Source organism: Malus domestica, chromosome 15 (assembly GCF_042453785.1).
Source record: "Malus domestica chromosome 15, GDT2T_hap1".
NCBI lineage: Eukaryota > Viridiplantae > Streptophyta > Magnoliopsida > Rosales > Rosaceae > Malus > Malus domestica.
The window spans coordinates 889,786-956,895 of NC_091675.1; the positions used below are offsets into that span (position 1 = coordinate 889,786).

Genomic DNA, 67,110 nt, shown 5'->3' on the forward strand with positions numbered 1-67,110 from the left:
ATAAGTCATAAATGATGCAGACCGACCTCTATTGCCAACAACTATTGCCAACAACTAGTTAGTGTGACAAAAAAAAAAAGCTGAATAAAAAACACTAGTAGAGTATTGTGTATCTTTTCGATTCTCGATAAAAACACTACTAAATCTCATTGAAATTACTAAAAAACAATATAAATAACCAAATTCAATAATTATTAAAGGTCCATGCAAATATACCTGTAACTCATATTACATTGTGTTGAACTCATCTTCTTTCTTGGTTTAGATGAATTTCTATTGGTACGAGCTTTATTCGTTTTCTTTTTGACAAACTGGTCAATTTATTTAGTTGTTGGAAATATAATCTCGTATTTGGGCCCACTCTCTACTATCCTCACAAAATCCCACAAGTTTTTATTAATTTGGCCTTGTTTATATTAACGTGAAAACGTCTTATGACTTGTTTGAATGTGTTTTTAAAATAATTGAAAGTTCTTTTAGATAAAATATTTTTTTGTTCCAAAAGCACTTGAAGTGTTTTATTCAACTTTTTACAAGAAGCACTTTAAGTGCTTTTCCATGATTTACTTGCATTTTTACTAAGGATTGTTAAAAAAACATTTTCATCCAAAGTGATTTTAATCATTTTAAAAGCATATTTAAACGAGCTCTTAATTTGTCTATATTTGAATATTGGGTAAATTACATAGAAACCCCTCAGGTTTGAGGGTTTATTACAATCTCATACAACATCTTTAAAACATTTCACTTTCATACCTCACGTATTATTTTATTTCAAAATAACACCTCCATTAGATTTTCCATCCAATGGTCTGTTAAATGCTGATGTGGCTGCCACGTGGCAAAAAAAATAATTTTTTCATACATTAACAATATTATAATATTAACTATATTTAAAAAAAAAAAAAAAAACACCAGAAAAACCTGAACCCAGTCCCCTTCCTTCCCCCTCACCTATCTGTAAAAATCCCTTCCCCCAGAATAAGAAGAAACCAAACCCGTCCCCCGCCGCGACCCACCAGCTCTTCCCCCCCTCCGACGACGCACCTGCGACGAAGCATCTGCTCCCCCTCCCCCCCCCCCCCCCGCGACGACGTAGTTGCGCACCTACTGTCCCCCCTTCCCCCCGGTGACGACCCACCTTTGACGATGAGCTCGCGACCCCCACGGGCGACTGTTGCAGGTATTTGGGTTGTGGGTTGTGGTTTTCAGGCAATGGGTTGCAGGGGTTTCTAAGAAAATTAGTGAAAAAAAAGTAGATAAATGATTAAAGGTGGGGGCTTTGAGGTGGGAGAGGTGGAGGGGGATATGGGTTTTGGGGGAAGGAGACGCGTGGAGGCAGAGGGTGACGGGGAAAGAGGCGGGAGAGAGGTGGAATTCGAAGTTCAAACCCTAGAGAGGGAGAGGGAATGAGGGAATTGAAGAAAGGGTGACAGGGAGTGTGTTGGGGTTGGTGCGGAGGAAGAAGAAGAGTGGGAGAGATGGGTAAGGGGGTGGGGACGGACGGACGGGAATGAAGAGACGGGTAAGGGGGTGGGGGTGAGATGTGGGGAAGGGGATCTGGGATCAGGTTTTTTTTTTTTTTTTTTTTTTTTTTGGTTAAATAGGCTTAATATTATAATATTGTTAATGTATAAAAAATTATTATTTTTGCCATGTGACAGCCACATCAGCACAAATATGGCAGATACGTCAGCATTTAATAAACCATTGGATGGAAAATCTAACGGAGGTGTTGTTTTGAAATAAAATAGTACGTGAAGTATGAAAGTGAAATGTTTTAAAGACGTTGTATGAGATTGTAATAGACCTGAAACCTGAGGGGTTTTTAATGTAATTTACTCAAAAGACTCTTGAATATTTTCTTCACAATGCACTTTGCGCTTTCTAGAATAATAATGAATAAATCTTCCTCACAAAAAAAAAAATTCAAACAAGAAGGATGTATATACATTTTAATTCATAGAGAATGTGTGTGAGAATTAAAGAATCATGTTTGAGTTTGAGCGTGTATTTAAAAATGGGGGGAGGATCCGGATCCGGATCCGGGCGGAATAAAAAAAGCCGCGAAGTGCAAACGAGATGTGTGAAACGCAGAAGCGGCGCCGCGACGGACCAGACAGGTTTCTGACACGTGTCACTGGCATGAACGTGCGGCAGCCCCATTTGATTTTGTCGTGAACGGCACGCGTGGAGGATGAGTCAAAACCCCAGACGCAAGAGCGAAAGCTTTCCAGTCTTAAAAGCAACTTTACTTACTTTCTCTCGTTTTTTTTCAAATGCTTTATATATATATATATATATATATATATAATTATAAAAGAAAAATAATAAAAATAAATAAATAAATAGAGACGTAAATACAAGAAGAGAGGGAGAGAGGTTGAAAAGCTTCGAAAGTGGGAGTGGCTTATATGCGAAAAAGCACAAAAGCTGACGGGAAGAGAAGGGGACCCTGCAAATCCTTGTAATCCACGTGCTAAATTACGCTATATTTTGACATTCTTGGCTTTGCATTGAACTCTTTCAAATTGTATATACGGTGACATAATAAAATATTCGTCTAGATAAGAACGTACTCGTTCTCTAAAAGTGGTGATCGACAAAAAAAACTTATTAGTTATTGCTCATTGCATAACGTGACATTCTGAACTAATAATACAATATTATCTTCTAATCCTTACTTTTTTCGAAAACAAAAACTAACACACCCTCCCTGCGTACAAGAAGAGATTACTGTACTCAACCAGTAGTATACTGTTTTCGTGTTCACCTAGCCTTACTCTGCTTTTCCCCCATTTCTTTATTGCTCACATTTCAACGAAAATGCCATAAAAATCATAAAAACAATACTACGATATTATTATTTTTGCAGCACAGTTTAAAGCTGCAACGGAATCACCCCTATACAGAAAAGTGTGTGCGTAGGATTGGAGCATGCATACACTCTTTCCAGTTTCAAAGCAAACGAAAGGAAAAACAAGAGAGAGGAGAGAGGGTGTAGAACTAGTGGGTTCATCGAAAGGTCGGTTTCTTTTGGAGGGTAAAAACAAGCACTCGATTAGGAGTGAGAGAAGGAGGAGAGAGATAGTAGGTGCTCTCAAAACTCAAGCTTTGGTCCGCGTGCTTGGATGAAAGGAACTGATGGGTCTTGGTTTGTGCCAATGGCCCACTAGTTGATAAAAAAGATCCTTGGCAGTGCCTTTGTGCAGTTTTTGTTCCTTGATTTTGGTTTCTACTCCGGACTGTCCTGTGGGGGTACTCCTCTTCTGCTTTTGTTCCCCTTCCATCATTGGACTGGACTGGATTGGATTGGATTGGATTGTTTGTTTGTTTTCTCATGGGATTCTCACAAATGGGTTACTCAATTCCTTGGATTTTCAGATAAAAAAGTGAGAGATTTCTTGATTTGGGGTTCTGGGTTTTGCATTAAACATGTAAAAGTTCAAATATTTGGGGTAAAATACTGAGAAATCGGCAGAGAAATGATGGGTTCGGTGGAGGAGAAGCTCAAAACTGGATGCTTGCTTGATGAGATGAAGCTGCTGAAAGAGCTGCAGGACCACTCTGGTTGGTTTGTTCTTCCTTTTTGATTTTAAAAAGTTTGAATCTTTCAACGGATCTTTTTTCAAGTTACCTCAATTAAACCGCATTTTCATTAATTGTTGTCGGAAGTTTGTTATAGGTTGTGTCTTTGGTTTGTTTCAGGGACCCGGAAGGCTATAAATTCGGAGCTATGGCACGCTTGCGCCGGCCCGCTTGTTTGCTTGCCGCAGGTTGGGAGTCTCTCGTACTACTTCCCCCAAGGACATAGCGAACAGGTTTCAAATTGTTGTCCGAATATCTGCAATTTTGATGTCTTTCTGTTTGTTCCATGGTATTTGAGGAAACTGATGAGGGTTTTGCTGCTGAAATGTAGGTGGCGGTTTCGACGAAAAGAACGGCAACCTCACAAATTCCGAACTATCCCAATCTCCCTTCTCAGTTGCTATGCCAAGTTCAAAATGTTACACTGCATGTATGTATTTTAGCAGATTGTCACTTGCTTTCTATACACACGAGCATACTGTCAACGAAGTAGGAAAAAACAATGATTTTAAACCGTGATTTATGTTTCCAATAGGCAGACAAAGAAACCGACGAAATCTATGCACAAATGAGCCTTAAACCAGTGAGCTCTGTAAGTTTGATTACTATTGTAATTCTTAAATTTGTCACATTTTTATCTGTTGTTAACAATTTAAGTTCGAAAATATGATGTGACGAATAATTTGTCGTTCGGTCAGGAAAGGGATGTCTTCCCGGTACCGGACTTTGGAATGAGGCCTAGTAAACATCCATCTGAGTTTTTCTGCAAAACTTTGACCGCAAGTGACACAAGCACACATGGAGGGTTCTCCGTGCCGCGTAGGGCAGCGGAAAAGCTCTTTCCTCCGCTGGTGAGGGGTTTTTTTTTCTTTATTTTGTCTACCCATTATTGTAATTGGGAAATTTTAATCAGAGGAGGATGTGGATTTACATTTTGCTTGTAATTTATGCCAGGATTTCACAATGCAGCCACCAACCCAAGAACTTGTTGTCCGAGACTTGCACGATAATACCTGGACATTTCGCCACATTTATCGCGGTGAGAATGCTTAAGTATTCGTTTCTATTTCATGCTGTAATATGTAGTTGAATTCAACTTATTGGTTCTGGAAGATAGTGTTCGAGTTTTTAACTATATATAGTGTTGTCTCTCTGTCGAAGTATTTCCAGTTTAATATTACATGCATCTGCCAGCGGTTCGTTGGATTTCTATTTTTTGAGTATATCCTGTTTTTGTCCATCCATGTAGGGCAGCCGAAACGACACCTTCTCACAACTGGATGGAGTTTGTTTGTTGGTGCAAAGAGGCTTAGAGCAGGGGATTCCGTTCTATTTATCAGGTACATCGGAGTTACATCTTAAGCTTTGGTGATGTGTTCGCCAAACCCTCGCAGATAGTTTACGTTGCGAAGCTACCACTGTTGTCTGATTGAACATTTTTTTTCTCACCATCACAAGGGATGAGAAGTCGCAGCTATTGATCGGTGTGAGACGAGCAAATCGTCAGCAAACAACATTGCCGTCATCAGTTCTATCTGCTGATAGCATGCACATTGGTGTCCTTGCTGCTGCGGCTCATGCTGCAGCTAATCGGAGTCCATTCACTATATTCTACAATCCAAGGTCCGCACGATGTGTGTTCGTTTCCCTATTCATATTTCATGTCTTTTTCAGAATTTTTTCTTGACTACTATTTCTACTCAACCGTAGGGCATGCCCTTCAGAATTTGTCATACCTTTGGCCACCTTCCAAAAGGCTGTATTTGGGACACAGCTCTCGATTGGCATAAGGTTTGGAATGGTGTTCGAGACAGAGGAGTCGGGCAAGCGCAGGTAATGGATAACATCGTCGGTAACTTGTTACAGAATCCAAGTTTTTTTTTTTTTTAAATATTTTCAATGGTGAAAAGAAGGCAGCAGGTTTCAATATGCTCTGCGTACTATCACTTTAATGGGTGGACGGAGGTTAACATTTTCCATGATCTCTGCAGATATATGGGCACGATAGTTGGTATTAGTGATTTAGATCCGCTGAGATGGCCTGGTTCAAAATGGCGAAATCTTCAGGTAGAGTGGGATGAGCCAGGGTGTTGTGATAAACAGAACAGGGTTAGTTCATGGGAAATCGAAACTCCGGAAAGTCTTTTCATATTTCCTTCTCTGACTTCGAGTCTTAAAAGACTGATGCACTCTGGATTCTTGGGTAAGTTTTACTTTCTTCTGTTTTCCAGCAGGCAACTCAGTAACATGGTTTTCTTACTACTGTTTTCGCGCTAACAGGAGCAGAAACCGAATGGGGAAATATGACCAAAAGATCATTCATCCGGGTTCCTGAGATTGGAAACGGGAACTCTTTTCCATACCCGATTTCAAATCTATGTTCGGAACAGCTAGTCAATATGCTAATGAAACCTCAGCTTGTTAATCATGCTGGAACATTAGCTACTCTACAACAGGAATCGGCTGCTAATGTAGATTCAGTAGATATGAAGGCCATGCAGGCCAAAATCAACCAGAAGAATCCAGCTGATGGCGTAAACGCGAATGCACCATCTCATGGAATTCCACCGGGAAATCTGAACACCGTAGCCAAGTTTGGAAGCCAAGCACCAGTTGGAAGTAGCACTGAGAAGATGAAATCAGAACCTGAACTTTCTGCAGATCAGTTAAGTCAGTTGAGTTCGGCAGGGCAAGGCATCGAGGATAAATTAGCTGCAGGGTTTGCGAGTCCCTATAACCATATGAATCAGCTGACATTTGCCAACCAAAACCCCAGTTCAGCGCAACTACAAACTAGTCCGCGGCCTATGCAGCCTTTGGATTCACTACTCTACCACTCTCAACAAACTGAATTACCTCATTCGGATTTCAATGGCATGAACAGTTCACTTCCATTCCTAGACAATGATGAATGCATGTTTTACTCTTCTTGCCTACCTTTTTCTGGGGCACTCAGATCACCGGGTCCTTTGTCTGCTTTCGGTTTACCAGATTCTTCAACTGTTTTAACTGACGCAAATACTTCCTCCCTAACTTCAATCGGTCAGGACATGTGGGATAATAGCCTCATTAATTCAAGCAGCCTGAGAGATTTGTCGGATGAGAGCAACAATCAAAGTGGGATCTACGGCTGTCCGAACATTGATGTTGGTAGCTGCTTAAGTACTGTCGTCGACCCTTCTGTCTCAAGCACTATACTCGATGACTTCTCTACGCTGAAGAATGCCAACTTCCAGAATTCTTCGGATTGTTTGGTTAAAAACTTGAGCTCAAGCCAGGATCTTCAGTCGCAGATTACCTCGGTGAGCCTTGGAGACTCTCAGGCTTTCTCTAGGCAAGACCTGGCAGACGCCTCAGGCGGTACATCCTCGAGCAATGTAGAACTTGATGAGAGCAGTCTACTGCAGAACAGTTCGTGGCATCCGGTGGTTGCACCTGTGCGAACCTACACAAAGGTAAGCAATTTTATCGAATTGAATCTTCTATTGTAACGATTTTGACCAAGTTCGTGTATCTCTCATGCCGAGCCTAGAGTGATGAGTTTGGTTTTGGTTGGCAGGTTCAAAAGACGGGATCTGTTGGGCGGTCAATTGATGTTACTAACTTCAAAAACTACGAAGAACTATGCTCTGCAATCGAATGCATGTTCGGACTGGAAGGGCTGCTAAATGATCCAAGAGGTTCAGGGTGGAAATTGGTTTATGTAGATTATGAGAACGACGTTCTACTTGTCGGGGATGATCCTTGGGAGTAAGCAAACCAAAACTTCTGCTATAAATTTGTGTTGAAAGATTGTACCGGTACTTCAACTCAACTTTGATTGCCGTCATTTGTTAATATTTTTGCAGGGAATTTGTTGGTTGTGTCCGCTGCATCAGAATCCTTTCGCCTACTGAAGTTCAGCAGATGAGCGAAGAAGGCATGAAGCTTCTGAACAGTGCTGCGATGCAAGGGATGAATAGCACCATGTCCGAAGGTGGCCGTCCCTAAAATGGCCGCCACTGCAGCTACAATCGCGCACAATGGTCCAGACAGGTTGCACGTTAGGGTTTGCAACTAGGATGCAGTGCTGGGCAAGTTGATGTGGGTGCCAATGTACTTTAGCTTTTGTGTTCTAGGCGAAGTTTGATGTACTAATAACTGACATTAATTAGCAGGAAGTGAAACTTGCAAGGTGCTTTAATAGTGTAATGGAAAACTTTTGTGCTTCTTAAAACTTCTATATCTTCCGCTAAACACGAACGAGTTTATCATGCAGAAGCAATTGATGCAGATAAACATCGAAAGCGTTCCTCTGCTAAACTGGGATAGATGGCTAAATTATTCAGAAGAGTATGCGTCTTTGAATGGTAAAATGAATCAAATATCGATGCCGTTGTACATTTAAGAATGAATACACTCTGATTTTTTCACTTCCTAACAATTCATTGTCTAAAGAACAGAACAACTAATACTCCCTGAAGTACAAAATAACAGATACGATAGCTTACAAACTACAGAACCGATTCCATTTTCTACCACCAGCTCTTATTGCAATGTCAAAGGCATATCACGAGGATGTTAAAAAGCAATGAACCTGCACAAATTTCGTGCGAGGAAGCATATAGAACATCAAATTTTTGCTACCTAATGCAGTTTCTTGCGAGAAGTACCTGGTCATCATACTCTAACTGGTTTCTGCAAAACGGCAGACAAATAGATCTCTGATTTGCCTGACCCTGCTGCCTCCGCCTTCTCCCCGACAACCCATTTCAGCTTTTTATATCCAAACCGCTCGATCAATCTGGTTAAATCCCTCTTCTTTTCATCATCGGAGCCATAAAAGTTGTCCAACCAAAACAGACCTCCAGGCCTCAAAATGCGGTCGATGTCAAACATCAAGAACTCAAACTTTTCCGGTTTTGCCGCAACATCCAATCCACTAGCGGCATGAACCATATCGAACACATTATCATAGAAAGGAAACCTATGATCCAAGCTCAAAAACAGAGGGAAAAGCCCTCTTGCTGCTATGAATTCGCTAAACGGGGCTCCGATATTCAATGTGTTGGTGATCACAGTCATGTTCCTCTCTGCCATTCTAGCAGCAAAGGTACCAGACCCACCTCCAATATCAAATCCTATTCTGATTCCTCCACTCCCCAAAGCTAAAACATCATCAATGAGGAAATCATTCTTGCTCCTAGCCTTAACATATCTCTGGGTTTCGGACCCGTTAACCAAATCGAAACAACCAACGCAATCCCTACTCAATTTCTTAACATTCAAGCATTCAAATTTCTTGCATTCAAGGCCACTCCAACTCACAATCTTATCACTAACAGGTTTCCAAAGCGAAATCGGTAAAGGGTGTAAACCCACCTTAGTAACTGTCTTGGCAAAGCACCTCCGTCGCGGCAGAGGCTCGCATCCCCGCAGAATCAGCTTCTGGGCAAGGCTCCAATCGTCGGGGCAGGGCCCGGAGACCCTGTAGTTCATGTACTGTGAAAGCAAGTCGGCGGATTTCTCGCAGGAATGGCCGACGGAAGCCACCATTTCCGTGATCCCGGTTTTCGAATCTTTTCCGAGAGGGAGCTGGTGGTGCTGGAGGAAGACTTTGAGCTCGTTCGCGACATTGCGTTTCGAAAGATCGATGCTTTTGTATCCAAGGAGCTCCTTTTCCATCTGGGCAAGCTTCTTTTGCGACGAATCGATCTCGCGGAGGATCAGACCGACCTGCTCGGAGATGAGGGAGATGTTCTTCTGGGTGTGGTGGAGGAGGTGGTACGTTTGGTGGTCTTTCGGGGCGGATGTGAAGGCGTAGAGGGCGAAGAGGTTGGTAGTGATGACAGAGAAGAGCATGAGGAGGTTGACGGCGGAGGAACAGAGCGACGCTCTTCGGAATCTGGCGGTTCCGTCGCCGATCTTGAGAGAAACAGAGCCCATCTTGGCGGTGTGAGTGAGTGAGATTTGGGGAGTGATTTGACTGAACAAACACTCACTCAGTGGGGGGTGGTTGAGAGAAGGATTAAAGAAATGTCAAGTGGGATTAGAGAGTGATTTGTGAAGTTAAGACAGGGTTAACTTATCAAGACATTGTCGGCTGCGATTGTAACGTTTGAAGAGCGTAAAATGGGGTATACTAAATGATGACGTGGTTCAAGAAAAACTAGATAAATTTGTTCGACTTAATTAAGCTTTCCAAAAATCAGAACTTTGTTTAATTAGCACAAACTCTAATTTTCTCTCTTACAGCAAGAATTTTCCTTCTTTGGAGGTGTTGGGTGCAAGTTGGATTGGAAATTACGATTCTTGCTTTGATATACATCCGCATCAAACACAAATATTGTATAGTTTTCGAAATTTCAATATATTCTGCAGAAAATTTTGCCAAAACTGATATCAGTACGGAGTTACGTTGAGCACCTGTATATCATATGGAGAAAGAAGGGTAGGTATAACAATATAAATTAAACAAATTTTGACAAAATCTAGCTCAAAAGGCAATTTTGAGCCACACTAGGAGGCTCCGCATTTAAAAGATGTACACACAGGAAGTAGTAGTAGCGAGACTAACTGCTGATCTCCCTATCCATTTTCATTCTCTTTGTCTTGTGCACCTCCGGCACGCTACTACCTCGTGGCTGGAACGATGCATCATGCTGGAATGTGCAATTTGCTCCTTTGTTGCATCCCCTTGCACTGTTGAAGTATATGCAAGGCTTCATATTCTTGGGCTTTGAATCTCTTGGTTTGTAGTTATTATTGGATTCTTGGTTTACAGATGAATGATCGCTATGTCGGTTTCCAAATGGTGGAAAGTTGTCCTGCCTGTCTCCTCCATGTTGTTGAATCAAGTTTTTATAGTAGTTGATGTCCTTTGCTAGTGGAGGTGGTCCAACAGAAGGCGAAGAATGAACTGAAATTGATGCAGGAGGAGGTAGTCGTGCATCAGGAAAATGTCCCGTTCCAGCAACATGTGGTGGGGGATAGAAATGTCCACTTGATGAAGGTGTGTTGATTTCTGTCCTGATCATGTGAGATGAATCTGATACGCCCATTTGGGGTGGCCTTGTTATTGGTTGTTGATCTGTAACCAATTTCTCAATCATTTTCGGGTTGTTGAGAATCTTAATGAGCAATTCATGATCAATCATATTTCCGTGCTCATTGTTATTCACAATTGCACCAAGGGCAGCAGCTACAACATCAGGTTCTGCTGCAATAGGCATTCCAAGTGTTGCAGGTATGTGGTTTCCATTGTCAGGAATACTGTTTTGAGATGGAGCCGAAATTCCCTGAACGGATAGAAAGGACTGCGAGCTTGTGGAATTGTTAAACGGTTCCACGGATTCGGATGAGGCTTCACCTCCTGCATCTTCGTCTTCAATAGGAGTAATAGGTATGATAAGAGGTTGCCCACCAGTATGACTAGAGTCCTCAACATCTGCCAAAACAGAGGGGCTGTGCACAGAAAAAGAAATACTGTTAGAATTCATGGGTGGGTGGAACTTAAATCCAAAATTGTAGAAAGCAAAGTGACGAACTTTAAAGGAATGGCAGATGGCCGTGGATAAACAGCTTCCAGTACTCTTATCTCTCTCTGATTTTGAATCTCCATCTCTTTGCTTTCGTCCCCAGAAACCACTTGCCAAGTGAAGTTTAGCACAACCTGTTCAAATTTAGTATAATTCGAAAAAAAAAATGTATTAACTAATATTCAATATTTTTCAAGGCATACATGCTATTGAAACAAGGTATATTGGTCAAGATTAAAATCCCAAGCCAAAGGTTTACTTTACCTTAGGAGGGCATCTCCATTTGATCAAAGGAATTTGAGACAAGTCAATCTGCGGCTGATTTGCCGGATGAGCTCCCTCAAATCCAGGGGGTAGAGTGTCATCTGAGCCTGTTCCAGATGAATGTGACGGCCAAGATGCCTTCACTTGGAGGTGATCTTGAGCGCTCAGCCCAACTTGCGAAGGAGATTCCTCCAAGAGAAACAGCTTTACCTGTTTAACAGAGAAGCATCAGTACGATAACCATTTAAACTACCATTAATATATCAACATCGTTGATCATCATTTTCCACAAACTTCTTCAGAATGCTGAGCGTAGATGCACAGGGAAACTTCAGAAATCTTTGGCATAACTTCTCCTTTAAATAATAACACGACTAAAATCTTAAAGCAAATTATGAAAATAGAAGTGAAAAAGAAAAAATGCACAGATGGAAGAAATAAAGATCATAGAAAATCAATTAAACTATACTAGAGATTAACGTGAATACACATCACTGCATTTAATCCTCCCATGTCCATCTCCACCCAGTCACTTGTAATCAGTTTGTTCGAGATTGTACTGGACACATCAATTCGTACATAGCTCAACAAAAATCAGATTTAGCATGGAGGATTTTGCTAACCATATAGGGCAATGAACTAGACAACCCACTTCTTAAAACAAACTTATTTCGGCCAACACTAATACGAGCAAGTTCATCCAATAATGAAACAGCGCCTAGAGTAAAGAAGTGGCAGACATCACAGTAAACTCTAGATGGCTTTAACAGAATTATTGATGTTGTATCAGAGAGATAGGAATCATCTGAACATAGTTTGAGAGTGACTTTTGACTAAATATTTAAGACAAGGTTGAACAAAAAACCAGCACTTGCCATAAAAATAAAAATAAAAATAAAAAATAAATAATAAAAAAAAAAAGACGACAAAAGATGCATCACGTATCACACTCTGAGAGGTGATATTAATGCTATCCGGATGCACACCCAAGACCCCAACAAGCCTTTAGCTTTGATAGCTTTGCATGCCCCAGCAGATAATGTGGAAGTTATCCTTATGATATGGCCCTCCCATGTTGGAAGTGGCTCAAGTCTTGGACTTATTCTCCTCTTCAAACAAAGAGAAAAGGAACAACTTTAGAAAGAAAATAACAAAGATGACACTTCTGAGTAACTTAACTTCATGTTTATGCAATGACACAATAAACTCTATTAACAATACAGCCAAGAAATTTGAAATAGAAGTTCCCTAATGAAATGATTCAACCTTTCTCAAACACAAGAACCTTTCACATAATTTGTCATGACAAATTATCACAACAACAACAACAACAAACCATTCACGAACACAACTATGGCAGACTACCAAATGCAATCAATTCAAAAAGAGAAATGCAGAAGTGGCCACTGTATTCAAATGCACGCCGTCAAAAAACCTTGACAAAACAAAAAACTCAAGTTTTTGGCCCTTTTCTGATGGTTTTAGAAAAGTCAGTCACCAATCCAAATAAAGCTATTCAACAAAGTGCTACACAAAATGACCAGGTTTATGATAATGCTTATTCCATTCATTTTATCTAACACTAGGAAACTACAATCACCCCACTATTCTATTGTTCTCGTAGAACCTTTTTAGCAGGAAATGAGAACACTTCTCTGGTGAGAAGTCACGGTTGCAAAAGACCAATAACCTTATAATTCCTCAAAAAATATCTAACTTGCATATATTTCTTATTATCCCCTTTTATTCCCAGCATGGCCAGTTATCAATCAACATTCTCAAAGTTGCTCCAAATTCAGTGAAAACTAGTTTAACAATTAGCTTGTGATTTTCGCATTCATTTACGTGTAATTCATTTTAAACCTCATTGCATATTATCTTCTTTTGAAATTATATTGGAGAAAGGGCGACCAACTTACGAATTCTTCATAAAAAGTTTCAATGTTGGTATTTGTACACAAGAATGCATTTGTATCTAATCTCACTTTCTTCTTCATAAGTTGCTAATCTTTCAAAGCTTTAAGCCACTTTTTCTCAAAGAATGATGGATTGCTGCAACGATGCAGATATTGCCTTGGTGTTCAATGGTCATTCTCGCCCTAAAGATCGTTAAGTGATCCAATGGTTGTGCTTAACACTGTTCCAATTGATTAATTCATCAAACAGAACCAAGACAACAACTTCAAACTTTACCTTTTCAAAATTTACAGCTTTACGAAAAGGTGGAAAGTAGATTAAGCTAAAAAGGTTAACCTTGTTTCATCACTTCATATTCTGCTTTTCATGAATACACAATACCAATTTCATAAGGAAACATGGGGCTGTACGAGCTGCAGATGCAACACATTCCAACATTTAAGTCTTAATGAAAAATCTACGATGGTTTTATATTGATTGGGTTCTGATTTCCAAACACAAAATTGTTTAAGAAGCCTATAGTAATTCCTTAATGATACATTCGACTGATTGAGCTGCAGAGGATACAAATTTCAACGTTAAGCCTCAACAGAAAATAAAAGATGGTCCATATTGAGTGGCTTCTGATTTCTGAACACAAAACTTCGCATACAAATTCAGAAAAAGGCTTTCTTTCTCCATCAATCTTTGTCAATTGTCATATGACACTGAGACCAACTTATCATACACATGCAATGCAATGCGACACAGAATCACTTCAAACGAACGAAACGATTACCAAAAGTGGAGAACTTTAACATACATTTTCTAACAATTCATCAACTCCAACGATGCAGCATATAACTACACATCATAGCAAACCAATACATATGAATACATATCAAACAAAATAACACAATCCACAGAAGTTCAGATAGCTGATTCTTTTCCAGCTCATTTCGCATTCAACGAACAGAAACTACTGAATCGACTATTATCATCAGATTTGGTCATTGAAAAATGCATTCTTTACCTGACAAAGATTAACATCTGAAGCCCAAGAAATCCTTTTCGTTTTGTGCAATCCCCGCATGTTAAACAAAATCCCCAAGAACCCTTCTTTTCCTGCTTCGATTCCAACTTTTAGTCACAGTTTCAAATTCAGGTCAACAATTTCGGGTCCCAATCGAAATCTAAAACCCCTGCAGCTCTCTCAGATTCGAAACCCTAGTTCCTACTGCGTCGTCGGCGTCAAAAATCCCCTTTCTATAACTTAACCCTAACCCTAACTGTACAGATTTAACGCGATCCAATTGCAGAGAGGCTCTCTGTGCGTCGCGAAACGGCGATCGCAACCATGGCGGTTCGTCGAACGGAACGGAACGAAACGCTATAAAATAAAATTCCTCTGGTTTTGGCCTTCGGCGTTTTTCCTCCTCCACATTTTGTTATCCTTTTTTTTTTTTTTTATTTAAAATTTCATTTTGTCATTTAAATGAGCGCGTGGCGTGTCGGATAGTTTTGCCTGTTGCGAAGATGGCAAGCACGCGCTGGTATTGCGAACCGGGGTTTTTTCGGTTAGTTGGTTTCGGGTGGGCTAAGGTTTTTGAGTGACCACGGCCTGTAGTTTGTACGGTAAATGATGATTTTAAAGTGTTGTACTTGTTTGGAATAAAAAAGAGAGGAAAGTTCTCACACACTTATTTTTATTTTTACACACTTTTGTTATTTTTTATTTTTTTATTTTTTTTAATTTGATAATTGAAAATTGAGAGGATTGCGTGAAAAAAAAAAAGAAAGTGTTTAGATAGCACTACAAAAAAAATCATGCTTTTTACAAAAATAATGAATGTTTCGATGTATATATTTCAAATTTATACATCGAGAACGAATGAAGAGTTTAGATGTACCAACAATCCAACAACCATGCAAGATATCGACATATACATCAATTCATACTAGAAAATTTATAACATAATCAGGCTCAATGTTATAAATTTTCTAATATGATTTGAGCCTGATATTCTAATTTTGGATAAACAATATGGACCCCAAAAGATATAAAAAAAACCCACAACTTGAAAAGATTGGAGTACGGTTAGGTGCTGTAATTCGTGAATGTGTTATAATATAAGTGAATACATATTGTTAATATTGGAAAGATTAACCATGTCGCCCACAAGAGAAATTTGCATAAAAAGTGACGCAATATGATAATTTGTTGTTATGGTAAGAGAAATAAAAAAAATTAACAAAAATAAATAAATAAATTGAAAAGGGAGGATCAGTATGTAGTTAGCGACTTGAATGGGGAGTTGTCACTAGAGTTCTAGGGACTTTATTCAAATCGAATCGGTATCATAGTACCGATCGTATCATCTTCTCTATTTTATTTTATTTTTTTCATTGAAATTTTTTCTTCCTTATTGATTTTTAAAGTTGAAAAATTTTTAAAAAATAATATAACTCGTCATGATTTTCCATTGACAAAAATAATGTGGTGATGTTTCAAACTTATTGCTCGTGGCTACATATTTTAACCATTTGCGTATGTCGCATGATTGTTTTATGACAACCGACACTCGATTGGAAGACCAAGAGCTAACTATCGAGGCTTTGGGTTATCTACACATACTTGATATAGATGAACAATACTCCCCCTCCCTAGAAATGTATAAGAAAGTACGTAACTCAACAAGAAATTTCCTTATTTGTCCAATCTTTACACATTATTTGATGACACCGGCACTTTACACATATGTTATAATACATAGATTAATTATACAACGTGAGCATAGGAATGGGTCCCAATTGAATTGGGAGAGACATATATTGTTATACTCTTTATTAGGAAAAATATTTTTTCCATTGATAAAATGAATAACATTACACTTTGGGCATTTATACAAAAGCTATCACAGCTAACAAAAAAGATAACCTCCAAAACAAACTAACATTCCTTAAACTCTAAGCATTATCTCTTGTAGGTGCAATTACATTTTTATCCTTAATATCATCCCTCAAACGAAACTGTGGAACTCACAGTTGAAGTTTGTCTCTCAGAAGCAAGAACCTGGCCTTGGAGAGAGACTTGGTACAAATATCAGCTATTTGATCCTGTGTACAAACAAAATGCACAGATACTTGGTTTGCCATAACCTTTTCACGAATGTAATGATAATCGATTTCAACATGCTTGGTTCGAGCATGAAAAATAAGATTCTTTCCTAAGGATATTGTAGAGACATTATCACACCATAACTGTGGAGAATGAGGTAGAGGATAAGCAATATCAGTAAGCAGTTTGCAAAGCCAAGTGATTTCATCCGTTGTATTTGCAAGAGACTGATATTCAGCTTCTGTTGATAATCTAGCAACATTTGGTTGCTTCTTGGAACTCCAACTAATAAGTGAGTTGCCAAAAAAGATGTAGTAACCATCAATGGATCTTATGTCCAAATAACACCCTGCCCAATTAGCGTATGAAAATGCTTGAATAGATGGAGCTTTAGAACACTTGGAGAACCATAAACCAAGATCAAGGGAACCCTTGAGATATCTGAAAATGCGTTTAACTGCTTGCATATGTGAGACTCTTGGATTGTGCATGAACTGACACACCAAATTGACTGCAAAACTAAGATCAGGTATTGTCCAGGTTAAATATTGAAGAGCTTCAACTAAAGACCGGTATTCATAAGCATTTTCAAGGATAGGGGATGAGTGATCAAGTTTGGTTGTACTTAGAGGAGTGTTGCAAGGTTTAGCTCCCTCCATTTTTGTTTATGTCAAGAGATCTAAGATTCTTAATGGGGAAAAGAGCATTGAGTTGTGTTATAACTTCTTGACAGGTTGCAGAAGATGAACCAATCATTAATATGTCATCTACGTAGACTAGGATGAAGACCAAAGAGGGAGATCTCTTCACAAACATAGAATGATCACTTTGAGAACTTGTGAAACCAAGAGAATGCAAAACATTATGAAGTTTGTCATACCAACCTTGAGGAGCCTGTTTTAAACAATAGAGTAATCTGTGAAGTTGACAAACATGAGTTCGTTTGGCTGGATCTTCAAAGCTAGGTGGCTGTTGCATAAACGCTGATTCAGTAAGTGTGCCATGAGTCTAATAGTCACAGGTTTGTCCATTGGACTAAAAGTTTCAGTATAGTCCAGGCTTTTTTATTGGTGAAACCTTTAGCAACCAAACGGGCTTTATACTTGTCAATATAGCCGTCTGGTTTCCTTTTAATCCGAAAGACCCACTTACATCCCACAAAATTGTGAGAAGATGAATAAGGTACAAGAGACCAAGTACCAGTTTTGAGAAGGGCATTAAACTTCTCTTGCATTGTTGTGCACCAATGAGGGTGCTTAAAAGCTTGTAAGTAGGTTGAAGGTACATAATCAACTGCAAGATGAGGAGGAATAGGGTGTTTAGTTGCAGTTAGGGCTTTTGGTTTGAAAATTCCAGACTTGGATCATGTCTGCATTGGGTGAATGTTGATATGAGAGGTAGAATGTGAAGAAGTATGATGTAAGGGAATTGCAGAGGCTGATAAGTTTGCAGGATTTGAAGGATTTGATGTGGTTACAGAATTGGATGTGGATGTTTAGATGATTTCCTTAGTGCACAATATTAGCAAAAAGTCTTATTTGAACCATCAAAAACAGAAATACATGACTGAGATGCCAATTTATTGATGATCTTAACATAAAGGTGGCCCAATCTTTGATGGCAGAGATTCCTTAGAGCTTTGATAGATGCAATGAATGCTTGATAAGAAGTAGCAGGGGATGATGATGAGTGAAAATGATAGAAGCCATGTTGAACTGGACCTTTAAAAAGCATCATCCTTGAAGAAAGATTCTTCATAATGAAGTGAAAATGATAAAGATGCATGGAACACCAATTGTCAAGGAGAAATTGATTTGCAGAAAGAAGATTATGCTTCAGATCAGGGATATGTAAAACATGTTTAAGCACAAATGAATTATTTGGAGTATGTAAAGATGATGAACCAGAGTAAAGAATAGGCAAACATTTGTTGCCTCTAATATACACTTGCTCGGGGCCATTGTATGCTTCTGGAGTATGAAGATTTGCATAAGAATTCGTCATATGCGATCTTGCATCAGAGTCTACAATCCAGATAGGTGTAGAATTGGAAGTACTAGCAACCATAGCAGAATGAAAAGATATGCCACTGTAATTTTGATCCATGCAATGAGGTCAGTCAGGCTTCATGATTTGATTGACGACAAATTTGACAAATGATCTTTCTGTTGGAAGAGTAGTTGTTGTGAGCTCCGCGATTGAATCTTTGAGTGGTGTTGCGAGAATAACTATTCATGCCATCGTTGAATCTGTAGTTTCCACGATTCTGATAATTGCCACGATTTGTATTCTGATAATTGCATTCCACATTGCGACCTTGATTGTTGAAATTAGAAACATGATGAGCAACAAAAGCTTGAGGATTAGGGTTTGCAAGCAAGGGAAAAATACCAGCATAAGAGTTTTATGCTTGAAACGGTGCAGCTGAAATGGTTTTCTTCCGATTATTAAGTTGAATCTATTTGCTGAGAAGTAAGCTGTGCAATTCATCAATAGTCGTAGATCCAATACAAAACTGAATGACATCCACAAAAGAGTCAAATTCGAAAGGTAATCCATGAAGAGTAACTAAGATGAGTTTTGAATCTTCAACTGGAGCACCAACACTTGCAAGTGCATCTGCGGTTTCTTCAATTTGCTAGAGATATTGAGCAGCAGTTGATTCACATTTAACAACATTGCGAAGACGAGATCGAAGCTTGTGAATGTGAGATTGAGATGCAGTTGCGAGTCGCGATTCCAATTTCGCCTAAAGTTCTCGAGCAGAAGTCACACCAACCGTGTAAGGAATTAAAGATTCATAAAGAGTTGAATTAATCCATATAAGAATGTTTTGATCATTCTTAAACCAAGTGACATAGGCTGGATTGAGAGTTGCAGTTCGATTCCCTAACAACTCAATAAGAAATTTAGAGGTCGCCATAGTTTCGTCAATGAAACCAGTAAGATTGTAACGACGGAAGATCGGGGCAAACAAAACACTCCATGTCAAGTAATTTGTAGTAGTAAGCTTGATTGGAACCATGGATCCAATATTTTGGATCGTAATGGAAGAAGAAATCGCAAAATTAGGGTTGGGAATTGCATCAGGAAATGGATGAACAGGAGAATCCGATTCCTAAGAAGGAGATGCAGAGGTCACTGTAGCTGTAGGTTGAAGAAAAAATCCCGATCAATATCAAGAAATCGATCGATTGATCAGAGAAGATGAAGAAGATTAGGCGATGCAGAGAGAAGCGGCAAAATTGGATCGAAGAGGTGTCGTGAGACAATAGGCGATTGATACCATATTAGGAAAAGTATTTTTCCATTGATAAAATGAATAACATTACACTTTGGGTATTTATACAAAAGTTATCACATCTAACAGAAAAGAAAACCTCCAAAACAAACTAAGATCCCTTCACCTATAAGCATTATCTCTTGTAGTGTAATTACATTTTTATCCTTGATACTCTCCTGAATTGATTTTTCGAACTGAGTTGAAAAGGCGGAAACTTAATCCTGCCTACCTACACAGGGAAATCCTAAATACTTATCGAATATGGTAAACTATCCTATATATTCCTCACCTACAGATGACTACATAAATATATGTATACACACACATCCGTGTTATATCTTGAACTATCATCAATTGGTTGTGTCTGTTCTTCACCTGTGCGATATTATCATGGCTTGTGGTGCTGCTAATTTCACGTGTTTATTCGTCATGGCAATACTAATGCAAGCTTTCATGGTCGTGCTCTCTCAACCAGTCGAAGCAGAAGCAATCTCGAGGTCCTCGAAAAGATTCATCACCGTCGACAAATCCGGCAACGGCGATTACACCAAAATACAGTACGCAATCGACGCCGTGCCGTCAGGTAATGCTCAGCTTGTGTTTATTTGGGTCAAGCCTGGTGTGTACCATGAAAAAATAGTTGTACCTTCGGACAAACCCTATATAACAGTAAGTGGCACGGGTACTGCACATGAGACTGTAATAATATGGAACGAATGCGGAGAGATTTTTGATGTTGCCGTCTTTACCGTGTTGGCTACCGATTTTATAGGCCGCTTTATCACCATTCAGGTACGATTATATACCTATGAAACAAGTTTCATATTTACTAAAGAACAGATTGTCGATATGTCATTGATAATGTGTCGTTACCATTGTAACCAGCAAAACGTACTAACATATTAACCCTAAACCAGTCACATTATCTATACATTATCGACAATTTCTTCACATGCATGCACATTAACGAATACTTTAATTTTCTCATTGCAGAATACATATGGAATTGGTGCGAAAGCAGTGGCGCTTAGAGTCTCGGCCGATAGAGCAGCATTCTACGCATGTAGAATTTTGTCTCGGCAAGATGCCTTGTTCGACCACGTCGGCAGGCACTACTACGGACACTGCTACATTGAAGGCGACACCGATTTAATTTTCGGAAACGCTGCTTCTTTCTTCGAGAAGTGTCATTTGCATTCGCTTTCGGAGCACAAAGGAGCGATCACAGCACAACGAAGGTATGCGCCTTCCGATCAATCGGGGTTCACCTTCTTGGCATGCGTCGTCACCGGCGTCAAAACGGCACTACTAGGACGGCCGTGGGGTCCCTATTCGACAGTCGTCTTTGCGTATACTTACATGTCAAACGTGATTCTTCCAGAAGGGTGGGACGGATGGAGACTAGCACCCAACAACTTAAGTCATGTTTACTATGGGCAATACAAATGCTATGGACCGGGAGCCGAGACATCACAAAGAGTTAAATGGTCACAAAGCCTTACAAGCGAACAAGTTACACCCTTCCTTGATCAAGCGATTGCCCTTCAATCCGAAAGCTGGCAAGATCGTTGGTCTCTCCTTCATCCTTACGGAGCAGAGCAAGGAAGCGTGGACGGTAAGAACAATATGGACCAAATAGGAGAGGATCCCAGCCCCATCGGAGAGGACGTGGGGGTTGGTTGGGACCCTGTGGAATGGAGTGGGGCGGAGGGGATGTCGATCAGCCCAGCGGAGGATATGTCGAGCTGCGAGAGTCCTAGGTCTCCCGGGATTTTTCTTTTTCTTCTTTTTGGTTTATTTGTTTGATGTTATGAGGAGTAAAGCAATAACAATGTACAACACCGCAGAGACTTGTCGATGTATGAATGGCACAAAAAGAATTTTCGATACTAAAAATCAATTAGACCATGACAAGTGATTACCTCGATGAGTTTTCAAACATCTGTTTAGAGACCGATCGAAAAAATGTAACAATTAACATTATGAAATAATGCAAACAAAGAAATAAGAGAAAATTGAGTTTATTACAATAAAACCTGGCAAAAAGCTTTCCAAGGCTCTTCACCTTATAGTTTGCCCCAAACTTTGGATAACCAAGCCAAAGCATCTGTACTATACCCAAATCATATCACACAGCAGATTATACCATTTGGAACAAGTTACGGAATACCAATTGTAAAAAAGGAAAAAATGTACATGAAAACGTCTCTCGGCGTCTTATATTTATAGAAGGAAAACCCTGTAACTAGCGTCGTTAAATCAGGCGCTATCCAAGTTGAAAAAAGCTAGTTACAATCTGAAGTGCTACCGGTCATGTAATCACCAGACTCCGAATTTCCTGTTAAGGACTGGTCATCTGCCACTGTTATCTTCAAGATGTCCGATTACTTCAATTCTTCACCTGTTCCATTTTCTCTCTGAAAGAAGCAGCACTCGAGCAGTAAGAAATCGGTTTATATTGCAGAGATTATACCCTATACGAAATTATTAATCATGCTTTTTGGCAATGTAATCAAGTAGATGATTCATGAGAAAGTATGCATACCATTTGTCTTTGCACCTGGCTGTGCTTGAGACATTGACCGCTGGATGCGTGGAGACCCCTGCCTTCCATTTGTACCAGGTAAGGAATGTCTCTTCTTTACGTAAATGTCTCTGTCTTGCATATCTGGACTGGATCTTGGAGAGAGATTTGCTTGAAGTTTTGCTCTTGCAGATTCTGTGGCTTGCATGAAATGGGGGATGGAACTGTTGCTACTGCTGTCTCTTGGTTCTTGATCAATGTTATCGGCGGCGGGTTTTGCTGAACCAAATGAATTGCGTCTCTTGCCGTTTTTCTGATCTTTACTGGATCCAGAATCATGATTTGGATTAGAGGGAGATTTCTTTCCTGCTGAAGCAGACTTACGTTTTTGGTTGGATCCACTCTTGTCAGCTTTGCTCCTTTTAGCTTTCACAGATACCAGACTGGACGGTGTTCCTTGGGATTCTGGGACAGTCAAATGGCTTCTTGGAGAACCTTCTGGGGATGATGCATATGCTTCATTACCTGCCTCGGTGTCCTGTTCTCTCTGCAGATCAGACGTAGTTCTCTCCGGCTGAGACTCTGTTTGAGGGGAGTCCACAGCAACCACAGAATTTTCGATCTCACCATTAACAACCTTTTCTGGTTGATCAAAGACTGGGTCAGATAGGTTGGAGACTGGGATTGTAGGTAAATCTTTGGCTTGGACATCCGCATTTTCAGTGCTGTTAGCTTTGGCTCCATGCTCATGTTCCGTAGCTCCAACATCAGATATATCAGGCGAATCAAGGGTGGAAGAAATGGAGATTTCGGTGCCACACTCAGAGCCACCAACTTGAACACTTGATACATGGGTGACTGGGTTTTCAGCCCCGTTGAGCTCCTTTCTGATTTCAGTATCCACCGCAGATGAGAATGCATTCCTTTGTAATTCACTTACAGCATCATCTTGATAGGATGGACTAATTGATCTACCTGAATTGGTAGTTGAACTCAGCACTTCAAATTTTGACTGTGCAGCAATAAATGCAGGATTACTCACTTTCCTCGATCCGAATACAGATTTCTTTCCGTCGGTTTCTAGATCTTCTGAGGCTAATCTTTTCATAGAACGTTTAGGTTGTTCAGTTTCCGTGACAGGCTTCCCAGAAATGGACTTGAGCTCCACTTGAGAATCTGCATTTGATTGCACACTTTGATTTGGAAGATAATTTATCTCTTCCGTGATCTCTTTCACATCAGATATACTGATATTCTGAAACTGAGGCTGTTCAATATAGGGATGGCTTGCCTGAAAGTTCAAGTTGTCAGCGTCATAAGTAATCAGATTCTCTTCACTTTCAGATGGCACTATTGATTCTGTGATGCTGGACTTTGAGTCTGATATCTCTTCATCTTGAATTTTAGATTCCCCAGGGGACTCAGAAATTTCTTCCTTTCTTACCTGTTTCTCCATCGCTGGCACTGCTTTTTCTGACTCTGCAATATCCACCATTGACGGCGATGATAGTGACGTCCATCTCTCCATCCATTGCCAAGTAGAACCGGGCTTAGAGGAATCACACTTGACATGAAGAGGTTTGGTCTTCGGTGATGATTCCAACAACTTAAATTCAGAAAGTATGAGTTTAGGTAGTATATATGAATGAAAGATAAATTAGCCAGGAGTGCAGTTGCAAAAGCAAAACACAACAGATAAAGATTTCTAAGCATACCTGGCGGGCGAAACTATTCCTCAGTAGCTTCTCAATTGAAGTGTGTGTTATATTCGATTTGGCTACTGATTTTTCCTTTTCCTGAAACAGAAAAAATAAATCCAGAAAATTCATCAGGAACAAGTAAAAACACTATTAAGTTGTCTCAAAGAACATTTCCACAGGGATTATGGGCTGATAATAGCAATAACAAATAACTTAACAAAAATTGCAATTGTGAAATAACCACTTATGCCTTTATTTCAGAAGGTGAATACAACACGTGATATGGAATAAGGCAAACAATATGACGTACAATACATAAGCATCTCAATGCGATAAACTAACCTCCCCAAGCTGAAGATCTTATAACACTGGATCTCAATGCGATTAGCTAACCTCACAATGATGGAGATCTTTATGACATTGAATTGCGACAAATTTCAGTTATTAGTTGATCTTTTCATATTGAAAGTCACACAATCTATTCATTACCTTTCTCTAAGAATTTGAATACAACAAGCGATTTAAGCGGAAGGCTATCTCTATCAAACAACGCCTAGCATTTGGATTTCATACGTTTAATCATTTTTATACAAGTACAGTTAATATTCTGCGTTACCATTATTCTGACTTGTTCCTATTGGCTTGACCAAGGACAGTTGGCATAGGTTAATAGACACCATACAAACTACCATCAAACAATTAATGAAGCTATGAACAAGATCACTTAAGGCAAGAAATATTTGAATAATGGCCTATAGAGAGCAGATTATTCTAATTTGAACCGAGTGGCATACCGAGAGCTTAGAGTTATGGTCAATCTCTTGACGAGCATGGCGAGCACGAATAAGAGCTTGCATTTTCACAAGAGCTTGAACACATCGTAGAGTTCCCACAGCATGCCTACGGACCAAATGCCCACGAACGGCAGCTTGCAACTTAACAACATTCTCAAGCTCCACCAATGATTTCTGAGCCTGGTTAATAATTCAATGAATATCTTATTGGGAATGCTACTAATTATATACTTCAGAATTCATGTATATCAACAAGAAAAATTACCAATAATCCTCCGGAAGCTGTCTGCACAAAAATAACATCTGACTCATCCGGTTTGCATTCGACTGCACTTTCATCTTCTGCAACATTTTCAGTATTGGAAACTTTTGGTTCAGTTTCGGGTACTTTCTGTTCAGTCTCCGGTATTTTTGGTTCAGTCTGGGATACCTTCTGTTCAGCCTGGGATACTTTTGGGTTCTCAGGAGTTACCAACTGGGGTTTCTCGTCAGTGCAATGTATAACCGATATCTTTTCTGGAACAGTAGTGCTCGCTGGCGGTTGGAAATTAAGAGCAGCTGATTCTGGGATCTCCTTATGTCCAGAAGTGGGGGTCTCTCTGATAACAGTGTTGCTCAACACTCGATGCCGTGCAGATCTCTTCCCAAAACTCCATCCGCGCTTGTCACTCGAACTCTTACTCTAAAAAAAACCGAAACAACATTGATCAATACACCACACGCACATATAACAAAGTCCTCAATGAAGCAACTAACTGCAATAAGCAATTTAAACGATTTTCGGACAATATTATTAAATTGTAAATGGCGGTTATGATGAACCAGATATGCTTGAGAATCACCCGATTTTCGGACAATTAACAGGATTGCATTTATCCTACTTATACTAAATCAGCAAAAGTTACACACAAACTACTCAGATATAAAGATTCTCTAACGTTTTTCGCAATCGAAAACCGTGGTTTACAAGTGTCAATTCTTAATCAAATAACAGCTCCTAATGCTCCGTTTGGTAACACGAAACAAACAGATTTTAAGCATGTTAAATGCAAGATCAGATTCTTCAGATCTTCGCATAGAAAAGTCATTAATCTCTCAAAATCCAAACAGGGAAGTAGCTGCTACAATCCTATATATTAACGAAATGCAAATGAAAACAGACCAATTGAATCATAGGCAGCAACGAAACCAAAAACGGAAAGTCATAGGAAACACCGAAATGCAGAAACCGTGAGCTAACGAGAATACCTCAGGAGCTTCGAGGTCATCGTTGTCCGCTGAATCCTTACCGCAGGTGATAATATTGAAGCAAGAGGTAGATTTCCCCATTTTTTTCTTCTTTCACTTCTCTCTCTCTCGCTCGCTGTTTCTCTCTCTAAAAAGTTCAATACACAGACAGAAGACACAACACTCTCTCTCTCTCTTGATTTTCGAGAGACAAAACCGCCTACGTTGGTGCGGTGTTGCGAAATGCGACAAATGTAGTAGCTTGAGAACACGGACCTCAACACACTCCTTAAATCTGGCTAAAAGTCTTTTCTGGAGTCCGCCATTTATCAGCTCCGTTGCGCTTCTACGCCCTGTCCGTGGAAAGGGAAGTAAAACTTTATTTTATTTTTGAAACATCATTATTATAAATTGACCCCCAATATGAAGTGGTTGTTTCACTTTGGTATCTAAGTAATGTGTCTCAGGTTGGTCCAGAGCTCCTTAAGAATGTATTAAAAATGGAAAACATGGCATTATTTACCAAGTCTGGAGGTGTAATCATATTCAGGAGGTTCTAAAGTTAGAACGACTAGTGAATTCGACAATGTCGAGTTGATTCCTGAAGTTTTAAAAATGTGTTGGTTATAAAAATATCAAAACTGATCGTGTGTAATTATATTTTTTTATTTAGAATGACTCGTAAATTTGATAATGTCAAATTTATTCATGAACTTTTAAGAATGTAAAATATGGACAACAATGATGTCAATTACAAAATCTGCCAAATATAATGGCAGTTCAATTAGTTTGATAGATTTTTTTTTTGTCGTAACGACTCATGAATTCGGCAATGTCAAGTTGGTCCGTGGATTTTAAACATACCTAGTGGCGGGTTCAACAATGTTTGACAAGTTTTATGATTTTGAACGACTCATGAATTCAACAATGTTCAATTTGTCATTGAACTTTAAGAATGTGTTGAGTACATAAAACAGTAGCTTCAGTTGCAAAACTTGCCAGAACTAATGACGTGTGCAATTATGTTCGACAATTTTTTTTGTTTAAAACAATCTTCAATTTTGACAATGTCATCAAGGAACTTTTTTGGACTGACACTTAGCTGTCAATGCTTTTGTAGACTATCAAGATAGATTTTAGACACATATAGGGTTGTATATTGAAGGAGATGGATGAAGATGGACAATAAATCTATGTTGCTAAGGTGCTTAACGAACAAATGTAACACCAAAATGACCACTTACATTGAGACACATTTACATCATTTGTTTGTTTAAGTCGTTTACCACTTCTTAATGTCAAAGCTAGTTTTTCAGTTTTGGTAAATGTTAGGCCTAATCAATTTGTTTGGTTTGCCCATTTATTAGCAAAATATGCCTTGCCATAGGTAGAAGTGGTCATATGGGAATAGACGATGACAATTTTGTTCAAAGTAAATGTGTCACTTAAAATCATTTAAAAAGCACGTGTTATTAGACCATCTCCAATGGTGACTTATAACCTAAATTTTCCTTTTTTTTTTCCCCCCTAAATCCACTCCAACCCAAAACCTAAACCAAACCTAAAACCTAAAACTTAAAATGAAGGCAAATATAGGTCACAAATTTAGCCCACAAAATGTGTTGGGACCCACGGATGAGAGTGAAAAGTGGGTCTTGTCCTGTAGCCAACGACTACTTTTTTTCATCGGGTGGTGGTGGTAATTGGACCATTGGTTAATCCAACGGTCCACATTCAATTTTTTTGTTTGTTTTATATTTATATATTTATTGAATCCAACAGCTTAAATCGAATATAATCAAATCTAACGGTAAAAAAAAAAATCTAACGGTCCAAATGTAAATCCAATGGCTAGAATAATTATAAAATTTATCGGAATTTAAATATTTTTTTCCAACGGCTAGAATAATTTTTTTTTAAGTTTATGTGGTTTATCATGATTTTCATGTATTGATTTAGTGATTTTTCAAAATTTATCGGAATTTAAATATTTTTAGGTTAAAATGTTCATAAAATTAATTTAGGATAGTCTACATAATTTTTTTTTTTTAAAAAAAGTTAATTTAAAAAAAATTAGCCTTAATTCATTTTTTAATAATCTGGGGCTAAAATTTTAGGCCAAAAGGGTTGGAGTAGAAAAGTTGTTTCTGGGCTAAAACCTAAATTTTCTGGGCTAAATATTTTTAGGTTTTAGGTCAGGATTGGAGATAATCTTATGTCAATAAAAATATGTTTTGTAAATATGTTTTCGACTTGCCAAAGAATTTTTTTTTTTTTGCATTGTAAAAGCAATGTCTCAAATTTGACTTACTTGGACGTTGAGTTCAATTCCTTATTATTATTGAAGTATGAAACAAAAAACATAAGTTACGGGACCAAATTGAAAAGATCCTCAAGATTTATGAGGCAAATATGAAATTAACCCTTAAAAAAAAACTGTAAATTGAGAATGTCTTATCCAGTCCACCAGCCTTTGGTCATGGCTCACGAGCGTCTCGAGAAATTGCGTTTACCGGGGGAAATTAGATTAGCAGTAAGTTACCGTTAGATTAGATTAATAGCATTTGTTTTTGTGCTAATGACGGGTTACTCATGTTTTTTGAGATGACACTCCAAACTCCGAAGTGGAGTTTCTTGGCCCACCCCCCTAATTATTGCTTTTTTTCAATTACAATCCATATCTAAGTTCCAACTATGATTATGATGGGCGATTAAGTATATAAAACAAAACTAAAAATATTTGTAATTCATTGACACACCCCGTCCCGAAGGAGGGCATGCTGGCCGTCACGTGAGAGTGACGTAACCATTTGCACAGTACGGAAGCTTTAATTATACAATTTATAAGTTGATACACCCGAAGGTGAGTCCTAATTTTGTCCAATCTGTCAGAACACCGTCGAATTCCTCGTAGTCACCACATCTTTGTGATTCCTGAACCTGGAGGGGCGCAAAACCAAAATTGAGTGGGTCAGTAAAACAATTCTTTTCCAAATCCAAACATTTTTCAAAACGTTGTAACCCCTCTCCGTAAAACCTGTATATTTTCCCAGAAATGTAAAATATAAATATACATATAAATTCTCAAAACTTCATTTTTACTATCTCAACATTATCTCTTTATCAATCATGCCATGCCATGTCATCTCAACATTTCTCATATTAATTATGCCATGCCACATCATCTCAACAGTAATAAGGTATGAATGCATCAACATAATCATATCAGGTGCAAGAAAGTAATCAACCGTATGCCCTCTAATAGCCCTATACGGTTGAACCTAGAGCTCAAAATCTATCATTATCACTCTACCGGAGTCACCTCTGTGACCCGTCCGGCCTTCTGCACACAAGTTACGCTCTAGTGCTTCTCATAAATCATCTGTGCACATAATCTAAGGTCACCCACCAGTCGGAATCTCACTAACACTCTCGCGACTGGTCTGTCGTACCCACTCCGCGTGGACTGTACGACTAGCATCTACTTGGATCCAAGGCGAGCGTGCGATGCGGTGAATACTATAAGCACTAAACCATGGTGCAGGATTTGAGCTCAATATATATCATCATCATCATAACAGTAATTAAATACTCATCTGTGCGTCCACCGCACCATTTCATACATATGCATCATAAATCAATTCTTACCTGTGCGTCCACCGCACCAATTCATACATATGCATCATATATTAATTCATGCATGGCATTTCAACTCACATTTCTATATACTTTTCATATCTATTCTATGCATGGTATTTTACTTCCCGTTTTTCCACATAACTCATATGCATTTCATTTTAAACATAATTTCATGCATTTTCAATTTCTGGGAAAACGTTAAGTATATATATATATACGGAAAACAAAACTGCCCACTCACCTGGAGTTCGTCCAACAACTCCCTAGCACCACACATCAAGGCGTCATGACGATCGCCGCCTAGAATAGTAATCAAATCCAGGCTCAGAATTCATATCGATAAAATATATAACTTATATAAAATACGTCACTACGTTGATCGATCCGGAAGATCTGCCACTCAGATTTTAAATCCATAACTTCCAAAGGTCCACAATATACCTCTAGGACGTCGGAAAACCCTAAAAAAAAAAAAATAGGATTCCCGATTTGGGTACTGTTCATCATCTTTTAAATGGGAGATTTTCTTTGAATTTCAGGATCATAGGGAGCTTTAGAATGTTCTCACGATGCTCGGAGTGCATCGTTGGTAAGAAAAGGATCACGGGAAGCTCAGTTACGAAGTTTTACAGAGGTCGCCGGAGTTTCAAAGTTCCCCGACGTAATTTCATGCAATTTGACCTTAGATTATGTGCACAGATGATTTATGAGAAGCACTAGAGCGTAACTTGTGTGCAGAAGGCCGGACGGGTCACAGAGGTGACTCCGGTAGAGTGATAATGATAGATTTTGAGCTCTAGGTTCAACCGTATAGGGCTATTAGAGGGCATACGGTTGATTACTTTCTTGCACCTGATATGATTATGTTGATGCATTCATACCTTATTACTGTTGAGATGATGTGGCATGGCATAATTAATATGAGAAATGTTGAGATGACATGGCATGGCATGATTGATAAAGAGATAATGTTGAGATAGTAAAAATGAAGTTTTGAGAATTTATATGTATATTTATATTTTACATTTCTGGGAAAATATACAGGTTTTACGGAGAGGGGTTACAACGTTTTGAAAAATGTTTGGATTTGGAAAAGAATTGTTTTACTGACCCACTCAATTTTGGTTTTGCGCCCCTCCAGGTTCAGGAATCACAAAGGTGTGGTGACTACGAGGAATTCGACGGTGTTCTGACAGATTGGACAAAATTAGGACTCACCTTCGGGTGTATCAACTTATAAATTGTATAATTAAAGCTTCCGTACTGTGCAAATGGTTACGTCACTCTCACGTGACGGCCAGCATGCCCTCCTTCGGGACGGGGTGTGTCATTCATTGTGTTTCAAACTTCAAACATTATTGTAGTGTAATATTTAGTGTAAGAATATCGCGTGAAATCAAAATTATAAGATATTTTTACATAATTTTATAATTAGGAATTGAGTCTGTCATATTCCTAAATTTATGAAATGAATCACGAGTTAGTGTTTAGAAAAATTTGTCAGAGGGCAAAGTCATGCTACGCCTTAGAATGTTTATGTTTATGATACAATTGAAACGTTTGCTTAGATTCATAAAACTGAATCGCATCACATCATTTTTCACAAAATTTAATTGTCATCCTTTATTTATTTACTAGGGGCACACACAAAGTGGGTGAATTTTTTTTTATATTTTTGTTTTTGAAATAGAAGGAGAGAGGAAGAGAGTGATGGAGAATGTGAGAGTGAAAAGTTTTTTTTTTTTTAATTAGAGATATGTTATGATTACATATAGATGGAGCTTAAAACAAAAAAAATTGGTTGTGTGAAATTACATTTATGCCCCATATTTCTTAAGTTTTGTTTTAATTAAAGGGTTAAACTGGTAATTTCATAAAATTTTGGTTGATAATGAGTGTTTTATTAATTAGTACAGATTCCAATTGCACTAAATTTGATCGATGTAAGTTTGTTGAACCCACCCACCTTCTTTGGGCAATTGCTTCCATTTGTAGGCTTATCATTGGTGTTTTCAACTTGATTAATCATAAACCAAAACATTGGTACGTCAAAGCAGGTGATATAGTGATATGATTAGCCAACGGATTATAGATAAGATTGATTAGGCAAATTGGTCATTAGACAATTCAAACCTAACAGCAAAACATATGGCTCTCCCCCGACAAAAATCAGCTTATCACGAGAATAAGGACAAGTGTGTGCTGTGAGGAGAGTGGGGCCCAACCGTGGCTTCCATGTGAGAGGATTTACAACAACTAGATGATGGAGGAGAATAATATTTATGTAAATGACAACGGTGGTATCCTAATAAGAGGCAGATTTCAAACAGTAGTGAGCGTATGTAATCTGTATCACGTGACGAGAAATATATAAATATATTTTGTTATTAAAAGTATTTTTAAGAGAATAGTCAAATATTTAGGCAAATCCAATTTAATGAACCACGTCAACACAAAAATGTAAATTTTATGGTACAAATTGTACGGATAACGTAGTCGGTGTATCATTTTTCGAAGTTTTTCTTGTATATAAGGGGAAGATGCTCTAAGGTGAGGGGGTGACGGAGGTTGCCAAGGAACATTGCTTGCTTTGACACATAATGTTGACCTATTGTTCTCCAGTACTTAGTACTATGATTTAGTGGTATTCTTCTTCATTTGTAAATAAGAAGTCTTAGATTCAAATTTTGTAAATAATGAATTCGATACTAAATTAGATTGTCCGTTATGTGGCTTAATCAAACTCCTCTTTTTTTTAGTATAAAATATAGCTTTACCCTCAAAAATAAGGTAAAGATGCTCTAAGGTGAGGGGGAGACGGAGGTTGCCATGTAACATTGCTTCCTTTGACAGATAATGTTGACCCATTGTTTTCCAGTAGCCAGTGATCAACGAACTACTGACATCTCTTTTGTCCTAACGTGCCACGTGGTTGACTGGGTGCACGACACGTACGATCACATGGGTATCTAAGATCGTCCACTGTTGATAATTTGATATAGCTTGCTGAAGGCATGTGCCGCCATGAATGGGCTGAGCTGCAAATGGGTTGCCATGAATCTGTCACATGCGGCCCCCACCACCAATTACTTTGCTACACAGAAAGGTCTTTGCCCTCTGATTTTCATGGTGGCGGTTGCACCTGCTCTGCTCCATCCCAAAACGACTCCCCGCCGTGCATTTGAAATTTGGCCTCCAATGTTACTGTGCAACATACTTGCAATCAAAACGTTATTTTTATTGGTATTTCAAGTTCATTACGTGTTGTTAAGTTAACCGTAAGATTGATGGTGGCATAAGTTTTTTACTATATTGAAATTAGAAAGGAATATGATCCTGCATTGTAACTAAAAAGTCTTCTATTAGTCAGTTTGAATAATGCCGACTAATTAGTTTTGAACTCGACGCTCATATTTGAACATAATACTAGAAAAAAAAAAAATTACTCACATGTTTTGGCATGTACATCATTTTTCCTATAGGAGAAGGTAACGGCCATCCTCCCCACTGAGAAAAAGTAGGCCCTTTGCACGCGCCTGTTGCAGAAAAAGTAATCCCGCTTAATCTTACTCTAGCCTAAGTGGCCATGATTGAATAATTATTGTGGATGAAATTTTACAAATAGTTGTGTGGTCTCCATCCCATTTCTCGATTTTAACCATGGAGATGGACATAAAATGGCACCAACCCCATTAAGAATGAATAGTGATGATTGCACCTAAGATTAAGATTAAAAGTAGGTCTTGGACTTAAATCTTTAGGTGGGGAATTATTTCAGCAATCAGCTTTCTTTGTAACCATTTCATTTTGATTTAGGTGCAACGGCATGTACGACCGTCTACCACGCTGGTCCTCCAATTTGGAAAAAAAAGAGCCAGGTGGAGCCCACTTGTCACATGGCCGACGAGGACGTGAGTGATAAAAATACTTTCTCCGAGGCCATTATTGCAATTATAGTATTACTATCGGAGGTCCTAGTGGTCCGACTGTCAATGCCATGAGCGTGATCTCTTTTCTTCGGCATACTTATTCTTTGGCCAGGCTGCCTCTATTTGGGCAGGTAGGGGGCACCTGCCTAAATTATTTGGGACGCGATTGTATAATTCTAAACCAATAACACAACGCTATGAATATAATCTCTTTTATTCATATACCTTTCTTTTCATCTAAGGACAAATTTGTATTGTACTTACTACATAATCTTAATGGTAGCAAATCCCCATAGTGCCCCTAATATCCGTCTGTTAAGGACCGTATAGTGCCTGTCTCAATATTGAATTATTCTAATATCCGTCTGTTAAGGACCGTATTGTGCATGTTTCAGTATTGAATTATTCTTCAATTTTAAAACAAGTGACAAACACTCATTGGATGGTGGCGCTACTGAGATTTTGTCTCGGTTACAAAACTTCTTTTATTTGGGATAAATTTTCCTTTGTGTGTTGTGTGATTCACATGCACCGAAACTTGAGTAGGCAACACCCAACACTTCATGAATGATTGAGAGTCGCGCATGGGTGACTGCGTAATGGAACACATGAAACCATTGAAGGAAATACGACATCTCATAGGAGTTTGGGGTCTCAATATTTATCAGATGTTTGCTGATTTATGGACATAAAGTATCAACGATTAGGAAAGATGGGGCCTGTTAGCCTCGTCCAGCTTTAATCCCATACCCACAAGCTTTGTATTTAGCATTCAGCAACACGTTTGAAAGCAATTGATGCTTGCTCGCAGCTTTCCCGTTCCTCGACTTTACAAGCAAAAATGAGTGCCTTATTGGTCCCCTCCTCCCACGGATAATCCTTAAGCCAGACCCCGCAATCCAAAAATTCAACCATGCTATGATGTACAGTAAAGAATCCAACGCCCTAAAATTTCAGTGTACGGTGGTATATATACTATACACCGACGCATACTAAAAGTCTCCAAAGCCTTGATTTCAATACGGACAGATACATTCAATCGGGCCCCACTGCAATAATATTAATAATAACAAATAAATACATAAAAAGGAATAGAGAATGTCTACCCAAAATTATAAAACTTTGGTACAGTTTATCACTCGCATTCTTTCATTTCAGCCGGATGTTAAAAAAGTGTTCAATCCAGTGTTTGTTTTCATCAGATAAGCACATCATATTTGTAGTGCGGGAAAACGATGAAGATGAAAATAAAAATAGTACAATGAAACAACTCGAAATGAGGCGCAGCGCCGCGGAGTAATTAAGTACACTTCTCTACATTGAGAGAGCAAAATTTCGGATAGGGCCCTGGTCCATAGGGAAAGCGCATAACTTACGACCTGCGAGGTCTTCCTCTCTTACCAGTTGCAGTTTTTGCTGGTGCAGGACTTGGGCTTTTATTTGCGGGAGGGCGACCCCGTCCACGCTTTACCTCAGCTGGTGCCGCCTTTTTAGCTCCATTGCCTCTACCACTACCAGAAGTCTTCCCACCTCGTCGACTTTTAGGTTCTTGCTCACCATTGTCCTCATCATTGCTTCCATCACTGTCGTCATCAGGCTCATCGCTGTCTTCTTCATCTTCCGAATCAGAAGGTTCTTTTGACTTCTTCCTCTTGGAATTTTCAGATGCTTTTGAAGCACCCCTTTTAGGAGTTTGCTTAGAAGCTGGAGCGGCACTCACAGGTTCCTCACTCCCTGCAACAAAAGTGGAAAGAACCGACAAACCAGGTTTAACTTTAGAGCTTCACTTAGTTTGGACCAACTTTCCTCAGGCCAACTGGCTAAGGATGAACGAACGATTTCCCATTTGCAACCATTAAAATCAGCATACCTTCAACAGAAGCTTTGCCATCATACACCTCAAGCTGCAAAAACGAAGTATTTTTCAAGTTAGAGCAGCCATGCGTTAAACAAAGGAATTTAAAACAACCAGATTTTTGCAGAGATATGGAATTACCTGATCAAGTCGGTCACCAACAGTTGTTCTATCAACAATAACCATGGAATGGCCAAGTCCACATGCAACACTACAGAGTACAATCCTCCATCGTTAAGGCCAGAATGTACAATTGAATCTTATGGTACGCAAGGAATGTAGACAAGCTAATACCAAAACAAATATTCACCTCATAACATGCATACCCTCAAGGATATCCACCTTTTTGGGAACTGCAGAAGACCTAAAGAGCCAAAACATAAAGCCAAAAATCAAGGAGGAGGAAAAAGACGTCAAAAGAAACAAAGGTATAATATCACGAGATATCACGTACTTCTGTCCATTAGGGCCATATCCCAGCTCTCCATTTTGAGCATGACCCCAGCTTATGCAGGAGGAATCAGCACCAACGAAATGGTGCATATTGCCTGAATCCATGCAACGCAAATTCCAGCCACTATCAATGAAGATGAGAAAATTTTCTAAGAATTTATGCCACATCCTTGGCTAAAAACAGAACCGAAAATCCTAAGCTATTTTGATGAGTCCTCATAAAACACATTATCACAAGATAAGAAACAACTTCTAATCTAATTCAAAATAGTTCCCCTGCTCATTTCTGCAAAACAATGACAAGCAAAAGACAAAAATATATGTAGTGATAAATGGCAAGCTCTAGCCCTAGAAGAGTCAAAACTTCTAAAGTGAACAGGGCAAATTCAAGATAATCAAGGATGAGAGCTGAACCTTAAGTCCATAAGTGGTTTAGGATACATCCAGTCGTCACCTGTATTCTTAATTTTACCCCACATATACAATTGCCCTCCACCTGGAAAACCAAAAGAAAAGAGAAAAATATGATCACGATGAACATCTCAGACTGTAAAAGTGAGGGATTATTTTGAAATATAATGTTAACGTGACTCCAGTTACAAAGATCAATCATCAATCATCAATTTTTGCAGTGACCTTCCAAAATATAACTATGCAAATTATAAATGCTATGCTTAATGCTTTTAAGCTTTCCACTTCTTATAGACAGAATATCTGTTAAGAGGGAGCTAACGAACTTTAGAAACTATGAATAACATAAAAAGCACACTTATAATAGCAAACATGTGACCAAAAATGATCCGAAGAACAGATTAGTGAAATATAAGATTTTTTTTTAAGAGAGAAAAAAGGTCATCCATTAATTATGATGTGATATAGCACCAAGAAAGTCCCTATACAGAAAGAAGAAAAATAAATAAAGACACTACACAAGCCCTCGTCTGAAAGCAAACAAGAACAAGTGAGGAAAGGGGCCTGGAAACGTATTAATTGGGTACCTGCAGTACATGCAGAGTTTACAGAACCAGCTGAAATAATTGCATCAGGAGGCAGAATATTATTCCTTTGGAAGATATCAACACGACGAGGAGACCATTCATCCTTCTGCTCCCTATGTCCAAGCCTATATAAACAGCACTCCAGGAGTTATATGCAAAGCAAAAATGACAACAAAGAAGCTGATGAAAACAGGAAATATCCATAAGCAAAGTCATCCACTTTAAAAGAGAAAAACTAATGAAAAGGGCTTGAAAACTTTGAGTTTTAATGATAAGGACAAAATAAAGGGTGGAGTGAATAGTACCATGATTGACTTTTTAGTGTAAAAATGTGGTTTTTCATTAAAGTAAACAGTACCGGGAGCATTTCGTTAAAGTTCCTTAAAAGTTAAAAATCCAAATGCTAATGGAATAGTGAGTACCAACCTTCCATAACCACCATAGCCCCACCTGTAACCATATATGATTGCAAGTTAGACAAACATGCCAATCAAAAAGTTAGGAAGGAAGCAAGACAAGGGTAATGCCATATAAAAGAACTTACGTATAAACATAGCCATTTGCATCCACTGCCACTGCATTCTCAAAACAAATAAACTAATTAAGGAAATGATAATGACATATATTGCAGCGGAATTATACACTTATTCAATCACAGAGGGAGAGAGAGCAGGCATGGCAATAACCTGTATGATTTGTTCCACATGCAACTTTCACAATAATTTCCCCAGCTAGAGAGGCTATTGCTTTAGGGCGTGGTTGGGCTTCATAAGCAAGCTTCACTGAGCTGTCTTTAGTATTATACTGCAAGCACATCCCAGCATTTATCTCATCATCCAAAGATTAAGGTGCATACAAATGTATAGAAAACACCTATACGATCTTCCCTAAAAAATACCTCATTATCTGTACCATGCCCAAGTTGCCCATACTGTGGAAGGCCGGCAGTTCTGGAAAAAAAGAAACATTTTGTAATTCAATCAGTAACCATAACAAATTGAGAACCAAGCCAAACAAGCAACTGGCTGAAAAGATAAAAAAAAAAAAAAAAACTCAAATGTATCTGCAGACCCTACAGTATAGAAGCTCCTTCAACACTAGATAACCACACAGTGAAGTCACCCCCACAAGCAACATTTTTAACCTCAGACACTTGACAGCGAACGGGGGAAGCCTCAACTTCTACAGAGGACAACGCAAGTGTGTAACCAGAAAGGCTGTTAGCAAGTATGCAACCAAGACAACACGGAATAGAAACATTTGAAATGAGCCCTAGCTAGCAGAACACCACGAAAACTTAAGCATGATTCAATTAGGTCATCCATACAATGACTTGTCATCAGATTCTCATAGCAAGCTCCTAAAATTTCATCAAACTAACTTGACAGAGTAGAACCTACCATTTTTTGCTGAACCTGAACCCAGCTGTCCATGCTTATTCCAGCCAAAGGCGAAAGAATGTCCATCCTCAGTAAGGACTACAGTGTGATTCTTCCCGGATGAAGCTCTAACAACTCTGTACCTAAAACACAGAATTTTAAAAAATTGAAGAGTTCTCCAAATACGACCCACTAAGCAATTCAAAAGGGTCAGCAAGCATCAAAGATTCAAAGTTCCAATTCAATAAAAATGACTAATATTTCAGGTGATTTTCATCAAGAAAACAAATGTGTCCAACATCAAACACGCAAACATACTTCGAAAGTTCCGACACTACAGTTGGCCTATCGCGCTGAATTGTATCACCATGGCCCAGCTGCCCCTTCTGCAAATCGTAAATTTATGCATAAAATATAATTAAGAGTCCCCATATGCATCAACAAAGAATCCGAAACTAAAATTTGAACACACCTCATTGCGTCCCCAGGTATAACACCGCCCTTCCACATCCAATGCCACACAATGACACGAAGCTAAACCCAACACCAACACAAACAATTAATTAAATTCAATTAATAAATACAAAAAGAAAAATTTGTGAAACAAACAGTAAGAGCGAAACTCACAGCAACCCGAGGCGACGAATCGGATGTCGATGTCGACGAGAGGGCGGAGGCGCGTGGGGGAGATCAAATTACCTTCAATGGCGCCTTTGCGCCGACCAATGGCGTCCCAAGACGTACCTCCGCAGAACAAAAGCTCTCCCGATTTCTCCACCTCCACCTTCTTATCCGCCTGGACCGCAGACATTGCAGGACAAACTCCGGCAAAGCCGACCGCCTAGCTTTAATCTGGAAAACAAACGGAGAGGCTATAGAGGAGGTGGATTAACGGCTAGTTTTCAAAGGGGATAAACGAACGGCTGTGATGGAGGTGAGATGGCGGGAAATGGATGTAACGGCTAGTTTGAAGAGATCGGAAGCGGCACAGGGTTTTGGGGGTCCGGACCAACGGAGGAGGAAGAAAATGGATGAGAACTGAAACCCTAATTCAAATGGGAAAGGAGGGTATTAAAAGGAGGGATTTGGTTAGGTTTACGAGAACAGGGACTTAATTAATTTAAAAGGGAAAAGGTGAAAAAAGGGAAAATTAATAAAATTTAAAGGAAAAACCCGCCGTGTACATAATAACAATAGCATTTTGTTTTGCTGCTGCTTCTTGCTTCTTAAAATCTTCAACTTGAAAACTTATCTGCAACAGAAACGTCATTTTATGCATTGATGCTGATGTGAAGGTATTTTTAATTTATTACGTGTTGTTATGTGTCTTATTTTTATATAATTGAAATGCAACTAAAATGTTATTTTGACATCAACACGAAAACATATCAAACATATCTCGTGATTAATTTATGATATCAACCGTTTTTGCAACTTTTTCTTACGGTCTGTTTCTCGTGGGGGTATTAATTTCTTGGAGCACAGATGGTGTTTTTGGACGTAATATTAAAGTACAGTGGGTGGTTGTGGAATTTACGAACAAAAAATATAGTAAACAAATCTCAAAGCAGTACTCTTTCACTAGGAAAATTTTCAATTTAAATTAGACAGTTACATAAAGGATTTAATATATGACATCATATTTCAAAACAAATTTTGGCACCAAAGGGACCAACACAAGCCAACGTTTGTGTTGGCCAACCTATTGGCTCAACTCCGGCTTAGCGGCAGCGTTGCCGTTCTGGTGATGCGGAGGTCGATTTTGCTGAGGCTGCTGCATGAACTGCTGCGGTTGCGTGTTCTGTTGAGCTTGGTGCTGTGGCTGCTGTTGCATTTGATAGAGGTTGAGATGCTGCAGTTGAAGCATTTGCTGGTTCATAGATAATTGCTGCGCCATGCGGTTCGAAAGGTGGCCTTCTCCTCCACCGAGCTCTCCAGCGGCAAGCTTTAGTCGCTGCACTTCTCCAGTCAAGGCTTCATTTAAAGCTGCAACATCAGAGACACAAATTAAAGGAAGACAAAATTAGTCCAGATCCCACCTTCATCAGCAGGAATTGGTCGTAAACTAATATAAAGGGAGTCCATTTCCCATGTGTGCTAGGACATTCATCAGCTGATATTTGTATAAATATCGACACAGATGGACCGAGTGTCAATCAGCCTACACAGTTTGGCAATTGAACCACGGTAAAAATCATGGACGGAAAACCGATCGAGCTAAAATCTAGTTTTTGAGACGGGGGAGGAGAGGGGACAAGTGTCGATCAAGCTCAATCCCTTCAACCACCTCAGCCAGGGTCCAGCGCTGAGTTCAATTTCTCTGCAATCTCTCTCTTCCAATCAAAAGATCGACTTTAGGCCTACATGGCTGTGTAAATACATAAAATCATTGAAGGTGGATACGAATGATTTATAATTACAAACGTTGGAGGCCTAAAATCATACCTTGCTTCCATTCATCCAAAAATCACATGTATGTTGGACGTAGTGATTTTTGGATGAATCACAAACAGACAGATACAACAGCACTTTTTCTATTTCCCATCGAGATACCACAGCACAGTTAGGATTGTTGAAACTAACTGAAAAGTTACCGGTTCCAAGGTTTTGAGGAATTGGTAGAAGTGAAATGAAAATCCAAAGTCAAGGAGGTGGATTACCAAAGACATGAGCAAAGAAACCTTATAGCTAGATAAGGTTACACCACCAAACTTACATGTAATAACACAACAACAACAAGAGTTGTTAATCAAATCCACATATTCTTAGGTATAACGATTATATTAGTTTTCAAATATCAATCATTTAACCTTGGAGGAAATAGAGGAAACTGTCTTTAGCCAAATCTAACTTTATGTGAAAGCAAATTAGAAATGCATTTATGTATAAATCCTGAACTTTAAACATTTGTTTTGGTTGACGAGTTTTCACTAAAAATCATATAGTTTATATGGCACATATGATAACTGCAATATTCAATATACATATAAAGAGCTGAAGAAAAAGTACAATACCATCTTTCAGTTGGGCCTGTTGTTCCAGAGCTTGAAGCCGAAATTTCAACTCATTGTTCTCACTTGTAAGACCCACAGAGTCTCTCTGGACACAAGCAGATAACATACAGTCAGTGATCATTTGATGAAGGTTAAGTAACTACGGAATCAGAAAACCTCAAATAGAATTGCATACCTGCAATTTTGTAAACTGGGCAGACAAAGTGGTTGCCTCCGTCTGCAGGGTTTGCACCTTGTGTTCCAATTCTTGAATGTATCGCATCTTCCTCTCCTTGGAACGAGCAGCTGACTGACGGTTAGCCAAAATCCTGGATGAATTTAAAAAAAAAAACATGAGCAAATTCACTAAACAAGACATCCAGTACAAACAAACAGATACAAGAAAGAATTTAAATGCATAATACCTCTTTGCACGTTTGGGGTCTGATAGTGCTATCTCAGCAAGTTTCTCATTTTCCATTATCTTTTTCAACTCAATTGCATTGAACTCACCACTTCCAAACTCCATGCTGAACTTGGCTGAGTTCCCATCAAGCGAAGTGCTGGGTGATTGTTGGCCTAGCGGCAGGGGTTTCAATGGTTCATCATCGAAATTCAGACTTTCCATATAACTATCCATTGAAATGCTCCTACAGTGTCGGACATTAGATACAACATCACCGCCAGCAGTCCTCTTGAGCCCTTCCCTCCTCTCATTCGGAAAACCAGAACCTGGCCTCTGCCTGCCGTTACCATTCCCCTTTAGACCACTTTCCACTTCATTATCACTACTCTCACACCCGTTTGTCTTCGAGCCACTGGCTCTGCTATCCAAATCCTTATCCTCATTACCGGACGAGTTCATTTTGTCAATGTTCTCCAAATTCATGTATGCATTAAACAAATCATCCGCAATCTCTCCCCCCGATTTCCTCTCATCCATTCCCTCTGCATTCCCATTTGATCCCTGTTTCATCAGCTGATTTGGCTTTCCAATCCCTGAATTGTCTCTCCCAGAAGCCGATCCATCCAAACTTGTTTGCCGCCCAATGGGAATCAACTGAGGCGAAGATTGAATGATAGCTGAGAATCCTAACGGAACATCACTGTTAGAGCGCCGGTGCCTTCTGCGAGGGGGAAGGCCGTCTCCAGCCCAAAATGCACTGCTATCAGCAACTGGGGAACGAAGTGAAGGTCCCTGAGAATTAACAGTCTCCTCCATGGAAACCTCAACTGAATTCGGGTCAGACGGAGAAGGACCCGAGGGGTCGCGGTAAGTCAAAGGGCTCAATGGGGGCAGGGAATCAAGCGAGAAAACCGGAGGCTGAGACAAAGACCTAGTGTGGGATGACCCTGGGCTCAAATTCTGTGTTCCCAACTGCCAAGAACGCGATTGAGGCCTCATGACATTCGAAAAAGGCATCGAATTGTGGTTATTCGGGTGCGAAGGAGGAATCCCGGGCCTCTTACTGTTCTCAGGACTCAAACTAGGGGAAGATTGACGCATGGGGAGACCCATCTGAGAAGAAGGGTTGAAATTCGGAATATCTAAATTGCTGTTTGGCTTAGGAATCGAGAAAGACGACGACCCAAAAGTTGGATTAGGCCGCTGCTGCTTGGCACTACCACTACCACTACCACTACCAGTGTCATCACTGCCCTCCATTTAAGCTCAGCTAAAAAGCTCTAAAATCCTCGATTCATCCGAAAAAACCACCCAAGTTTCCTACTTTTTATCAAAAATCTATAAACCCGAAAAAACCCAAATCGAAGAAACGGAATCGAACCCTAAAGAGAGAATAAAAAAATGGGATTAGTCAAAGATTATGGGTGCAGAGTACCTCATTATATATAATCCCTTGGAGCTGACCGGCCTGCTTTGGTGCTCGGTAGAACTGCAGAATGGCAAGACAAGAGATAATCAAAAATGTCAAAAGGCGGTGATTTCACGGCGTTTTGATCATATAAAATTGTATTTGTTGACTACAAATACAATGTTGCCACGATGAACTTCAGACAATTTTCTCACAAGGACGCGTTTTTCTTTATGTATATATATTTTTGATATTTTTTCCCTGCCTTTATCACCGGCTTCTTCTTCTCCTTGTATCGAGGGGACAAGTGTGTCTGTATTTTATATTAATTACGGATATTAACAAACATTTTTATATTTTATTAATCAAATCAATGAAGGCAAGAAAAGAATGAGATCCTCGGATCATTTTTGTGAGAATTTCGAGAATTTTTTAATCATATTCATTTATTGTATATCGATAATAAATTATTACAAATTTTTTTATTTAAAATTAAATATAAACAATACATGATAAAAACTGATCGTAAAATATATAATAAACGGATATAATTAGAAGATTCTTGAAATCCTCATAAACATCTGGAAATGATCCTCGTTCGAAGAAAATATACATGACAGAATCACAAGCCATAAGCAAACAAAACCATAGTGGACCCTTTTAACAATTTATAAAGCGACATATTAGAATTTAGTTAAATTAATTAGAGCGGTGTGATTTTTTTTTTCTACATTCAAATTCAAATCCAAATCAACATTTTTATAATTTAAATACTTTTGACAAGTGATCTTTTGCCATGTGAAAATGTATTGAGCTTTTGCATATCGACGTGAATTTAAATCATGTCAATGACTAATTTAATATCTAATCAAACGAAATTTATTGTCTAACCAAATAAATAATAATTTAAATACTTTTATAAAAATAAATAATAATATAAATACTTTTATAAAGATAACCTTATCGTTTATTAAAAAAATATTATAATCGAGCATATATGGGGGAAAATTCGAGTAGATCAGGTTCAAATAAATTTGCATATAAAATAAAAAAAATCCGGAAATGAATCTATCATAAATTTTGTAACAATTCATGGAAATTATCATTAAAAGATAAGGTTACCGTAAGTCGATTGATTACCAAAAGAATAATAATTTAGAAAGATTAACGGAGATTAGGACATAATCTACTTGTTCTCAAGACAGTATTGCATCTTTCTCTCCCGGAGATGGTGGAGGTTGAGTCGCAAGAAGCACCTTCGTTCCTAAACTCGCAACGGAAGATACCATTTTGCACTTTTTGCACCTTAGCAGAAGCTAAATATTAAGGAGATGTTGTTCGAATTCATGTCGTTCGACTCGTATGCTCGCTCATTTCGGGTAGAATATGGCCCGAGGAAAATTTTCAATACAGTAACCAGCATCCGATGATCCAAAAAAATGATTTAAGTTGCATAAACTTCATAATAATATATGCGTCGATTTAATTTAGACACTTACATATGGATTTAATATATGACATCATATTTTAAAATAAATTTCGGCACCAAAGAGACCAACACAAGCCAACGTTTGTGTTGGCAAACCTATTGGTTCAACTCGGGCTTGGCAGCAGCATTGCTGTTCTGGCGATGCGAAGGTTGTCGGTTTTGCTGAGGCTGCATGAACTGCTGCGGTTGCGTGTTCTGTTGAGTGTGGTTTGAGAGGTGGCCTTCTCCACCGAGCTCTGCAGCGGCAAGCTTTAGTCGCTGGACTTCTCCGGTTAAGGCCTCATTTAAAGCTGCAGCATCAAAGACACAAATAAAAGGAAGATAATATTATTGGTCCATATCACATCTACATCAGCAGGAATTGATCGTAAGCTAATGTTTTCCGACTTGTGTGGGGACATTCATCACCTGATATTCATATAAATATTGACACAAAGGGTTCGAGTGTTAATCAAGCTCTGCGGTAGGCAATTCAACTACGGGAAAATCATGAAGGTAAAATCTGACTACCACCCACCGAACTTTTTGAAACAGGAAAGGGGAGTGGACAAGGATCAATCGAGCTCAATCCCTTTCCCATCCAGGGGCCAGGGCTGATTTCAATTTCACTGCATTATTTGGTCTTTCTATCAAGATATCGACTTTAGGTCAAAGGGGTTGCGTGAATACATATCCTGCATTCTGTCTTAAAATGATATCTATTTCAGTTAGTATTTAAGTTGGTTACGTGTGTTCTGCATCTTTATCCAGGAATACAAAGAATATCCCGATCTTACTGTTATCCTTTTACTTGATTGCTGAAACCAACTGCAAAGTTACTGGTTCCAAGGTTTTCAGTAATTGGTAGAAATGAAATGAAAATCCATAGTCAAGGAGGTGGACCGTGGACTAACAAAGACATGAGAAAATAATGCTTATAGCTGGAAAAGGTTAAACCGTTAAAATTACGTGTAACAAGAACAAGAGTTTTTAATCAAATTGACCTAGAGGTGAAGCTTAATAGCATAATTATGTATGCATCTGGAACTTTAAACATTTGTTTCGGTAGACAAGTTTTCACTAAAAATCATATAGTTTATATGGCACGTATGATTACTGTGATTTTCAGTAGATATATAAAGAGGTGAAGAAATAGCACAATACCATCTTTAAGTTTGGCCTGTTGTTCCAAAGATTGAAGCCGAAATTTCAACTCATTGTTCTCGCTTGTAAGACCCACAGAGTCTCTCTGGATACAAGTACATATAGCGCAGAGTCAGTGACCACCATACCATGAAGGTTAGTTTCAAAATGGCTAGAGGTAAACTTTAGAATCAGAACACCCAAAAAAAACCCTACCTGCAATGATGTGAATTGGGCAGACAAAGTGGTTGCCTCTGTCTGCAGAGTTTGCACCTTGTGTTCCAATTCTACTATATATCGCATCTTCCTCTCCTTGGAACGAGCAGCTGACTGACGGTTAGCCAAAATCCTGGATAAATTCATAAAACATGAGCAAATTCACTAAACAAGACATCCAGTACAGACAGATACAAGAGAGAAGTTAAATGCATAATACCTCTTTGCACGTTTGGGGTCTGATAGCGCTATCTCAGCAAGTTTCTCACTTTCCATTATCTTTTTCAGCTCAATTGCATTGAACTCACCACTTCCAAACTCCATGCTGAACTTGGCTGAGTTCCCATCAAGTGAAGTGCTGGGTGATTGTTGGCCTAGCGGTTTCAGTGGTTCATCATCAAAATTCAGATTTTCCATGTAACTATCCATTGAAATACTCCTGCAATGTCGAGCACTAGATACAACATCTCCGCTAGCGGTCCTCTTGAGTCCTTCTCTTCTCTCATTTGGAAAACCAGAACCTGGCCTCTGCACGCCTGCGCCGTTACGATTCCCATTTAGACCACTTTCCACTTCATTATCGCTACTCTCACCCCCATTTGTCTTCGAGGCACTGGCTCTGCTATCGATATCCTTGTCCTCGTTACCCGACAAGTTCATTTGGTCAATGTTTTCCAAATTCATGTATGCATTAAACAAGTCATCCACAACCTCTCCCCCTGATTTCCTGTCGTCCACTCCCTCAGCATTCCCATTTGATCCCTGTTTCATCAACTGAATTGGCTTTGCAGAAGCCGATCCATCAAAACTTGTTCGGCGCCTAACAGGGATCAATTGCGGCGAAGGTTGATTGATAGCTGAGAATCCTAATGGAACATCACTGTTAGAGCGCCGGTGCCCTCTGCGAGGAGGAAGGCCGTCTCCAGCCCGATATGCAGTGCTTTCATTAACCGGCGAACGAAGCGAAGGCCCATGAGAGTTAACAACACTCTCCCCCATAGAAACATCAACAGAATTCTGGTCAGACAGAGAAGGAGCGGAGGGCTCGCGGTACGTCAAAGGGCTCAATGGGGGCAAAGAATCAAGCGAGAAAAAGGGAGGTTGAGACATAGACCTAGCGTGGGATGACCCTGAGCTGAAATTCTGTTGACCCAGCTGCCAAGAACCCGATTGAGACCTCGAAAAAGGCATCGAATTGTGATTATTAGGGTGCGAAGGAGGAATCCCAGGTCTCTTACTGCTCTCAGGACTCATACGGAAACCCATTTGAGAGGGGTTGAAATTGGGAATATCTAAATTGCTGTTTGGCTTAGGAACCAGGAAAGACGACGACCCAAATGTTGGATTAGGCCGCTGTTGCTTGGAACTACCAGTTTCATCACTGCCCTCCATTAAAGCTCAGCTAAAAAGCTCAGAAAACCTCGATTCATCAAACGAAAAACCATCCAAGTTTCCTACTTTTTTATCACATCTGAATAAAAAAAAAAATTTTAATTCTCTAAACCCAAAAACCCAGATCGCAAATCAAATCAAACCCCAAAGAGCATCTGAAAAATGGGATCAAATAAGATTACGGCTGCAGAGTACCTGATCATAAAATCCCTAGCAGCGGCTGCTGGCCAGCTTTGGCTCTCAGTACAAGTGCAGAATGGATGATCAAATGTTAAAGGCGGTGATTTCAAAGCATTTCGATCAGCAAAACAAAAATGTTAGTGTTGACTACAAATACAATGTCGCCACCGACAGCAGGAAGCAGCATAATGGGAAGAGATCAGACAATTTTCAACAGACGCGCTTTTTTTTTCTTTTTTTTCTTGATCTTCTTTTTATCTGCCTTTATCACCGGCTTCTTCTCCTTTAATTAAGGATATCAACAAAATATTTTTGTTTTATTTATGAATTAGACTTCACGAGTCATAACCAAACAAAACCACAGTGGACCCACAACGGACCCCACTAATTAATTTATTGATTACTTGTCGAAATTTCCCTAATTTTGTTAGGACAATTTTATTTAAATCCATTAATCCTCTTTTCACATCCAACTAAGAAATTTTGTCTTACAAACTTACCATTTTATCCTCAAATACAAAATTTACATACTTGAAAAAAATTACACAAACACGTAAACCCACCCAACCACCTACCCTGGCAACAACCAAACTTGATTCTGGTCATCATTCCATAAACTGTCACCACCAATCTGCTCTTTATCTCGTGTTTTTCAATTATTCATGCCCAATTCCATGAGACTGGATTTTGGTCTAACTATTATCTCTTTAACCCTTAATGAACTAATTATAAAAATCCAGAAAATAATACAATTCACCATCACCAATTCAAAGTTATTTGTTATTGCATTCTCTTGATTTGTAAAGGTATGACTCCAATTACTTTGTCCTCCAAACTCCAATTACTTTGTCCTCCAAACCCTTCTTAGCATCTGCATCAACAATTGCAGAACAAAAGTTAACCCAATTGCTAATCTTAGCATATGCAGCACCGATTCATCATCACCTCGCATCTGACCTGAGGCTCTACGTACCACAAAATTAAAATTAAAATAAAGGAAACAACAAACCACCAACCTCCAATTTATCTATCTTGATAAATCTAATCCATTCTAACCCCCCTCTCCAGCCACTCCCAACCTCCAACCACCAGCCACCCAAATTCCTTATCAAATTCAACCCTACTTCAAAATCCAACACCGTCACAACCCCCGACGGCAGGTTGCTCACTTTACTCTTTCCAAATTACCCACCCAAGCCGCAAAACCCCTCCCCTCATCCCCGCACAAACCCAATTCCCCGCATCATCTTATGATTAAAAGGGGTAGAGAAAAAATTTTTGTGACAAATTTAAGCGAAATTTCGGCAAATGGGTCTAAATTTATAATAGAGCATAAATTTGTATTTGGTCATGTTAGTTAAAGAAAAGTGAACCTTGAACTCGTGCACCATTGGTTGAACCAATGCTCAGATATGAATTATTGTATCATGCGATTTGTAAATGTCTACAACTAAGTTTGAACGTGCATTGATATTATCACCCACTTCACTTAAGCACCTAAGTCCAACATCCTGGGTGAGGTCAGGCTCAACGAACCCTCTTCACGCGTGAACCACTTATATTTGAGCCAATGTGTGACTCTTTTTTTATGTCCTCTGGCTTGTATTGAGCCAATTTTACATACTATTTGACAATATATGTATCAACAAGAGAACCCTCCTCTTCACATACATTGGAAATAAAACGCTGATAGAAGAAGTGGTTTGCTCACATGCAAATTTTTGCGAGAAGAAAAATGTGCGTGAGAGAATTATCACTCTCACGAAGTAAAAGTGAAGGTGTATTATGTATAGCATTGCATTTTTTGGGCCTGATGTAGTATTCCAGGCCCACTTCTTGACTAAGTGATATTGCTATCTTGAGGCCTAATCATCATATGGAGGGTGGGTTCACTCAATCCCCTAGGCCTCAAAACATATAATTTCATCACAAAGCCCACTACTAAAAACACCTTAAATCTCAGCCGTCCGATCGAAGCCCCACAAACCCAAAACACCTCCCGAAATCTTTTATAAACCGGTCGACGCGCTATCTTTTCAATCGAACTGTAAAACCCTAGCCGTCTTCTCTTCCTCAATCTCAAACTTTCCCTCTTTCGATTTCTTCTATGTTTTTCGGAGCTTACTCACTATCGGCGTTCGATGTTCCTTAAATATTTTCTCTCTTGTTTGTTTTCCAATTTGTGTTTGTTGGAGAAATCCGCGAGGCCAGTTGATGAAATCTTTTTCAATGGTTGAATGCTCGGATTTCGATTCGGGCATGTTGATACATTCTTAATTGAATAGGAAGATCTGATGCCTCTTATCTCTTCTTCTTCCCTTTTCTTTATTTTTCTATTTTTCAAAGGTTTTTAAGAAATACGAAACATGTTTTTTTTTCAACGTCGTTTTGTTGATCGAATGTTTGGCCGGTGATGACTATGTTATATCGACTGAATCGCAAATTATTATAATTTGCGTAATGTGTTGATAGAAAATATCATGAACTAGGACGGTCTGAAGGCTCTGTATATATATATTTTTTTCTTTTTTAATTTTTTAATTTTTTTTTGGTTTTGTTTGATTGAATTGCTGTGGATGATGAGATCACAATATTAACAGTTATCCCTGTCTGACTTATGGATGCTGAAAACATGTTATCTGACACAGCTTAGCCAAAAAATTTATTTTTCTCCGGAGAAGAATAATGGACGGCTGGGATTGAAAGAACCCCAATGCTTTTTATTTCTCTCTGGAGAAGAATTATGGACGGCTGCGATTGAAATAACCCCAATGAATAATAGGAGTATAAGATCTTCGCCGTTGGATCCTTGATTGTTAATGTTAAATTTTAACGAAAAACTTACGATACTGTTTATTTTAACAAAAAATTACATTTTTACACTAAAAAGTCAAACTTGATACTATTCTCTTTTATCTTTATTTTGTTTGTTAAAAATCAAAGTTTCAAACTTTTTTCCTTAGTTTTCCTTCAATATTTTTAATCCACGTATAATACTGGTTCATTTTTTCCGATGCATGCCATACACCTGAAATCCAATGTAATATCGAATTAACCATAGAATATAATTTCATAATTACGAAAAAACAATCTGTAAGAAATGAAGCTTGAACTGATTTGCGCTAAACCAATCGCAAACACATGGTATTAAACGATTGGTTTAGTTTTACAAAACTGAGAGTGCGAAAATCACTACAAGCTCATAAAAGTTGGAAGTGGAAATGATTGAACTGAGAAGGACATGCACAGATTAAAGCTTGAAATGATTCAACAGAGATGTATCAACAAACGATGGCCAGCTACACGGATAAGATATGGCAATTAGGGTTTATTAATACACTAGAAACCCTTTTATTACACGGGATGATCGGAGTCCTCGGTGCCAAGACTGGTTCGAAATGGCCCTCCTTCTTCCTCGCATGACCATACCGGCCTTCGCTTTCCAGAAATTCTTACTGCATTATCAACCCATCCAGCTAATGTTGATAAAATCTGGGAAGAAATAGCCGAGGCCTATTCTTTCTTCAAAGGCCACATTGCTGGAGAAGACGCCTACATTCCCAAATCTTACTACTTCAAACTGTCTATTATTGGATCATTATTTCCTCCCGCCATCGAGCTGAAAATAAAATTCATACATGATCACTACGTTCCCTTCTCCTACCTGACTCTGACTGCGCTCTACCCAATTTTTATCTACTTGATCGTGATGTAGCGATTTGTTCCATGCTTGGCCCAGTGGTCCTTGAGATCAACTGGGTTTGACAGATCATGGCCTTCAGCCGCAAGCCGGCTAAGTAGCTTGTTGAAGGCGCTCCCACTCATCTTCCTCCCACCTACACGGGCATGTCTTTTGTTGGGCACTGCCGGCAATGGGTACATCGACATTGTAGTTGTGCAACATGAGGATTGCCAACCCCCATTCCCCCACTTGTAGCATTGCCTGAGGAGACCAGTGCACGAGCACATGGGTGCCGGCATGGTCGACTCATCATAAGCAACCTGGTTCAACCCCAGGTCCTGACGTTTCCAATCAGACTTTGACACAACCACCTGTTTGTTAAGATCATCACCTCCACTGCCCATATCCTGGCCACCCTTCCAGTCATGTAATTTATCAAATGTCATCTTATTTAAGTCTTCGCTCTCCCTCTTCACTTTCCTTGGAGATTTTGAAGGTTTCTTATTTGGTTGCACCGTCTTGGGCTCCCTTGGTCGTTTGGGCTGCCGTGACTTTGTAGGCACTGAAGCATCTGGTGGCATTGTGATGGAATCGCTCGTGTGCATATCCCTCGAACCATAAGAAGGTTCATTCATGTGCGGCATATGATGTACATGCTGCTGCTGCTGCTGCGTGTGGTGCACATGTTTGACCCCGCGGGAAATTTGGCAACCTGGTGGGCATGAAGATACATTGCCGCTGTTTAAGGAGTTATCCCGGTACTGAAGAGTTGCAATGGCGTTGTCTCGTTCCATTATCGCACTATTTCGTTCTGCAATTGCTGCGTCTCGTTGCAGGAATGCCATGTCTCGCTCTGCCAGGGCAGCCTTTTTCTCAGAAAAAGCCAAATTTCTTTCTTGAATAGCTGCATCTCTTTCGCCCATTATAGCCATTATCTGTTTCATTGATGGCTGATTGTGCATCAACCACTAGACAAAAAATGAGACAAAATATCATCAGATAAGCATTGAATATGCATATAACGCATACCTCATGTAAGAGTTTAGACGTGCCAATTCACATAATATTCAATTTAAGTAGCTGTATCCAGAAAATTGCTTCCACATACCTGACCCTGAGCTGCTTTATACTGATCTGCTTTGTGCCTTCCATTTTCGCGATGGCCACCGTCATCCATCTGAGATTAGTAAATAGCAACAGCTACAGATGCTAGTTTTACACCTCCACTGCTAGTATAAACACTATGCTAGCAAACCATCAAACTCCCATTGAGGCTACATATCCTGCAGTGGATGCCCTTTAAGATAAATGTTCACATTTCGTTTATAGATTGCAGAACCCTAAACGCGATTCCTTACAACGTAAGTCAGAACAATCTAAGAGAACCCTGAACGCGATTCCTTACATATAAATTCGGCAACTTCATCGGTAGTCATGAATCCACAATAAAAATAAGGACTAAACCTAGTGTGGCAGACATGGAATTCAATTGATTTCATCTCTATTTTTGGAAACATTATGCAATTTACGGAGCATACCAATCAAAACGCACACAACTCCTTACGATTTTTCACAGATTGTACTAAAACTAACCAAGACAGAACAGCTAAAATCAGACTTCTTCCCGATTCTTAAGCACCCAATCAATTTTTAAACCAGGCTAAGATCAAACATTCAAATTCATACGAACAGTAGCTTCAACGTTCAAAGAACCAGTTCCTAACTTCCTAAACCAGCACAAGCGAAGCAAAACCCTAGAAACCCCAAAATCTCCAATCCAATCACAAACAGCAAGCATCATTTGCAGAACCAAAACACAATCGCAATCGAAATTATCAAACACAAACCAACTAATTCCAAACTAATTCGAAGCTGCTCTGAAGAGCACCGCCTAAAACCAAGCTCCAAGTATAAACTGATAAAAAAGAGACCAAAGATATAATCTGCAGAAATGAAAAGAAATCGCCATGGAAGAAGAGGTGGAAGGGAATCGGAGCTTACCGGAGAGAGAGTGGGGGAGTTCAGTAAAACCCTGAATATTGAGGAAGAAGATGAGGGGGGTAAGGGGAATAGTCCAGGAGGAAGAAGAAGGAGAATTTTTTACTTTTTATTTTGTTTGGGTGCTCTCTCATCAGACTCCGTGAGAGGAGAGAGACGAAGACATGATAAAGTAAGACGTAGACTTCTGCACTGTACTGGAGTTTAGTGGTTTTCAACTGTCTATCTTACATTTTTTTTTTCTTCTACTGTTTTTTAGCCTCCTTTTTTTACTATCTTTCTGAATTTTATTTTTTTTTGAAACAAAAATATATTCTATTCTACGAGAGGAGGAGTGAATTTAACCTCACAACAAATTAGAATAATATAGTTCCAAATTCGTCGAATAATATGATTTAAATTCGTCTCTGGCAATAATCGAACTAAGACCTCTCACTTACAAATGTAGAGAAATACCACTAAATCATAGTACTAAGGGGCATTATTTAGCTATTAAAATAAATAAAAACCAAGTTCTAATAATAGAAACAGTAGAAATAATTCATTATTTTAAGTCATTAAGAGCGATTAATTTTGCTTTTAAATTTTATGTTTGAATTCTCTCCAATATTGCTTGTTAGAAACAAAAATCATTGACCGAGTAAAATACATTTTTACTTATTACTGACCAACAAAACTTTTGTTATCATTTTCTAAAATTATCGCACTACTACATGCAGATTAGAGTAGTTTACACAGTTGCTTTGGAGGCAATTGACAATCTCCGTTGTTTGCCATGGTGATAGGAGTGTGTGGCGGCCAACTCGAGACCCCCTCACACCTCAACCCGTACCCCTGGTGATGGTTTATGGAGGGGTGGGTTTTCTTGTGAGAAATGTAGTTGGTGATTTTGTTGTAGCGGCCTATGGGAGCTCCATAGGTGATTTTGTTGTGGCGAGGGGTTTTCAACTACTTTTGCATTGAGAGTGATTTGCTTTATGTTATTGTTGCACTGAATGATTATTTGACCAATTCGTCTCCGATTGATAAAATGTGGAGGATACAAAAGACTTGCTTTCAATGATCACTGAGGTTAGCTGTACTTATGTCCGCTGCCAAGCTAACAGCTTCGCCCACCGCCTTGCCCGTTATGGCCTCGCAGTCGAGCCTCCCTGTGCTTGGTTGGATTCTGCTTTGAATTTCATAGTAGATTTACTGTTTGACCATTGTTAGTAATTCAACGTAAGTCTTCTTTTGTCGCTCTTTTATATTCTTTGTTGGTTGAATGCAATACTCTCGTTTTCATCAAAAATTTGTGGCTTGACCTAGAAATTCGACCAAGTTTAGTTGTTAACTTGGGCTCGTGTTGTGGATGAAGAAATATGAAATGACCAACGAAAAAAAAAAGCTTTGAGTGTAACCGCATGTGTAATATTATATTATTAGCATATCTCTCATTGCGTGACCTATGACATCTACTAACATTTGGTAGAACTTGACCGAGTAGTTTTGGCCTTGTGAACATGATTCATGAAGAAGTCAGCCTCCTGTACACAAACACATGCTTTGAGGTTGTTTGCAATAGTTGGGCTTGAGCCCAAAAAGTAAAGTAGGTTATCGCAACGCAGCGGTTGGATGGGGATTTAACGCCCAAACCCTACTTATTATTAAGTCACAACTGCCATGCATAAACGCATTCTCACAGTTTCTGCTAGAGCTCGTCTGTTGAAACAGTCGCCATGACAGAACCAATCGCTTACGCATCTCCCGAGGACGCCGCGAAGACGGACAAGAAGAAGAAGAATCGCAAGAGAAAGAGAGGAAGCAAGCCATCGGAACCGAATACAACTGGCACGGAAGACTCAGAGCCTCAAATCCCTAATCAGACCGACAAAGAAGATAAAGGAGAAGGTGATTGGGAACAAGATAAGGATGACATTGATAAGATACATCGATTAAGACCTCAGGTATAGGGATCCAGCTGACCCTAATAAGAGAAAACGATTTCCGCACGCCATTCTTTTATGCAGTGTTTTTGTTTTTTTGTTTCTTGATTAATCTTTCGATTTAACCTAATGAATCTGACACTGACAAGATATATATAGGTCACACTAGACTATTGTATTGTGGCTAGTTCGCAAAGAATAGCTCTCCTATATTCTTTTATGGGGAAGAATCAGTATACCAAAGGGATAGTCTTCTTCTGTTCTTGTGACTCAGTCAAATTCCACTCTGACCTTCTTCGATCCCTCAATGCGAATTGCTTTGGTGTCCATGAAAAGCAAACGCAGCAGGAGAGGACAACTACTTTTTTTGACTTCTGCAAAGCAGAGAAAGGGTTCTTACTTTGTACTAATGTTGCTGCTTGTGGACTGGATATTCCTGCAGTGGTATTTTCTTTTTCTTCATGCAATTCGCTGCTACATTCAAGAATTTTTTTGGTTTCTCATTAGTTTTGTTGTTGTTCAATGATATTACAGATGACAATGGCAACGTTCTTACAAAAACTTTTCTTTTGTAACAATAAACGAATCACTGTGTTTCTAAGTTTTACAGTGTTAACTTATGCTTCTTTTCTCCTTTTCTTTGCAGGACTGGATTTTGCAGTTTGATCCTCCAGATGACCTCATGGTGTCTAATTCCCCTTCTTTACTAGCACATTTCAACTAAGTTTCGTATCCAGTTGTCTCATCGGATGTCTGCTTGCAGGAATACCTACGCAGGGTTGTTCGAAGAGCTCGAGGAGAATGCGAAGTAGGAAGGGAACTCCTTTTCCTCATTCCTGAAGAGATGCGAATTATACGCTTTTTGGAGGTATGATTGCCATGCTTCCCAGATTAGAAGCATGGATTATTGTCTTGTCAATAACTTATATCGTCGCCTTGAATTCCATATTTCATTGTTTTTTCAGGCCGCCAATATCTTCCTTCGATCTCGGGTATTTAAGGTGAATAGAAAAGTGCAGGCTCAGCTGGTAATTTCCTGTTTGTTAGTGTAGTTCAAATATTGTTATCTATTTCTAAATTCCAAATTAAGGAACCTTAATTTTATGTATTGGTTTGATAACTTGATTGATTTGCAGGAGCAGACGGTTGGGGACAACTACTACCTGCGCAAATCAGCAAAAGAAGCGTATAAATCGTATCTAATAGCATATAATTCACACTCCATGAAGGACTATTTTAATTTCGACCGGCTCGATTTGCAGGTACGTACACATCTTCTTCATGATCCATGTGTAAGCATCACAGTTCGGTACTTTACATATTTTGTTCCCCAACGATTGCAGGGCGTTGCAGCTTCGTTTTGCGTTTCGATACCTCCACGCCAGACGTGAATTTCAAGTTAGACGGCAGTGCATTAGAGTTGAGGAAGAAATGCTCAAAAGTAGAAGGGAAATTGAAATTGATTCGATGAGACTCAACATATATATCTCTATCAAATATTCTTCAAATAGCTATTTTAGCTTTCCTCCTGAACTTACAAATATATTTTATCAGATATCAAATTTAATTTTCATTGATTCTTTGTGACCATGACCCATATGGTTGAGGTTAGGTCAGATTAGGATGATTAATGTAGCCATCCAAACAAATAAATGAATGAAGGCGGCTTTTGTAAAGGAAGAAAACTGTGTCTAACATATATAAATGGGTAATGCTACGGAGATCAAATGTTTAAACCAGATTCTGCAAACGAAATGATATGATTGATGATTGAATTATAAATGTTGATTAACGTGTTTATTTTCTATTAATGAGCATTCTCCAACGTTTAAATGGAGAAGTAGTAGAAATCAATATTAGTTGAGTGGAGATAATGGAGAATATTAAAAATTTGGGCTACATCAAGCATAGGTAAGTTGTATTCCACACGCTGGAATGCAAAAGTTTATGCAACACTTGACACGAATGCCTACAATTGCCTACAACAACAAATCTGCATTAAACCAATTAATTTGAGCAGTGCAACTTTTGTGGTCGGAAGAATGACAATAAGCAAAAATCACATTAAAAAAAAAACACTCAGGTATTTTAACTGTTTAGTTACATGCCCATCTCACAAAATCTCAAGTTATCTGATATCTCAACCAAACGGGTAATGTGAAATGCAGAAAACTTAGTCCGTACGAGCCTTCTTCCCAATACTTGACATACCAAGTATGAGTGCACCAACTACAATGAGCAGGGCGCCTGCAAACCACTGTCAAACAAGCATTCTCGTTACGCAAATGACAAAAGTCAAGCAAGGTAAAGACACATTTTCTCAATGTTATCACAATGAACAATTATATGCACGCATAGAAATTGCGCGCAAGCAGTTGCATTTGTAGAGCTATGAAGAGTTTGAGCCAAAGAGAGAATGTTTCATGAACAAAATTCCTCCATCCATCCATCCATCCATCCACCCATCCATCCATCCATCACCATTTGTGTGAAAAGGGAATAGTTGTTACAGCTTCTTATTTATCGAAACCAATTTCTGAATGATATGATCTGTGAGCACATAGTTAGAGGCCTACTAATGAAGGTCCAGCAATTCTCACCACTTTTCCGGCCTAAGCACTTAATACTAGGTGTGTTTACTCCCGTGGTATGAGTATTAGAACCATTTTGATTCGTCTCAATGTTAACTAAAAACACAACACGGGTATTAGAAATTTAGAATTATTCCAACTCTCGACTTCCCCTTTCATTGCTAATCCATACAAAATAAAACAAAAATGTGGAAGTCCATAATCTAATACTTGAGAACCATGAATCATATCAACTACGGTGGACTAATTGATCTCCTACTCACTCCTCCTTTCCTTTACCCGAGCAATGACTTCCCTCACTCCAAATAAGTAAACAATGTCGTACATGACAACAGTGTCATCCAATCATTCGCTTCACACATTTGTATAATACATTACGCAAGAAACTTGGCAGAGTTAATAAATTTGAGCATTTTAATCACGAAATAAATGAATAAAATTGCATTCAATCAACACAAAGTGGAACAAAAAACTATGAATTTACCTTCTCGGATAAGGGTTCTTGAAACAAAAAGTATCCAGCCAGACCAGAAGTGAGGAAGTTGGTAGCAAAGTTCGTCGCTGTAGCTTGCAGAGCCGAGAGATTCTTTAAGCTTTGCACAAAACAACCCCACATTGCCACGATGAATAATACCACGAAACCGTACTTCACAATCTGTGAAAATCCCCAATAAGTATTCACCTCAATTATCAAATCAAGATTTGACAACAAAAATAAAATTATCAAATCAAGAGATTATAGGGTTTTTGAGATGTAAATCCAACGGTCTTAAATTCGTGAAATTGAAGATTGAATTCGTGAAATTGAAGATTGGAAAGGCACCTGAGGACTGATTATCTTCGCCGAAAGGGCGGCGGAAGCGGCACAGAGTCCGGCTGAAACTGCCCACGCGTAGCCCTTCTTCTTGCCAGCCTCCATCGAACCACCAAAGCTTTCAATTTTTCAGAGGAAGGGTCGAGAAGATTTACAACTCGGCCGAGTTTTTCCTACTCACGACTCGTTCACAATTTCTCTCACAATAGAAACACAACTCGGCTCTTCACAAAAATACTAATTATACTACAAAGAAATAATAATAAAGAAACCCAACTCGTCCACCTGCCAATCCACTAATTAGCCAATCAGAGACAAAGCACGAGGATTAAGATTTCCTAAAGGAAAGGGATCATATCCGGATCCGTTATACCAAATCCACCCGATTTCTAAATCCGAACTCTTTAAATTTAATCCAACAGTTAAAATTATTATAATTTTTAAAAAGATACCTTGTTTATAGTCGTTTGATCAAATTTTAAGAATCCGGATTTCAAGATTGGGTAGATTCGGTGGAAGGGATCCGTTCCTAAAAATTAATATTCCCGTCCGAATCCTAGTTGTCGTCGAAAACTTGCAACCCACGTATCAACCGCCACTCCCACTATAAATAACTGCTCTTTCATTCCCTTCATGCATCTCATTCCCAACTTCTCAATTACCTGACAAAGTGTGAAGATCAAAACCCTAGTTCCTCTCCTTTCGAAAGGTTTGAGTTTGAAACCCTAGTTTCTTCATGTTCGTAATCTCTGGGTTTTGATCGGTTCTTCGTCTCTCTTATTTCAGATTTTTTTTGCGTTTTTTGCGATTCATTTGTGAAGAAATGGCTCGTACAAAGCAAACAGCTCGCAAATCCACCAGTGATAAGGCTCCGAGGAAACAACTCGCCACCAAGGTGCGTTTCATCAGGGTTTCTAATGTCTAGAAAATTTAAATTGATAGTTGTGAATGATTTTTCCTGAGAAACAATCAGTTAATAAGATATAAGTTGCTAATTGTTTTAATTTTGTATAGGCTGCAATCAAATCATCCCCCATTTCATGCTTTTGCAGATTTTGTAAGCTTGTCATGTTTAAATGACCGAGTCTCTTGTGCCATAACTTCATAGAACTTGTCACACTTGCTTTCCTTGCCACTTATTCTAAGTACTTCAGCACAAGTGGAAAGCTTCTGTTTTTCACTTCCACTTTGGTCACCAAGTTTGATAGGGATCTGTCATCATAGATCTCAACCACAGTTCCCCCAAAGAGTAGGAAATAGCCATGCTTCATCATTTGACCCACACTAAGTAGATTCTCGTCCAATCCAGGCACTAGCATTACCTCCCTTGTGCATCTTCTTCCTTTCTTGGTGTTAATAACCAAAGTTCCTCTTCTAATGGCTTTGACAATGTTTCCATCTCTCATTTTCACTTTTCCAGTGAAGTTTGTGTCGATGTCAATGAGTAATGATTCATGTGCAGTCATGTGGTTGCTGCAGTCACTGTCAAATTACCACACTTCATTGTTTCTCTCCACTTTTGCACTGAAAACACATAACACATTTGCTTATTCTTCCACTTGATTTGCACAGTTCACTTGTTGCACATTCTTTGATCTGCAGTCCTTCATAATGTGCCCAAACTTGTTGCATTTGTGACATATAGGCTTGTCCTTGAACCAACACTCCCCAAGATGGAATTTATCACAGTGCTTGCATTGTTGCTTAGTTCTTTGACCTGCATTGATGTTGCTGCCTTGGTTAGGTCTTAAGTTGTGATACCCTTTTCTTTCCCATTTCTTGTTCTTGCCCTTCCACTGTGGTTTCTGATTGCTTGCACTGGCTTGACTACTAGATCCAACATTGAGTGATTGAAAGGCTTTCTCAGGTGCAGAGTCAGCATGCCTCTCGAGTCTTTGATCAAAAGCTTTTAAGGATGCCATCACATCTTGCACACTGAGAGTTTCGGTGTCTTTGGTTTCTTCTATAACACTCACTATTGAATCTTAGGGTTTAGTCAAACTAATCAATAGCTTTTGGACAATTCTTTCATTAGGCAGTTCCTCACCATATGTTTTCATCTTGTTTACAACATCAAACATCCTAGTGAAGTAGTCTTTTAACAGCTCATTTTCCCTATACTCAAAATCTCTTCTAAGGGACTAAAGTTTTACCTTTCTAACTTTAGTGTCTCCTCTGTACTCTTGCTGTAAAACTTCCCAAGCTCCCTTTGCAGTCTCTTCATTTGCTATTCTTGGAAAAATGGTGTCTGAGACAACACCTTGAATGATTCCAAGTGCTATAGCATCCTTCATCCGATTCTGCTTCAGTGTTTTGAGTTGTGTTTCTGTGAGATCTTCCTCTAAAGCATCGATCTCCATCTCAGGTAGTTCATACCCGTGTTGAACCATATCCCATATATTATAGGATTTGAAAATGGTTGTCATTCTTATTCTCCAAAAATCATAATTCTCCCCATCAAAGACTGGAGCTTTTAGCTCACTGCTACTGCTGGATCCCTTCATTTCAGGGTAGTTTGTTTATTGTTCTTGTAGAAGACACTATGTTGGTGCTCCAGAAATCTCTATTTGCACAGATTACGCCCAGACTTCCCTTTTTTTTTTAGATCAGTAACAAAGCTCTGAGGCCATGATAAAGTTTGTTTGTTTTGTGGTTTTGATTGATTGTTTGAACCGGTTTCCTTTTTATTAGAATGACAGAGAATGGAGAGAACTTGGAGGTTGGATATTGGTTGTGCTAAAATGCAATAACCCTTATTGATTAAGTAAGGTGAGATTTTACAAGAGTATGGTGTATTGCCATCACCCATACCTGTTAAAAAAATGATTGACAAGAGACTTTAACAACCATTTAAGCCTTACTACTCCAGATTACATCCTAACCTTTCATTTGGGGGTTAAGTGATTTAATCTGGAGTGTACACTTGTCACTCACACACTTACATCCACATTTAAACAAAAACTAGCCGTTGGAGACTAAAACCCTTCATTTTCTTTCTTCTTCTTCGATGCAGACAACACCCTTTGCTCGGGAGCCCCTTTCTGACTTCGACCCCTCGACTCCAGGAGCTGGTTAGCTTCCAACATTGACCTTATCACCATCTGAACATCAGGTTTGAGACTAACGATGTATATGTAAATATACAGGTATTAAGAATTGTGATTAGAGTTTCTGTTAATTTACTTAAACTCCATCAACTTTATGCAATAAAATTGGATTTTTTCTGGTTTTAAGCATCGATATGCGAACGGAAATTAATTTTCGAATATAATAGTGGTTGATTACAATTTGGTCGGAAATTTTAATTTTTTCACACATTTTGGTTAGAAATACATGATTCTTCTAATACTCGTTTAGAGAATTCCCAAACCTTTCACTGACACAATTTTTTAACCTTAGGCTATGATTGCTGTGTAATTTTTCAACGATTTGTACCCAAATTCCCTGATCACTTGGATTTTGCTGATGTTCCACAAATAAAAGACAATAACCAGAAGGTGCAAGATAACTTGAACTTGAAACATCGAGTTCCCAATGTGCGTAACGTTCTCGGAGCTGAGTACTAACAACCTTTGATTCATCGAGAATGAATGTGTACAGAATGGCGGCGCCACCATCGTGACCACACCAAATCTTTTGCGAGTGTTCTGGTGACAGAAAATTGAGTAGCTAATTTTTGTGTATGGTAATGCGTAGCGTGCGAACGGGGAATGATGATTTTGGAACGTTTATTTGTGTATTGGTCCTCCAAATAAGTAGGGTGAACTGCCTCAAAGCTTCCGGAAATGTCCCAGTTTTCGCCTTCACATAACACCATTTCGGAGCTCCACCGCAGACCAAAGCCTGAGCCTCAACTTTCTCTGGCTGCAAGTTCTTCAATGGTAGCAACACCGCCGAATTGGTAGAGGAGAATTTCTCTCATGTAATCAATATTTAATTTTATTAGCATCACCGGAAGCAATAATATAAAATATAAAAAAAACATTGTTAATAAAGGCTTGCCACGTATCTAAAAGATGCACTAATGTTCAGTGAGTCACGCCGTAATAAAATATTGTGACATAATAAAATCTTTCATTTATGGAGTTCGGACTTCATCAGTGTATTTCTCACAAAAATATGGAATTTTTCTGTATTCTGACCCTATTATGCCTATTCAAACAACTCTACCAAAATATTTAGAATAATTCAAAAGTCACAAACTCATATCTCAACCAAAAACACTTTGTTCACATTTTAAAGCCCCAGTCCATCGGCCTAATAGAGTTCATGAAAGCCCACATACCAAGCCCATTTCGAGGGAAGGACCAAATTCTCAACCCACAGTTAGGAGGGCCTAATGCCACATCATGAATTAAATATAAATATTACGTTCCACTTGTATTTTCTTCACTTATAAGTTATAACTATAAGGTCTTTAGTTTAACTCTCATAAGTTATAACTTATGCATTTTGTGACTTAACTCAGAAAGCAACCAACCATAAATAAACAAGAACGGGTGAAAATCCTCTAAATTTTTCCCGTGGGATTTGAGAGAATGATTGGGGAGGTATCAGTTGTTTGGTTGGTGAAGGGGAAAGGTGGCTTTTATCCCTTATGAACACAAACCCGTGACCTGCGTATGAATCTTGCGAGGCCTCTCTCAGTAACCCGTGACCTACTAAGTACTAACTGCCATTTGCTAAAAACTATCATTCTACTCTGCATCTAGCAAAGCTAGACTCTTATTCCCCAGACAAAAACTGTATCACTTTTTGTTTTTAGAAATTAACAATCATCATGTTCCATCCGGCTGCACCATGTTTTTTAATTACCAATCTATCCATACACATACATAGTCTCGTCCCATTGACGGTAGTCACTGACATTAGTCGCATGTGATGAATTTGTAAAAATCTTTTATTAATGAGTAATGGGGTTCGTAAAAAGTATACCACACATTATTATATCAACAAGCTCACGAACAATAATTCATGATATTTGTCACATGTGATAAATAAACGTAAAATATAACCAGTTACAAGATAGATTATCTCGACTCTCATCGTCTCTTTTACCTCTCTCCATTATCTATATAGCAAAATATTATTTAAGCTCTTGGAAAAGACACGCATCGTATAATTGACATAATAGCTGACTACCGGCACACACGAGCATCCTGCTGGAATTGATTCCATTCTTATGTTTGATTCTGCAACATGTGGACTGTGGGGTTAACCATTTTCGATCCCTCTCTTAATCTTAATTTTCTTTGTACACTAGCAGCTCTTTACAGGTGCAGCCGTTGATCTCCCAACATGCACACCAAGACAACCTCTGCAAATTGGCTAAATTGACGGTGCAAAACCAGTTGCCTCATGTTTTGTTGTCGTACATATGACTTTTTGGTTTTGGGCGCTTTTGTTGATAATTATACAATTTTTTATTTATAATCCTCTTACATACTGTTCTTTAATTATTTATGATCGATCATTAAATTTAGTAGATTAAACGAACAAATGACAAGTTAAATAGAAGTGTGTAGGGAAGAAAAATTGTGTTTTTATCATGGAGTAATTAGGTTTTCATCCTTATTTTTACTACTCTATTGATTAAAACCTTATTACTTTTCAATTTTTGATCAAGGTCCTTTGTATTAATAATATCATTAATTATTTCAATAATAAAATATTTTTTATTTCTAAATATATTCATTTAATATTAAAAATGTTACAATTAGTATATTTATATTTATGGCTAAATTTTTTATCATATATTTTTATTTTTAGTTTGTACCCATTTTTAATTTGCAACCCTTTTTTAATTTGTACCAATTTTCCTTTCAATTTTAATTTGTACCCATATATTAATTTCTTTTTGTGCCCATATTTTTTACAGTTTTATTTGTATTGTACCCATATTTTTTTATTTATTTGTACCCATTTTTATTTTTGCTAAATGTACCCATTTTGAAGAATGTACCCATGTTTTGATACAATCATTTTTTGGTTATTTTTTATGAATGTACCCATGTTTACACACACACACAATAGTATATTTATATTTTAATATTTTTAATCCCACAAATTATGTTTTTCATTTAAAATCTCATTACTATAAACAACTATAAATTTTAATTTTTAATTTAAAAAATATAGTAACGTACATAGAAATAAATTATCAATTAATTTTAGGGACTTGGATCAAAAATTGAAAACCAACAAAGTTTCAGTCAAAGATTGTTCATAACTAGGGACCGCATCCAAAGTCTCCCTTTTATCATTTTATCTGCTTGATGGTGCGCAGTGGGAGGTTTCAAATATGAAGATGAAGAGCTGGTTTAATTTCCATGTGAACAGAAGAACCCTACTTGAAGGACTAATACATAGTTTTGGAGCCTTGCTTATGTGCGGGGATAATGCTTATCATGTAAAATACAAAGTCATATATGTACTTAGGAAATAATATGTACATAAAGTTAAAATACAGTCGCAGTTGAGATCATAGCTCAGCTGGGTACAAGCTGTACCTTTGTTTGATTCTATATCGTTTCTATGAAGAAAAAGAAGAAGAAAAAAAAGTCGAAAAGAAACTTTTCTACATTTGCATTTGACATTTTGGTGAAGCTAGCTGACAGGGAAAACGACTCAAAGGTTCCAGTTTTGTTTTTAACAAATCTTAGACGCTAGGAATCTCGAAATCGAATTCAATGCAACTAAAAAGATTAAATTGACAAGAATCTATATCATTAAGCAACCATCATAATTATTTATTAATTATTTGATGAATTCTCTGTAGCTTTTTACAGTGAAAATGATATAAAATGGTATGGGCGAATCGTATCGTATCCAAAAAATAATAACATATTGGTGAATATGTAATAAGAACAAATGGATATTAATATTAGCACATAAATAAATACTCTTAAACATATGAACTACTAGCCTCTTATTTGTAAATGTTTAATTTAACATCGGTTTACGTTTCATTTTGTAATTGGAATCATAGTAATAAACAGAATTTTACATATATAGTTTATAATCTCAACAAAATTCACAGCATTATATTGAGTAGTTCGTACAATTGTTTGTCGGTGTTCTACATCGACAAATATTGATAAATAAAAAACCATGATTAAAAGCAAAAAGCTTCCATCTTAGGAAACTTCTGGGATGAAGAATACATACCTGTGTCTGATCGAAAAGAACACATATGTTATATACGATATACCCGTGGGACAAAGATATTTTGTCTATGTTTCTGACACTTGCTCATTTTTAGAGGAGAGATTTTTCAGTTATACCTGCTGGGACAAAGATATTTTGTCTATGTTTTTGACACTTTTTTATTTTTAAAGGGGAGATTTTTCAGTGTGACTAGTACACAAGTTGGTACATTATGTGTTATTATACAAATGATGAAATATGTGTGTTAAAAAGTTAATAACTTAAAAAATAAAAAATATCACAATTTACATAAAAACACATGATGTACCACCCGTGTTTTCGTTATGTATTGGCACACCGACAAACAATTGTACGAACTAATCAATATAATGCTGTGAATCTTGTTGAGATTATAAACTATATATGTAAAATTCTGTTTATTACTTTTATTCCAATTACAAAATGAAACGTAAATCGATGTTAAATTAAACATTTACAAATAAGGAACTAGTAGTTCATGTGTTTAAGAGTATTTATTTAAGTGCTAATATTAATATCCATATGTTCTTATTACATATTCACCAATATGTCCCAATATAACGTTCGTTAATTATCAATGCGTCATGTATTTTAATCAATTTTGAATCTAATTATTCAATATAATATATATATATATATACATATATATATATATATATGTGTGTGTTGACCCTAAAAACTACCAAGCCTATGTGGCATGCAGACCGAGTAATTAGTAAGCTAACTACGTCCTTCGGTTGAATGCGGGGCGTGCCAACTCGTCGGCCGATGAGTAAAATTTGTTGATGTTGCGTTGGGTGCGCTATTGACTTCTAAATCTCGCGACTGCGGCCGAGGAAGGAACACTCTCGGCCTTCGGGTTCTAGAGCCTGAAGACAAGACTGCTAGTTCTGCAAAGTTCAATATCAAATTCGGCTTTCAATGTGCCGAATGTAATAACTTGTAACACCTCACTTCGCCGAAAAGGCTAATGAGATGACCTCTACCAACAAGGATTCGGAAATCCTTCTCGACTGAGACTTGGATAGGTAACCAGTCACCCTCGACGCAGTGCTATCTATGTCAACTGAAGATGCTGCGAGACCGGCTGGTTCTACGGTGACAGTGCTATCTATGCCGACTGAAGATATCACCGATTGCTTTCACAGTACTGTTGATGCCAACGGAAGATGTGTCAGCGAAAAGAGAAAATAAAAATCTCAAAGTTGTTGAGAGGGTTTGCGCATGGCAGTTTTGTGTGTTGAATTGGAGGTCTTGCACAATCACTCATATTTATAGAGACATGCATGCTTGATGTGGCTTAATCTCCAAAGAATTGTATTTGACCTTTGGCATGACTTGTGCAGATTAATCTCCCACTAGTCCTTATCTTAAATTAGGTCAATACCAATTTGATGGGATCAGAACCATCATAATTGTACGCGGTTATCCAACAGAATCAAACCATGCTTTATTCAAAATCTCCACATCCTTGGCCGTAGGATTTGATGGAATCAAACCATCAATTTGCATCAAAATCTCCACATCATCTTGGCCGTAGGATTT

The 67,110-nt window shown here is 38.5% G+C and overlaps 11 protein-coding genes, 1 long non-coding RNA gene and 2 other non-coding genes across 22 annotated transcripts; 5 read left to right on the top strand and 9 right to left on the bottom strand.

The window, feature by feature from the left end:
* The first annotated feature begins 3,073 nt into the window (after positions 1–3,073).
* Positions 3,074–7,804, top strand: LOC103450396 (auxin response factor 5). The gene is made up of 14 exons (XM_070814684.1): positions 3,074–3,258; positions 3,385–3,570; positions 3,709–3,821; positions 3,920–4,018; positions 4,124–4,180; positions 4,287–4,439; positions 4,543–4,627; positions 4,838–4,928; positions 5,047–5,211; positions 5,299–5,421; positions 5,580–5,791; positions 5,869–7,043; positions 7,148–7,338; positions 7,437–7,804. The coding sequence occupies exons 2-14, from the start codon at positions 3,486–3,488 to the stop codon at positions 7,576–7,578; spliced, it is 2,691 nt and encodes an 896-aa protein (XP_070670785.1). The 5' UTR covers positions 3,074–3,258; positions 3,385–3,485; the 3' UTR covers positions 7,579–7,804.
* A 125-nt stretch (positions 7,805–7,929) lies between these two features.
* Positions 7,930–9,905, bottom strand: LOC103450397 (probable methyltransferase At1g29790). The gene has a single exon (XM_008389735.4). It carries the CDS (start codon positions 9,511–9,513, stop codon positions 8,248–8,250), a length of 1,266 nt encoding a protein of 421 aa, XP_008387957.1. The 5' UTR covers positions 9,514–9,905; the 3' UTR covers positions 7,930–8,247.
* Positions 9,906–9,969: 64 nt separating this feature from the next.
* LOC103450398 (zinc finger CCCH domain-containing protein 6) lies at positions 9,970–14,729 on the bottom strand. 2 transcript variants are annotated; one of them, XM_029094337.2, is made up of 5 exons: positions 14,299–14,685; positions 12,356–12,478; positions 11,370–11,579; positions 11,115–11,239; positions 9,970–11,031 (listed from the first exon to the last, which is right to left on the bottom strand). In XM_029094337.2, the coding sequence occupies exons 1-5, from the start codon at positions 14,356–14,358 to the stop codon at positions 10,140–10,142; spliced, it is 1,410 nt and encodes a 469-aa protein (XP_028950170.1). In that variant the 5' UTR covers positions 14,359–14,685; the 3' UTR covers positions 9,970–10,139. The 2 variants fall into 2 exon arrangements, with proteins under 2 accessions (XP_028950170.1, XP_008387958.1); XM_008389736.4 differs by lacking the exon at positions 12,356–12,478 and having other exon boundaries at positions 14,299–14,729.
* Positions 14,730–19,908: 5,179 nt separating this feature from the next.
* Positions 19,909–21,593, top strand: LOC103450399 (putative pectinesterase 11). Its single transcript, XM_008389738.4, has 2 exons — positions 19,909–20,458; positions 20,660–21,593. Exons 1-2 carry the CDS (start codon positions 19,928–19,930, stop codon positions 21,470–21,472), a joined length of 1,344 nt encoding a protein of 447 aa, XP_008387960.3. The 5' UTR covers positions 19,909–19,927; the 3' UTR covers positions 21,473–21,593.
* Positions 21,594–21,625: 32 nt separating this feature from the next.
* LOC103450401 (protein IQ-DOMAIN 32) lies at positions 21,626–26,332 on the bottom strand. Of its 2 annotated transcripts, none has more exons than XM_008389739.4 (6): positions 25,933–26,332; positions 24,950–25,366; positions 24,685–24,864; positions 23,906–23,986; positions 22,212–23,796; positions 21,626–22,083 (listed from the first exon to the last, which is right to left on the bottom strand). In XM_008389739.4, exons 1-6 carry the CDS (start codon positions 26,011–26,013, stop codon positions 22,064–22,066), a joined length of 2,364 nt encoding a protein of 787 aa, XP_008387961.1. In that variant the 5' UTR covers positions 26,014–26,332; the 3' UTR covers positions 21,626–22,063. The 2 variants fall into 2 exon arrangements, with proteins under 2 accessions (XP_008387961.1, XP_008387962.1); XM_008389740.4 differs by having other exon boundaries at positions 24,685–24,858; positions 25,933–26,289.
* A 2,371-nt stretch (positions 26,333–28,703) lies between these two features.
* Positions 28,704–29,856, bottom strand: LOC139192314 (uncharacterized). The gene is made up of 2 exons (XR_011576372.1): positions 29,792–29,856; positions 28,704–28,851 (listed from the first exon to the last, which is right to left on the bottom strand). It is a non-coding gene; the product is annotated as an uncharacterized lncRNA (long non-coding RNA).
* A 4,735-nt stretch (positions 29,857–34,591) lies between these two features.
* Positions 34,592–39,374, bottom strand: LOC103450402 (uncharacterized). Of its 2 annotated transcripts, none has more exons than XM_008389741.4 (16): positions 38,792–39,374; positions 38,637–38,698; positions 38,483–38,550; positions 38,186–38,307; positions 37,862–37,967; positions 37,684–37,735; positions 37,472–37,589; positions 37,330–37,360; positions 37,212–37,235; positions 36,786–36,910; positions 36,202–36,283; positions 35,789–35,911; positions 35,645–35,698; positions 35,476–35,545; positions 35,350–35,383; positions 34,592–35,213 (listed from the first exon to the last, which is right to left on the bottom strand). In XM_008389741.4, exons 1-16 carry the CDS (start codon positions 38,973–38,975, stop codon positions 34,852–34,854), a joined length of 1,617 nt encoding a protein of 538 aa, XP_008387963.1. In that variant the 5' UTR covers positions 38,976–39,374; the 3' UTR covers positions 34,592–34,851. The 2 variants fall into 2 exon arrangements, with proteins under 2 accessions (XP_008387963.1, XP_008387964.1); XM_008389742.4 differs by having other exon boundaries at positions 38,186–38,301; positions 38,792–39,326.
* Positions 39,375–39,713: 339 nt separating this feature from the next.
* On the bottom strand, positions 39,714–43,268 carry LOC103450404 (bZIP transcription factor 29-like). 2 transcript variants are annotated; one of them, XR_011575907.1, is made up of 4 exons: positions 41,583–43,214; positions 41,354–41,486; positions 40,610–41,263; positions 39,714–40,532 (listed from the first exon to the last, which is right to left on the bottom strand). XR_011575907.1 is itself a non-coding variant. In XM_008389744.4 (4 exons), exons 1-4 carry the CDS (start codon positions 42,821–42,823, stop codon positions 39,867–39,869), a joined length of 1,743 nt encoding a protein of 580 aa, XP_008387966.1. In that variant the 5' UTR covers positions 42,824–43,268; the 3' UTR covers positions 39,714–39,866. The 2 variants fall into 2 exon arrangements, 1 of the variants encoding a protein (XP_008387966.1); XM_008389744.4 differs by having other exon boundaries at positions 39,714–40,150; positions 41,179–41,263; positions 41,583–43,268.
* A 1,130-nt stretch (positions 43,269–44,398) lies between these two features.
* On the bottom strand, positions 44,399–47,689 carry LOC103450403 (bZIP transcription factor 29-like). 3 transcript variants are annotated; one of them, XM_017336499.3, is made up of 5 exons: positions 47,386–47,689; positions 46,019–47,269; positions 45,799–45,931; positions 45,604–45,688; positions 44,399–44,750 (listed from the first exon to the last, which is right to left on the bottom strand). In XM_017336499.3, exons 2-5 carry the CDS (start codon positions 47,188–47,190, stop codon positions 44,557–44,559), a joined length of 1,584 nt encoding a protein of 527 aa, XP_017191988.1. In that variant the 5' UTR covers positions 47,191–47,269; positions 47,386–47,689; the 3' UTR covers positions 44,399–44,556. The 3 variants fall into 3 exon arrangements, with proteins under 3 accessions (XP_017191988.1, XP_070669477.1, XP_008387965.1); XM_070813376.1 differs by having other exon boundaries at positions 46,019–47,200; positions 47,386–47,630; XM_008389743.4 differs by having other exon boundaries at positions 46,019–47,657.
* Positions 47,690–49,589: 1,900 nt separating this feature from the next.
* Positions 49,590–49,668, top strand: LOC114821894 (small nucleolar RNA snoR64a). Its single transcript, XR_003769731.1, has one exon. It is a non-coding gene; the product is annotated as a small nucleolar RNA snoR64a (small nucleolar RNA).
* A 270-nt stretch (positions 49,669–49,938) lies between these two features.
* On the top strand, positions 49,939–50,020 carry LOC114821882 (small nucleolar RNA R38). Its single transcript, XR_003769719.1, has one exon. It is a non-coding gene; the product is annotated as a small nucleolar RNA R38 (small nucleolar RNA).
* Positions 50,021–50,595: 575 nt separating this feature from the next.
* LOC103450405 (protein BASIC PENTACYSTEINE6-like) lies at positions 50,596–53,246 on the bottom strand. 2 transcript variants are annotated; one of them, XM_008389745.4, is made up of 3 exons: positions 53,054–53,246; positions 52,161–52,335; positions 50,596–52,020 (listed from the first exon to the last, which is right to left on the bottom strand). In XM_008389745.4, the coding sequence occupies exons 2-3, from the start codon at positions 52,227–52,229 to the stop codon at positions 51,067–51,069; spliced, it is 1,023 nt and encodes a 340-aa protein (XP_008387967.1). In that variant the 5' UTR covers positions 52,230–52,335; positions 53,054–53,246; the 3' UTR covers positions 50,596–51,066. The 2 variants fall into 2 exon arrangements, with proteins under 2 accessions (XP_008387967.1, XP_070669698.1); XM_070813597.1 differs by having other exon boundaries at positions 52,161–52,967; positions 53,054–53,194.
* Positions 53,247–54,706: 1,460 nt separating this feature from the next.
* On the top strand, positions 54,707–56,552 carry LOC103450559 (DEAD-box ATP-dependent RNA helicase 27-like). 2 transcript variants are annotated; one of them, XM_017336548.3, is made up of 7 exons: positions 54,707–54,996; positions 55,135–55,419; positions 55,622–55,660; positions 55,739–55,843; positions 55,941–56,003; positions 56,118–56,237; positions 56,319–56,552. In XM_017336548.3, exons 1-7 carry the CDS (start codon positions 54,769–54,771, stop codon positions 56,364–56,366), a joined length of 888 nt encoding a protein of 295 aa, XP_017192037.1. In that variant the 5' UTR covers positions 54,707–54,768; the 3' UTR covers positions 56,367–56,552. The 2 variants fall into 2 exon arrangements, with proteins under 2 accessions (XP_017192037.1, XP_008388148.1); XM_008389926.4 differs by having other exon boundaries at positions 54,709–54,996; positions 56,112–56,237.
* A 320-nt stretch (positions 56,553–56,872) lies between these two features.
* LOC103450406 (uncharacterized) lies at positions 56,873–58,764 on the bottom strand. The gene is made up of 3 exons (XM_008389747.4): positions 58,390–58,764; positions 58,051–58,221; positions 56,873–57,232 (listed from the first exon to the last, which is right to left on the bottom strand). The coding sequence occupies exons 1-3, from the start codon at positions 58,483–58,485 to the stop codon at positions 57,149–57,151; spliced, it is 351 nt and encodes a 116-aa protein (XP_008387969.1). The 5' UTR covers positions 58,486–58,764; the 3' UTR covers positions 56,873–57,148.
* Between the last annotated feature and the right edge of the window lie 8,346 nt (positions 58,765–67,110).

Coding starts and splice junctions, on each gene's coding strand:
- LOC103450399 (XM_008389738.4), top strand. CDS start 19,928: ATGGTAAACTATCCTATATATTCCTCACCTACAGATGACTACATAAAT. Junction 20,459..20,659: donor GCCGCTTTATCACCATTCAG/GTACGATTATAT, acceptor TTCTCATTGCAG/AATACATATGGAATTGGTGC.
- LOC103450397 (XM_008389735.4), bottom strand. CDS start 9,513: ATGGGCTCTGTTTCTCTCAAGATCGGCGACGGAACCGCCAGATTCCGA.
- LOC103450404 (XM_008389744.4), bottom strand. CDS start 42,823: ATGGAGGGCAGTGATGACACTGGTAGTGGTAGTGGTAGTGGTAGTGCC. Junction 41,487..41,582: donor GACCCCAAACGTGCAAAGAG/GTATTATGCATT, acceptor AAATTCATCCAG/GATTTTGGCTAACCGTCAGT. Junction 40,151..41,178: donor ACAGGCCCAACTGAAAGATG/GTATTGTACTTT, acceptor CTGATGTTGCAG/CTTTAAATGAAGCCTTGACT.
- LOC103450403 (XM_017336499.3), bottom strand. CDS start 47,190: ATGGAGGGCAGTGATGAAACTGGTAGTTCCAAGCAACAGCGGCCTAAT. Junction 45,932..46,018: donor GACCCCAAACGTGCAAAGAG/GTATTATGCATT, acceptor GAATTTATCCAG/GATTTTGGCTAACCGTCAGT. Junction 45,689..45,798: donor CCCAATTCACATCATTGCAG/GTAGGGTTTTTT, acceptor ACTTGTATCCAG/AGAGACTCTGTGGGTCTTAC.
- LOC103450405 (XM_008389745.4), bottom strand. CDS start 52,229: ATGGATGACGGTGGCCATCGCGAAAATGGAAGGCACAAAGCAGATCAG. Junction 52,021..52,160: donor ATAAAGCAGCTCAGGGTCAG/GTATGTGGAAGC, acceptor TTTTTTGTCTAG/TGGTTGATGCACAATCAGCC.
- LOC103450559 (XM_008389926.4), top strand. CDS start 54,769: ATGACAGAACCAATCGCTTACGCATCTCCCGAGGACGCCGCGAAGACG. Junction 55,661..55,738: donor ATCCTCCAGATGACCTCATG/GTGTCTAATTCC, acceptor GTCTGCTTGCAG/GAATACCTACGCAGGGTTGT. Junction 56,004..56,111: donor GAAAAGTGCAGGCTCAGCTG/GTAATTTCCTGT, acceptor ATTGATTTGCAG/GAGCAGACGGTTGGGGACAA.
- LOC103450401 (XM_008389739.4), bottom strand. CDS start 26,013: ATGGGGAAATCTACCTCTTGCTTCAATATTATCACCTGCGGTAAGGAT. Junction 23,797..23,905: donor GGAATAGTTTCGCCCGCCAG/GTATGCTTAGAA, acceptor TCTGAATTTAAG/TTGTTGGAATCATCACCGAA. Junction 22,084..22,211: donor GCCAGGTGCAAAGACAAATG/GTATGCATACTT, acceptor TGCTTCTTTCAG/AGAGAAAATGGAACAGGTGA.
- LOC103450398 (XM_029094337.2), bottom strand. CDS start 14,358: ATGCGGGGATTGCACAAAACGAAAAGGATTTCTTGGGCTTCAGATGTT. Junction 12,479..14,298: donor CAGATGTTAATCTTTGTCAG/GTAAAGAATGCA, acceptor CTTTGTTTGAAG/AGGAGAATAAGTCCAAGACT. Junction 11,032..11,114: donor CCATCTGCCATTCCTTTAAA/GTTCGTCACTTT, acceptor TTCTGTGCACAG/CCCCTCTGTTTTGGCAGATG.
- LOC103450396 (XM_070814684.1), top strand. CDS start 3,486: ATGATGGGTTCGGTGGAGGAGAAGCTCAAAACTGGATGCTTGCTTGAT. Junction 5,792..5,868: donor GATGCACTCTGGATTCTTGG/GTAAGTTTTACT, acceptor TCGCGCTAACAG/GAGCAGAAACCGAATGGGGA. Junction 7,044..7,147: donor CTGTGCGAACCTACACAAAG/GTAAGCAATTTT, acceptor TTTGGTTGGCAG/GTTCAAAAGACGGGATCTGT.
- LOC103450406 (XM_008389747.4), bottom strand. CDS start 58,485: ATGGAGGCTGGCAAGAAGAAGGGCTACGCGTGGGCAGTTTCAGCCGGA. Junction 58,222..58,389: donor CGAAGATAATCAGTCCTCAG/GTGCCTTTCCAA, acceptor GGATTTTCACAG/ATTGTGAAGTACGGTTTCGT. Junction 57,233..58,050: donor AAGAACCCTTATCCGAGAAG/GTAAATTCATAG, acceptor CTTGTTTGACAG/TGGTTTGCAGGCGCCCTGCT.
- LOC103450402 (XM_008389741.4), bottom strand. CDS start 38,975: ATGTCTGCGGTCCAGGCGGATAAGAAGGTGGAGGTGGAGAAATCGGGA. Junction 38,308..38,482: donor GTAGTGTCGGAACTTTCGAA/GTATGTTTGCGT, acceptor TCTGTGTTTTAG/GTACAGAGTTGTTAGAGCTT. Junction 35,214..35,349: donor TGGCAAAGCTTCTGTTGAAG/GTATGCTGATTT, acceptor CTTTTGTTGCAG/GGAGTGAGGAACCTGTGAGT.